We start from the raw sequence: 72,089 nt of genomic DNA on the forward strand, positions 1-72,089 counted from the left end.
TTGACTTGGGTTTCTTGTTGTTCAGCTTTGCCCTGTTTTAGACTTTCTAGTTCCCCTTTCACTTCTTGTAGTTTGGTTCCTAGTTGAGCTATCTCTTTCTTCAATGTTACAATCAGTAGTATCAAATCATTTTCTGCTATCTGTGTCTTTTTGTCAGGAAAGTCTCCCACATCTTTTTAAAGCATGGTAGAGCTGCAGGAACAAGAGAATTACTCCTGCAAACACTGGAATGTAACAAATTGCCCTATTCAATTCTTTCTTTAACCACTGAAACCTGCTACATATATATATATATATATATATATATATATATATATATATATATATACATATATATTCATCAGGAAATATAGGAACTCGGGTATAGTGATGAAGATAAAGGTGTAACATAGATATAGAAATTGTCCCAGCATAGCCATTAGTCCCATCCTTATTATTGCTTTGTGGAACTTTGTTTTGTTCCACAAGCCTTTTTTCAAAGAAAAAAATGTTTGTCTGTTCCTTTAAGAGTTTCCCTGCCCCCCCAGAAGTGATATCTCTTCTGATTGGTTGGCTTTGTTTCTAGGTGAAGTTTAGCTCAGGTTAAATAACAATGGCTGCTGGAACTACTACTACACTGGTTTCACAGGCTTCACTTTCTTTGTGAGAGAAAAACTTCAAATCTGCCCAAAATGTGAGTAGATTTGAAATCCTGGCCTTTTGCTCACCAACTGTAAATGGGGATTCTAAAGCACACTGGAAAGGGGAGTTAAATACCTTAAAAGATTATATAGGTGGTTAGCTAGGGTTTTACATAACCTAGCCAGGTTAAGGGGTCCTCCCCAGAGTCAGAGTGCTAACCTGAGATAGGTTAAATGACAGTTGACTGGGAATTGGCTCAATCAAGTGGAAGTAAACCCTCTCTCTCCAGGGTAAGCCTACAAGACTGCTTCTCCACTTTTATGATTCTTTTTGACAAATCTGACTGCTTCTCAGTGAATTGTAAATTTATTTGTATGCAGTGAACAAGAATTAGGTCAGGAAAGAGGATATAAGTTTCCCTAAACTAAAGAAGCAAATATCAATGTCAAGTCTTGTCAGCCGTCAGCTAAAGCCAAAACCAATTTGAATCTCCTCTCTACCTAGAAGTTTTCTATGCCATCTAATACTAGGCTAATTCACAAAAGGAATAAGTCTCTAGATATTAGGTGAAACAGGTGAGAACGCAGGAACTAGGAGTCATTCTGTCTATCTCAGGGAAGTAACCCCTGAAGGTAAACTAAACAGTTCAAATCTGCTCCCTCATTGGTCTTGTTCTTCTTCACCACGACAGGAAAGATTTCTGGTCTTTGCAGATCTCAGGTTCAATAAGAAATCTTTTGTAGTAGTGGGTTTCACTTCCCAGGGCTGGAGTAAGGATCTCAGAGTTGCCTTTTTCCTCAGAGTTCACAAGCAACTCCCTCTGAGCTGGCAGTTCAACTTCCAGACCAACCCCCTTCCTCAAGATTCCAAGCATTCTAAGCAGGTTATCTCCTGTCATTTACTGCTCTACCACATTCCATGGCACTTCCTTTCAAACACGTTTCTTTTGCCAAAATACCCTCTCTCAACTCTAATACTCTATTCTCCTCCCACCAAATACTAAGAGCCTTGCATGAGTCTGTCTTCTCGTCTTGAAGTTAGATATCACCTTGACCCCGTACCCAAATTCCCTAATCTAGCTTTCTTAACTATGGCCTCTCCTAAATTAGTCTTGGTAAAAAGGAAGTATAGTTCAGGTTGATGGATAAGGTGGTGATCAGATGGTAGTCACCTAAAACCCTACAGCCAAAAGGCTGCAGGTTTACTTGATCACAGACAAGTATAGTTAGTTTTCTTCAAGTTGGCTTTTTTCACAGGAACACAGATAGATATTTCAAACTGAAGCTCAGGAACCCAAGAAGTAGAAGTAGATGAAAATCCATTTGAAATCTCTATTTGGAGACGGTAAATCTGGTCCAAAGGCATCAACTGTAAGGTCAAACAGCTTCTCTCAAAAAGCCAGTTATTTCCTTCACAGGAAGTGCTCCCTCCAAGTTCCAGAGAAATAGGAACTAAGCACCCAGCTTCAGGTCCTCTTTAAATTTCTTCCTGACATTCTTTTGGAACCTTTCCAATAAAGTTCTATCTGTAAGCCACTTGCTAGCAACCTCTATCTTTTCTAACCTTCTTTCTTATTTCTATATTTTATATTTCTGTCTCAATAACCAAGAGATTCATGGCATATGATGGAGCACTTCAGGCAGTGAATTTGGCTGTGATGTTGGCTCTATTATTACCCCTTGACACAAAATCCGTTTCATAGCCATGTGCTCAACAGTAAATCACAGAAATGTACTTAGGCTTTTGTATGGTCTCAGGCAACTCTGTAATTATCTTTGCATAAGCAATTTGCTTTCCTGCAGAAGTTACAAACCCTTGATTTTTCCAGATTGTCCCCATTGCTTCACAGACAGAAAAAGCATATTTAGAATCTGTATAAATATTTACAATTTTGCCTTCCCCAATTTTACAGGCTTCCTTAAGAGCAACCAATTCAGCTACCTGAGCGCTAACATTGCTTGGTAAAGATGCATACCACAGAGTGTCATTCTCTGTGACAATTGCAGCTCCCATTATGTAAGTAAGAGGATCCATCAGTAAAAAGAATTAGGTCAGCATTTTCTATTAGAACATCTTTTAAGTCTGACATAGGCTATTCTACCAACTTCACAACTTGCTCATAGTGATGCAATACCTCACCATTCATGGGAAAATCTGGTATCAATGTTGTTGGAGTTAGTAGATTGCACTGTTTTAATGTTATATTTTCATTACTCAAGAGAACTATTTCATCTTGAGAAAATCTCTGTTCTTTAAATGCTTGTATGTGATATTTGCATAATAATGCCTCAATTTGTTGAGCACAGTATGCTGTCAATTTTGATCCCAATACCAAATCTGCTGATTTCTGCACTAGCATTGCTGTAGCTGTTATTTACCCTCAGACATGGTACCACCCCTGCCACCACAGAATCTAACTGGGAACTATAATATGCAATGGGCCTAAAATTCTGTCCTAAAGTTTGTGTTAGGACTCCAGAAGCTATACCTTTGATCTCATTGACAAAGAGATGGAATTCTTTGCTATAATCTGGTATTCCTAAGGCTGCAGCTATGAGAATAGACTCTTTAAGCTTTTCCAGAGCTTGCAGATATTCAGCATTAAGTACTAAGGGTTCAGTTACTGTATTCTTGGTTACATCTGTTAAACACTTTGTTATTACACTGTACCCCAGGATCCACTGACAGCAGAATCCTGTTGTCCCAAGAATTGCTCTTAGCTGCTTTTTGGTTTTTGGAACACTGAGTTTTTGTATATCTGATATTCTCTTTTGGGAAATACTCCTACTTAACTTTACTAGAACAAACCCTAGATACTCAATTATAGGCAAGTACCACTGCAGTTTAGCCTTGGAAATCTCATGTCCCCACTTATACAATTTATAAAGAAGCTTTGTACTGTCTCTAATACATATTTCTGCATTCAGGGATGCTATAAGAATGTCATGCATGAAATGCACCAGCTTACTTTCCTTAAATACTATAGTTTTAAGATCTTTCTTTAAAAATTGGGAAAACAGGCTGGGAAATTCAGAATAACCTTGAAGTAACCTTTTCCAGGTTAACTTAATCCCTTCCCAAATAAGTGCAAAAAATTCTTGGCTATCTTTATGAATTGGGATAGAAAAGATCATGGAGCAGAAGTCCACCATAGTGTAATATCTGGCATAGCTGGGAATTAATGATATGATGGTCTCTGGGCTTGGAACTACAGAATGGGTTTTATGATATGATCACTGACTGCACACAAATCCTGGACAAATCTACAGATTTGTCTGCCTTGATCATCTAATCTGCCTTTCTTTATTGGAAGGACAGGTGTGTTATATTCAGAGAATGTTGGTACTAATATCCCTTTCTCTAACAAGGAGTTGATGATTGGACAGATTCGATTGACAGACTCCTTACTCAATTTATACTGAAGGATACACAGAGAAGGCCCTGGGTTAGTCCTCATTTTGCCTGGGGTTGCTTAAAACCCTACATCACAGGAAGATTTAGCTCATAAATCATCAGATACCTCTCTGGGAATTTCAGAGATAGATCTCATTTTCTTCTCTTCCTCCACCGAATCTAGAAAAAGCAATGGAAAGGCTTTTAAAGAATCCTCTGGAAGATGCAGCAAAATCTGCCCAGATGGACTATAGTGAATAGTTAACCCCAGATTACAAAGCAAATCCCTACCCAAAAGGTTTGCTGGGCAACTCAGTAAGAGAATGAACGTGTAGTCGACTGATAAGGGACCCAAAGAGAACATTTTTTGTTTGTAATTTTACTACTCTCTTTGGCTTTCCTGTGGCTCATATCACTTCCATGGGACCTACCACCCTGCAATACTCAGGAAGAGTTTGCAATACTGATCTGGTAGCCTCCATATCAATAAGAACATCATAAACCTCTTTTCCCACTGTTATTGACACATGGGGTTCTGTTTAGTGTGCAGGTGAAAAAGTTTCTCTTATTAGAGCTACTATAGTTTGATCAGCATCTGTCTCCTTAAAATCCCAGATACTCTCTTCATTTGCATTCACTTTACTGTATTCCCAGATCTTAGTATTATTCCCACAACTTCCTACAGCTTGTGCTACATTTTTGCTCACAGTATCACTGTCTTCTTTACATTTATCCTTCTTTTGCTCACTATCCTCTCTTTGTTCTTCTTTTTTATTGTATTGTTAGTGTTTATCCCACTGTTGCTACTATATCATTTTGCTCACTACTTTCTGCAATATTATTATTCTGCACTACTATATTGTTGTCATTGTTCCCATTTTGTATATCAGTTTTCTCTGGCTCATTTTCCATATCAATGTTCTTTGAGATTTCTGTTCCTGCTTTAACTAGGGTAAACCTTCATTATTGACTTGCTTCCTTCTGAGACCCTATTCCAACTATTTGGGTGTACTTGGGACAAGCACCAGTTCTTATAAACCCTTGCATAGAATTTAAATTTGGGGCCTGGCTCAATGATTTTACACACACACACAAGAACAACATTGTCCCTGATCTTGCCTTTGATTTTGTTGATACCTCTGGTATAGTGGCCTGTTTTGTTTCCAACCCCCATTGCCATATCTATTATTATTGTTGTTGTTCTGGTTTGTAAGTTGTGATATAAACCTGCATTCTCTCAAAAAATGACCTGTTCTATTGAATAGGAAACACCTAGGCTTATTTGATCTCTGCTGTCTAGGAGCTTATATGATCTCAGAGTAGTCATAGTATTGACTACATCAATTTCCTTTTCTTTAAGTTTCCCATTTGCTTCCTTTAGCTGATTCCTCAGTTCCTATACTAAATCAACCTTGTCCTCAGATTTTTTCCTCTTTGACAGCAGAATACACATACACAGCAGTTTTCTTAAGATCCTCCAACCCCATACTCTCCCAAGTTGGGCATTGGAGCCTAAAATAGTTCCTGACAGGAATACAGCTACCCTTAACAAATTGTCTCCCGATATGCAGTAAATTTTGGTAAGAAAGAATGTCCATTCCCAAAAGGTGTTCAGTATTTTCAATAATTCTGTCAAGGAAACTTGATGGATTCTCCACTCGCTTTTGCCTAAGTTTTTCAATCTTTGACCAGATTTCAGGCCTTTTTGCATGGATTTTCATAGTCTCTATTAGACATCACCTTGCTTGCCCCAAGAATCTAAAATTCTCTAGAGAATTCAATTCCAGATGCTGAGTAGATGATGGTCATGATGTTAAATCTGGGTTGTTAATCATTTCATTTATAAATTGCTTCATCTCCCTCTTACTAAATATAATACACTGAGCAGTATTTCCATGTCCTCAAAGCTTGGGTCATAAAGTTTAATTGCTCTCTGTAATATTTAGAGGGAAAATGTTGGTGGGATTGAAGAACAGGGGATAAATAAGGTTTTGTGTAGGGAAATGGAGGAGTTGAAGGGAGAAAGGGAATATGGCTGCTGGTGAGATAAAAGGGGAGAGATGCCCCCTGCCAAGAGACTATTTTTGAAAAATGGGGTTCCTGAGAAATGGGCCACTTTTAATAGCCTGAGGGGTCATCTTCTCTATGGATTGATGTGGAAGATACCCCAGAGCAGGTAAGCATGGACCCTCCTGAGGGACAAGCCTCCCTCCAGACCAAGGTCACCTAGCAGGGGTCCAATAAGAACAGTTTATAGTTGAATGTCTGTCCAGAGGTTCAGTTCCCTCTATGTCCCCTGAAATGTTAGTCCTCTTATCTGGCTGCAATATTCAAATAAAGATAACTTTAATAACAAGTTGGATTAGGAGGGTATCAGGGAAGAGGGAAGAGGGATTCCCTAGATGAGGTTTGAGTCTCTCTCAGCTTTTGACCTGAGGTTAGGCCTCACAGGCTGGTGGAGGGTTTCTGTTATTCCTGTCTATGTTATATCTGTGCTAGCTTTCTTAATTTCAAAAGTCTTAGCAGTAGACAGCAAGAGGAAGAAAAATTATGACCTTAAGAGCTGGTTGGGCCTGTCTCTCCAGGCTGATGCCCCTAAAAACCAGCCTTACAGTTCAAACTGCTTCTCTTAAGTCCTTTTGTCGATGGCATAATCACAGGAGTCCAGGGAGAGCACACAGTTGGGAAAATCAGGAATAGAGCCACTTCTATCCAGAGACTGGGAGAGAGCTCCTATTTCCACTTCAAGGGCCATCAAGGAAGTGCTAGTCAAAAGACCAACTGCCACTCCCAGTTGCCCCCTTCCCCACCAACTGTCAGTCTTGTTAATATCTTCTCTCTTTAATATTCCCACTGTTGTTTGTTCCAACTCAGTGGCAGAAAGTCCAGAACTTGGTTTATTTTCCTTTCCACATCTCTTAAATTCTTTAATACTGCTTTGAGGTTTGTTATAATATTTTTGCATTCTCTTTCTCAGGAAATCCATGTCACTGGCAGTGAAAAGATTATGGGTTCTGAGATGTACTATTCCTGAATCTGGTTGTAAATAGGTAACTTCTCAGAGTGGCAACAAGGAAGCAGCAACTGTGTTTGCTTCCTTAGTTCCCTTCTCTACACCTGATGATGGTTGTGAAAGGGAGGGAAACCCTGGGTTGATGATACAAATGGGTTATCAGCTATTTTGAGTAACCTGACCTGTCAGAGACAGAGAGAAAAATGGCTATTCTCTGCCTTAGGCCAGAGCACTTTGGTGGGTAAGCTATTACAGCCTCTATGTCAAGATAGAGAACACCTTGGGAGAAGGGGATAGTTGGTTGGCTAGGAAGTTTGCTGGGCCTAGCCTCTCCCACAATGTCCCTTTCCACACAGGAAAAGCTGCCCGAGAGAGAGAACAGTAATAGTCCATCCAGGAATTTGGCTTAACCTGGATAGGAGAAAGCTCTCCCTATCAGATATAAAACCTCCACCCACAACCTTCCTTTTTCTTCCTTATATTGATCTGCTTGTTATATAACACTGGATATTTATTTTGGGATAGGACAACAAGGGCAAAGTTAGGGAAGAAAGTCAAACAGGAGTTCGCTAGACTAAAAACACAGACTGATGGCAGGTCCTTTCAGCCCTCAGCTAACTGCTGGGACTGTCCTGGAAGCCCTCTCTGTCTTCTTGATTCTCCTACGCTAGCTAACCTAAGCTAAACTAAAGAAATAGCAAATGTCTTTAGGTGTAGCTGGCACAGATGAAGAAAGTTCTGACTTCGGGACTGACCCAGGCTGCCCTTCAGGGAAAAACCCTCTCAGGTAACTGAATGTCCAGTCAGTCCACACAGGTCTTGAAATCACAGAGACAGCATCACTAACAGTCACTGTGGGCATTGGATATGACAGGGATATCCTCAGGAAATGGTGGGTTTTGCAATCCTGAAGTGGGGCTAGGAGCTATTTCACTCCAGGGTTCAGAAACTGAACTGAATTCATAGATCATTGGGTCTCCCAGAAGTCTCCTGGGAATCAGTATCATTTTTCTGGGTGAAGATGTTTTGTTTTGCCTCAGTTTCCCCAGTCAGCTTTGTTAAAGTTTGTTGTGTTTGTTCAACAGCATCCTTTAATGTTAACACAAATGCCATTACATCATTGTCTTTTTGGGCTACAGTATTACAAGCAAGCAGTCATCCCAATTAAAACCTTGATAGTCAAATAAATCTGGTACATGGAACATAGGAGAAAGAACATTATTGGTACATATCATAGTATCCTATCAAAAGTTAATTTCAGCACTTTCACATTGGCATATAAGTTCATTAAAAAATATAGTGCCTGAGGTATATCTAACAGTAGCAAATTGTAACAAAACAGCAGGCATTGGTGTATATAAGGTATCACTCTCATTATTACTAATAGTCTTTGTAGCTTAGGTGTTGTCAAGCCTTTTGAAAGAAAAAAAAAGTGTTTACTACTGTCCATTTAAATTTTCCAGACTACCAAGGAATGTCTCTTTCTGATTGGTTGGTCTTATTACCAGGAAGATTTCACTTTCTCAGAGGAAAAAAAAATTTTTTCAGGATGGGCGAACATCTACTGTCCGTTAAGGCTTCATTAGGCCTCAGTTTTTAAAAGGCTAAAAAATGGCTTTTTTCTTCAAAAATCTGACCAGTTTTGAGAGATTCGTCCCTAGCCTGGCTCGGCCAAATGAAATAATTGGGTTACTTGACTGTGTTGATGATAATTTGGTCAAGTGTTCTTCTCTATAGGTATTAAGTTGTAAGCCGGTCTGTCAGGCTTCTTCACCCAACTGACAAGAAACGCAATCTGACTGCAACTTTATAAAAATGTATTGGGGTTTATTCAAGGTTTCCAAACAGGGAAAGGAAGGAGGGTCAGGGAATGGGAAAGGAATCCCTAAATCTGGAGTTCTATTTTCTCCTCCCTCTCCTAATAGACTCTCACAAGTCTTTCTTCTGGTCTTGAAGCTAACTTAACCTACATTCTCTGTCTAATACCCCTAAATTCCCTAATATTTCTATCCTACCTTCTGACCCTCCAAATCTTTATTGTGGACAAGAAATAGTCCAGTTGGAATAGGTATGAGTGATGTATTCGATGAAATGTGGCCTAGAAGGGCTTCAGTCAAATATGACTTCAGCCACATTTCCAGGCAGACAAGTCTCTTGTCTCTGGTTAGCTTTCCTCAGCAAGTTGAAAAATTCTGAGTACACTGGAATATAGGAATTGGTTGAAATGTGAAGATGGATAGGCACAGGGAAATCTTGGTTGTTCTTATGGATGCACTCTGTCTTATTAATTTCCTTCCCAAATGTCTTAAGGATGAGCTGAATGGTAGAGAAGTCTCAGGATCTGGAAAAATGGGTTTTCCCCCCAGAAACAGCAGCTCTTCTCAGAGAGAAAGGAACACTCCCTTCTAATTGCCATTCTGTCTCTCTTAAATCTTTTTTGCAACCTCTATAAAATGCTTCCCTGTCATATTCCACTCATGAACTCTCATCTATGCGATATAACTCACAACCTTCTGCAAAATCCTTTTCCCTCTCTTTCTATTTCATCAAAGGTTCCAAGAAATTTGAGAATTTTGTTTCCCGGCTTCTCAGAGCATCTACACTTAAGATGCAAGGAGAAGAAGTTGAAAGCTTATTAAAGTTGTCCTTAGCTTTCTCATTTCCTTCTTACAGCCTCTAGCTAGTTCAAGTTGTTTGTTATATTTTGTCTTAGCTCCTGAGGCTCTCTCTTATGTCTAGATTAATTGTGACTTCCAGGTTTTGCTTCTTTTATAATCTCCAGTCCTTCCTTTTAATAGTATTCCCTCTCTCAGTGGGAGCATTATTTATCACTGAGTCAATATCCCAGTAGCTTTAATGATCATATATCATCTCTACTTCCTTTTAACACATTACTTTGCTAGAAAGTATGACAATTGGATTCTAAATCAGAATTCTTTATTCACAATCCAAAGCTGTTTCCTTTATGCCATGCTGATTAAGCAATCTGATAGTTACCAAACAAATCTAAGTGCTTTAATTTTAATTCCTATGTTCCTTTCACTAAGCCACACTAAGGATTTGATAGATTTTTTTCTGAAATTATTTCAATGGGTTACCAAATTTCAAAGAATCTTCTATCCATCTTCCTGCCTTTGTACTAGTCATCTCCAGTTCTTGGAATGTAAGCCTTTCTTTCCTCTATATCACAGAATCATTGTTTCATGCAAAATTATCTTTCTACTATGTCAAGGCAAGTCAGAAGACACTTCAGAATCTTTTGTCTATAAGATTCAATGGCATTACTTTATACTTTACTTACAATTGGTCTACAGTGTATGTGAATATACTAACGAACTAGATACAGAATTTGGCTATACACATGTGGTCAATTGCTTGCTGAGAAACCCCTAACTATGATGTCCCCGTATATTACAGATGCAAACATAATAAATATTTTAAAATTCATAGAATCTTAAAGTGGAAAGAAACTTAAGAAGTAACCTTGTATTATTCTTACACGATGCATTAATATTCCCTAATAAGCATGGAATTATAGAATTCCATAGTGGGAACTTTCTCACCTGCCTTGCTGTCTTCCCCACTGATGCATACTTCAAAGAGCTGAGCTGTAGATGTTTGGAATGTAGATACACTTAGGTGAAAATGACCTTAGCATTTTTTCTAGTTGTCTCAGTCTAAATACAAGGAAATGGGGTCCAGAAAAGTGAAGGGGATAGATGAAGGTCACTCAATAAGTGAGTTGGAGATCTAACTATGAAATCGAAGTAGTTCTTAGTACAGTTAGTATTCAAAGTTGAGGAGAAGGTAGTAAGAGATTTGTTACTATGCCTAAACAGTAATCACTTACACAACATTCCCAACAATTTTGAGTTAAAGATCTGTATTTAGGAGAAAGCCCCTCTCTCCAGATAGTTTATTTTCCAGCTCTAATTGTTTGGAAGTGTTTCCTTACATTCAGCTTAAAATTTACCTTCTTGCCACTTCTACTTAGTGCTCCTACCAAACAAACACGTTTAATTCCTCTCCTATGTGACAAACCATAAGTTTGGAGATAGTATCTTGACTTACCCCATAACTTCTCTTCCAGGCTCTTTCCACAATTCTTTTAATTGATCACTATGTAGCATGATCTCCAGTTACTTCACCATCTTGGTTGTTCTTGTGGATATGCTCTGTCTTATTAACTACCTTCCTAAAATAGGGATCACACAGAACTGAACTCACAATTAAATTGAACATTCCTTAACCCTCCTACTTTACATTATGTTTTCCATGTACTATACTATAGTAATTGCTAGTTATATGAAGAAGAGAATACTAGCAACTGGGATCAGTTAAAACTGTAAGAGGTGGCACCTAGATGAATTTTAACAGAAACTACAGATTCTATGAGGCAGAAGAGCAGAGATGATGTGTTCCAGGTAAAGAAAATAGTCTATACAAAGATATAGTTGTAGGAGATAAAATGTCAAATTCAAAGAAAATCTAATTAGGTCAGTTTGTCTGGGACATTAAGTGTTGAAGAGTAATTAAGTAAATTAGAAAGATATATGGAAGCTAAATGGTTGGGTCTTTTAAATACCATTTTTAGGGTTCTGTAATTTATCCTGCAAGCAACAAAGGGCTACTGAAGTTTATTGGTTTAGAGACTGATGTGGTCAAACTTATTTCTAATAAATATGAATGAATGGTTGAATGAATGACTGGATGAAAATAATTTATTAAATGCTTATTATATACCAGGCCCTCTACTAAGCACTGAAAATACAAACACAAACAAGGAAAATATTCCATGCCCTCAAGGAGCTTACATTCTAATAAGGAAGGCAACATATATATAGAGGAGGAAGAGATGAAAAGAAGTGTGGGAGATATTGGCAGATTATATTCCTGGTGTGGCATGGATTGGAGACTGTCAAAGAAGTGTCATTGTGGACACAGGTAGGTAAAGAGAATAATCATTAATCAGAACCCATGTCCAAGGAATAGACAAGTTCAGGTATAGAAAAAGGAGAAGGATGAGACCATATTGCAGACATCATAGCTTAAACATGGCAAGGAAGTTCTTAGCATAATACTTGGCCTAGGATAGGTGCTTAATAAATGATTATTGATTGACTGACTGACTTAGCACAATGGATCAGGGCCAGATAGGACAGAGTGAAAACTTACAAAGTTCCAAGGGAGTAGGAGTTCAGTTTCAGTGGGACAAGGATGAAAATGTAGCTTTTGCATGGAGGAAGAATCAAACATAATTCTCAAGTTAGAAAACCGGGTGACTAGAAAGATGATGATACTTACAACCAAATTAGGGGATTTTGGAAAAGGGTTGCTCAGGAGGGAAAACAATAAGTTCTGTTTTGGACATTTTAAGTCTGAAATGCCAATGAGACCTGATGTGATCTAACTAGAACAGAGTATCTTGGAAATATCAACTCCCTCACTGTGAATCATACTTCTTTTAACATAATGAGTAAAAGAAATGACAGAGGAAACAAAGGTTCGATATCCTGAGCATATCAATTCATTAAACAATGTGTGGTAGTTGCTCAACAGATCAGAACCAAGACCCTTCCTCAGCTTAGCACTGGATCCCAAAGACAGAGCGAGATGGAATTCTACATATTAAAAACAATGAAATAAGACTAATTAATTAAAATGAAACAATACAACATTAGGTATTTCATCTAATGAGATAAAATACTGAGGACTTTCCAAGTTGGAAAGGGGAGAGTGAACAGGTACAATCCTCTGAATTCAGAAAAAGAGATGTCCTATTCCTTCAAAATGTCTGTAAACAATCAAAGGAACCTAGAAACAATAACTGCTTGAAAAGTATGGAGCCAATTTTCATACAAAACTTATAGGTTGCTTGAGATACTGTTCAATTATGAGAAAACTCATTACTACAATCTTGGAATCTGACTATACTTCTAATATAACCTAGGTCTGTGATGGTGAACCTATAGCATGCGTGCCAAAAACAGCATGCAGGGATCTCTCTGTAGACTCTCGCTCCATCCCTGGCAGACTGCTCTCTTCCCCCTCTTCACCATGCCTCTATGCTTCCTCCTTCTCCTGGAGCACTCAGGCCAATCCCCTCCTTTTCTCCCTTCCCTATCTGTGAATAGGGGCAACAAGGGTGCTTAAGGGGGATGTCACCTGGCCCAGCTCCACCCCCTAAAGTATCTCCACTTTCTTCCTACCCAACCAGCCACCAGTCTGGGGGTTGACTCCATCCCCAAAATCTAACTGCATTCCCCTTCACCCACTGTTCCCACCCCCACATGGGTCACAGACCAATAGGCAGCCCCAGTGTTGCTGGATGCAGGGGTGGGTCCCCACAGCGACAAGAGGTGGCTCTCTACTGGGTGCATACCTGCTGGGAGCCTTGCCCCCCTCCCCAAATGCAGGGTGGGGATGGCACTCTGTCTCTGCAGAGGGCATGGCACTGCATGCAGTGGGGGCTGGGGGCATGACACAGGGTCCCTAAAAGGTTCACCATCACTGCCTTAGGTCCTTGGTTAAGGGTGTCCAAACACCTAGTACAAGTGATCCAGTTTCCCAGCCAGTTCCCAAGCCTGTTTGAACCAGGCTTGGTTCAAACAAAGCAATAATTTTCTCTCTATTCCTAAAATTTTCAAAATCTTTCTCAAAAGGCAGAATTTGAACTAGTCCTGTAAGTGAATAGAAAGTAAACTAAATTAGCTTCAGAACTGAGTCACAAGATGGAGTCAATGTGGTTACTCAATTCCCACGATTAACTACTTGCTGTCTTATTCCCCTCAGTTCCCTAAGTTTTTCCCTTTTGATTCAGAGTGCCTACTCTCCCCATGGGTCTTATATATAAGCCAAATATATAAAGTTTTTCTATATAATGATAATCAAAATTACACAAGTCAGGTTACAAATCAAACTACTTAGAGAGTTTTCAATGGACTAATTTTGAGAAGAGAAACTTACATGTTGCCAAGATAACAAAAAGTACTTAAATATAAATAAATACACCATGGAAAAAGTCAAAGCAATATAATAGTAGTCATCAGGATTACTACTAAGTCTTCTTGTATCCTAAACCCCAGGCCCAATATCCATTTAACCAGCACAATTTGAGTCCCAAATTTGTCACTTATTCATCTGATCTCTGAACATCTTCTCTTGGACATTGTGGAATAAGCTTCATTCTCAGATTAACTCTAACAGGGGCTCTGCTTCTCTGGTTCCAAATCACTTGTAGAGGATCTCAGATTTAAATCTGTCAAAATCTGGCAGTAACAATATGCCCTAATTGTGTGACTATAAACAAATCATTAATTATTATTTTAGTCTCCTCATCTAAGAAATGGGGGTAAATAATATCTTCTGTAGATATCTCACAGAAATGTGATAAGGAAAGCATTTTGTAAACATTTAAATCCTATATGAACATGTCCCCATCTATTGGGTTATGAGTCCTCTAAACTTAGTGAAACTGGAAAGGAGTTTTAACATCTTAATATAAAGTAAAAGGTACAGATGTTTTAGCTGAGAGTTTGACTTTATATTAAGTAAGGATATGCATGCAACACAATAGGCTTATTTTCTCAGTCTCCAATAAAGAATAAGAGTGGAAATATACAGAAACTTTTCCAGTGTCCACCTTGACAATAATCAGGATGCTTTCCACAAAGGTTTCTTTAAAAAATACTACATTGCCAGCAAAACAGCAAATTCTTTGAAATTGTGTCTCACAGTCTTACATGTCCCAATGCCCTACATGTATGTCCTATAATCAGCAAATAGTTAATTGACTAATTATCTGTCGCCAAACATCAAATGATCTCATGTCTTTCTGCCCCAACAGGTAAATAGAAATGTATTCAGAGAACTGGACCCAAGTAACAGAATTTGTCCTGATTGGTTTCCCTGGTAGCTGGGGCCTTCAGCTCATACTATTCTTGGGACTTCTGGTGACATATGTAGTGACAATCATGGGGAACGTGCTCATCATTGTACTTAGCTGGTCTGACCACCGCCTACAAACCCAGATGTATTTCTTCCTGAGAAATCTGTCCCTCCTAGAGTTGGCATGGGTCTCTGTTGTGGTCCCCAAAATGATGGCCAGCCTCCTCACCAGAGACTATTCTATCTCTTTTGCTGCCTGCATTATGCAGTCCTACCTTTATTTTCTCTTTGGCACCACTGACTTTTTCCTCTTGGCTGTCATGTCCCTGGATCGTTATCTGGCCATCTGTCGTCCATTACACTATGAGACCCTCATGAATGGTCCCATCTGTGTTAGGTTAGTGATAGCCTCCTGGATTTCTGGCTTCCTTTGGGTGCTCTCTCCTACCATTCTGATGGCTAGTCTGCCTTTCTGTGGCCCTAATGTCATTGACCACTTCTTCTGTGATAGTTGGCCACTTATGCGGCTCTCTTGTGCAAATACCCAACTTCTGGAGTTAGTTGCTTTTATACTTTCCACAACTGTTCTTCTGGGCTCCTTGGCACTAACTTCTGTCTCCTATGGCTGCATCTTTCTTACTGTCTTCCGGGCTCCAACAGCTGCAGAAAGGAGGAAAGCATTTTCCACTTGTGCATCACATCTTGCGGTAGTTATCATTGCCTATGGCAGCTCCATCTTCCTCTATATTCGCATATCTGAGACCCAATCTCTGTTCCTTAAGAAAGGGGCCTCAGCCTTGGCATGCATCATCACCCCTCTTCTGAATCCATTCATCTTTAGCCTCCGTAATGATAAAGTGAAGCAGGCCCTACGAGACGCCTTGAGGTGTCACAGGAACATAGGCATCAGAAGGCTATGAGGAATTTGGGACGAAGTGTGAGCTTTTCTTTGCAGTTTGGGAGACAAAAGTCCCAAGCAATGGACTAACATTGTCTCCTGGAATCAATGAAGCGGTTTAATGGTTAAGCATTGAAAAAGAGTCTTTATTCAAAAGCACTGGAAAGGAATCATCGATTTGGGCTTATTTTTAGCCACAAAAAAAGGAAAGCCTTCTTTAGATCTTATAAACCTTCAATATAGTCACCTTTAACTTGAAATGATGGAATTGTGGTCTAGCACAAAGTGTACAGGTTTTTACAGGGGTGCAAAAAATCTTAATTATTACTAGTGTGGCATAAAGTCAAGTAAGTTTCCACTTATGAACTTGACCTTTCATTCATAAAATAATCTTTTTTGGGGGTATGGGAGGCATACTTGTTCTTTCTAAGGCAAAATGTTGTATTATGGAATTCTTATATAAAAATTACCTGTAGATTCATAACTAGAAGCTAAGTTTTATGCAGTCAATAACTAGGCTGGAGAATGTTTTCAGTACCTTGGTAGAGGCCAGTCCAAATAGCAATGAATTTAGAAAAGGGGCAATATATCCTCTAGAGAGAACCTCAGTGCCCCCACAAAGTTCATGATGGTAAAATATTCACCAGTAAAATGATGTTATGGCAATGGGACTCTGACAGTGAGATCTTCCAAGCAAATATAGCTGTGCTGAGTTACTAAGAACTGATGACAAGGGTTAGGATAAAAAATAAAGAGTTGTGCTAAGTGTTACCAGCTGCTGGAAAATCTTAAAAAACAAACAATTAGATCTGTGATGTCTACATGGCATGCAAATGAATTTTTCTGATTGATGGGGAAAAACATTACCCTTCCAGTTATAGAGAAATTAGACATTCTCAATATTGTCATGTTGTGACAAAACTCTGTCCCTGTGTAGTTATGGTTCTAAGTAAAAGCAAATAAATATTGAATATACATATGTCTAGAATAGATTTAGCAAGCTTTAATGATTATTATATGGAATGCCTAACAATCTGTGTACCTCAGCTGTCCCATCTATGAGAAGAAAAGAATGGTTTGCGGATGGATAATGCATCTTCAAATTGGAATTAGAGTAACATAGAGGAGTAGAAAGAGCCCTGCATTTGGAATGAAGAGCCTCTGACATCTATGATCGGTATGACCATGGCTACTTAATCTTTCTGAGTCTCAATTTCTTCATCCATCACATAGATACTATTTCTTTTACTCCCTATTTCTAAGATTATATTGGTGATTAAACAGAAATATTGTAAATAAAATACTTTGCAAGCCTTAAAGGCCCATATAAATTCTGGATATTTTTTATTACTTGGGGTTTATTTAAACTTCTAAAGGGAAAGAATTGTTTTGCTTTTATGCACCTTTCTTACATAAGTCTCAGAAAATTCCTAGTTTCTCTCAAGGATCATAATATATGATATCTCCAATGAAGAGTCTTTTTGGTGCCTCCATATTGTTTGTACTTCCTCATTCTTTTATGTGTATGTTTGCAAGTGTGTGTGTGCATGCATATATATATATATATATATATATATATATATTCATATATACACACACATAATACATAGAGCAGGATTACTTGGGAAAGTTGGAGACTGTTGGTCTGTACCAGTGATGGCAAACCTTTTAGAGACCAAGAGCCCAAACTACAACCCTCATGCTACATGTGAGCCCCCCAACCCCTCCCTTACCCCAGACAGGGGAAGGAGAAAGCATTCCCATTGAGCTGCTGGGCAGAGGGGCAGGTGATGTGAGAAATGTCCTCAGGCACATGTGGAGAGCAGAAGGGAGTGGCACCCTCTGGCACATGTGCTATAGGTATGCCAACATGGGTATATATCATTCTATTTAAAGCATTTGGAGGCTCATACTAAGCTAATCAAAGCACCAAGGGCACTAGCCCCTAATGAGAATAGTCCACTAGATGTTTATCTAGGCTTATTTCAAGTTCTAAAGGTCCTATTTATATCCACCAAAACAAATAAGAAACTGTGTAGAGAACAGAACCAATTAAACTTTCTTTATCAGAGGTATAGACTTTGTCCCAATTAAGGAATCAATTTTGCATTCAACTCTTGCCTTAACCTATCAATGACTCCTGCCACTGAAATGGGATTACACATACATAGAAACACATTTACACTAAGTTATGGAGCCCTGTGAACTAAGTGGAAAAGGACTTATTGTAGAACATTGATAAAATGGTAGGTATTTAGACATCAGTCATTTTCTCCTCTTGAAACAAACTCACTAAAGCATTAGTTATACATAGAATTAGGAGGGTAAAATCCAAAATTATATTGAATAATCTGAAGAAATGAAGAATATGTCCCTTTAAAATTGTCTTCTTGTGGGTATATGGAGAAATAAAATATTAAAACATTTGCTCCCAGAACTAGCCAAAGGATTAACACTAAATATTCCCCTACAAGAAATAATTGTCAGTAAATAGTCCCCAGTTTGTGTGTGCTCTCAAACTAAGCTAATAAATTTTGAGAGGAAACTAACAAGAATCTAAACATGTGGATGATGCTAACTTCTCATTCAAATTGCACAGCACATACATGGTGAAGATCCATATATACTCACTATACTACTTTTCCACTTCAGACAACTTATCTTTCACTGTATTATCACTACCCTGATCCCAGGAAAATCCGTCTTATGACTTCCCTACATCTGGTAATGGCACCATTATTCCAATAAAAATGGCAGATTTAGAGGGTTAGAAGGGACTTCTTAAATTACATAGTCCAGCTTATACTTGAAAAAGAATCACCATGACTTACCTCAAAGTATTCCTCTCACCTCTTCTTAAAGACTGCTGCTGAGATTTCAGATAGGAGAAACTATCTCCTGAAATAGTCTATCTCAAACATGGAAAGTTCTGATTCTTGGGCAACTTTTCTTGACACTAAGCCCAAAAATAACCTTCATTGACAGTCATGGATATAAATAAATGCTCCATAGAAAACAATATATTTATAATAATGCTTTTTTGTAGTAGCAGACCTGGAAACACTGGAAATGTTCCTAGGTTTGGTATTGGCTAAGGAAATTATATTACATGAATGTGATGGAATATATCTCTGCTATGGGAAATAATGAATATGATGAATGCAAGGAAGCATGAATAGAGTTACATGATCTGGTGCAAAGTGAAACAGAATTAAAGTAAATGACACCAAAAATTAAATGAAGAGGGAAACCACAAACCAATCCAAAATAAATTTTGCAAAATTGCTAAGAATAAGATTGTCCCCAAAGAAGCATTATAAGAAGAAAACCACCTCCATTTCTTTGTAGAGATGAAGGACTCATGAGTGTTGGACACTGCATGAATTATAATATGTCTGCATCTGTCATTATTGCTGAATTGTTTTCTTCTTTCTCTTTTTCTTTTAAAAAATCTGTTATAGTGGATGGCTTTCTGGGAATAGGGGAAAAGGAATACAGGAAACAATTTAGACACTATAAAAACAAATGATATCAATAAAATTTATTTATAAAATTTTACTAGGGGCATTTAGCTGGTTCCATGGATTAAGAACCAGGACTAGAGACAAGAGGTCCTGAGTTCAAATTTGGTTTTGGATAATTCCGAGCTGTGTGATTTGTAGACAAGTCACTTACCACCACCACCCCCCATTACCCTGGCTTTGCTATTCTTCTGCCTTGAAACCAATACACAATATTAATTCTAAGATGGAAGGTAAAGGGATTTTTAATTGCCTCATATTGCTGCTGGACCTGCCCTTAAAAACCATGCCCAAATGTGCAATGCCATTTTAAAAATATCCTTCTTTCTTGCTATTGTCTACACAAACCTCACCTCATACCTCGTCAGTCACTCTTGCCCCTGGGTTTACCCTTAAAAACCATGTTCAAATATGTATATTTCATTAAATATAACATTATGAAATTAAATAAGTGCACATGCAAAGTCTTAAAGTCAAGTTTAAAAAAACAAATTCACTAATAGAATGAGGTAGGAATGGAAAGAAAGCAGTTTGTATGGAACTGATCTGGTAGTTATAGAGGGCTAAATATTTTATTTGAGACAATAATGTAATATGTTTCACAATATTATTCTCTGATTATCTAATAACTAGAAATGAGAAAAGTTGCATTAAAAAAGATTTGGATGCTTTTAAATACTGAAAGCAAACAAATAACCAACTACATGGCTGAACAGCCAAAAAATAATACAATATGAGAAGTATAATGTTCAAAACAAGGTAAGTTATATATTCCCTTTAATGCAGTGTTCCATTCCAGGTACAACTTATTTTTCATGAAATTTGAAAGAAAGCAACCATTTTAGCCCCAGAAATAATGATAGAATGAAGAAAGACTCTAGATGTAACCTGACAAGCTTTTTAACTTTCAAGAGAGCAGATTGTTAAAAACAAAGAGAAGCAGAAGGAAAACAACAAATTGGGAAAAAATCTTTATAACAAAAACCTCTGACAAAGGTCTAATTACTCAAATTTATAAGGAGCTAAATCAATTGTACAAAAAATTAAGCCATTCCACAACTGATAAATGGGCAAAAGACATGAATAGGCAATTTTCAGACAAAGAAATCAAAACTATCAATAAGCACATGAAAAAGTTTTCTAAATCTCTTATAATTAGAGAAATTAAAATCAAAACAACTCTGAGGTACCACCTCACACCTAGCAGATTGGCTAACATGACAGCAAAGGAAAGTAATAAATGTTGGAGGGGATGTGGCAAAATTGGGACACTAATGCATTGCTGGTGGAGTTGTGAATTGATCCAACCATTCTGGAGGGTAATTTGGAACTATGCCAAAAGGGCACTGAAAGATTGTCTGCCCTTTGATCCAGCCATAGCACTGCTGGGCTTGTACCCAGAGATAATAAGGAAAAAGACTTGTACAAAAATATTCATAGCTGCGCTCTTTGTGGTGGCAAAATATTGGAAAATGAGGGGATGCCCATTGATTGAGGAATGGCTGAACAAACTGTGGTATATGTTGGTGATGTAATACTATTGTGCTCAAAGGAATAATAAACTGGAGGAATTCCATGGGGAATGGAATGACCTCCAAGAGTTGATGCAGAATGAAAGGAGCAGAATGAGGAGAACATAATACACTGAGACTGATACACTGTGGTACACTCAAATGTAATTGACTTCTCTACTAGCAACAATGCAATGATCCAGGACAATTCTGAGGAGCTTATAAGAAAGAACGCTATCCACATTCAGAGGAAGAACTATGGGAATAGAAACACAAAAGAAAACAACTGCTTGATTACATGGATCGATGGGGATATGATTGGGGATGTAGACTCTTAATGATCACCATAGTGCAAATATCAATAATGTAGAAAATAGTCTTGATCCAGTGACACATATAAAACCGAGGTGAATTGCTCATCGGCTATGGGAGTGAGGGAAGGGGAGGGAAAGAACATGAATCTTGTAACCATGGAAAAATATTCTAAATTAATTAATAAAATAAAATTTTCCAAATTAAAAAAGAAAAACAGAGAAGTATAATGGCCTAAAACCATATTGAAGAAATTAATACAAAAGGAAGTAGAAGATCCTAACAATTACATAGTAAGGCATCCTATGACAAAAATTATTCCTATGTAGAAGAAGAGGGACAGGGACTTTCTAAAGAGACATTATTAGCTAAAAACTCAAAATACAGGGCTTTCACTGACCAATTAAAATAATAAAAAGATATATGCAGAGAATGAAATCAAGTAAAGTTAGCTAAGAAAAACGCAATAGAGTTGTATAGTCATATAATGATATCAAAAGAGATGAGCTTATAAGGAATTGGGACTATCAATGAATGCTAAGAAGAATATTCTATACCAAATAGCTATAAAAGTTTATTTTAAAATTATGATTTGTTTTTCCAAAGCATTTTATTTTTCTAAAGCATTATATTTATATAATATTTCACCAAAATATTCAAAAGGCATCTTTATCATATGACAAAAATTGAAAATATATAAAATCATATTGGGAATATTTTTTAAATCATTTGATCTAGTGAAAGAAATACAAATAAAAGCCATCCTGAGGCTCTACATCCCACTTATATCATATTGTCAAAAATGATGAAGAAAGGAAGCATGACAAATGTTAGACAGTGATGAAGCAGGTACATTAATATATGGTTAGTGAACCTCTGTATGGGTATCACCATTATAGAAAGAAATCTGGAATTATACATAAAAATTTACAAAGTGCATGCTCTTTGACCCAATTATACCACTGTCCTATATTCCAAAAGATGCCACAGAAAGGGGGAAGGGTCCTATATGTATAAAAATATTTGTAGCAATACTTTATGTATTATCAAAAATTAGAAAATAATGATATGGCTTTAAATTAGGGAATGGCTGAACAAAATGTTCACTATTTCAGATATAGTATATGAATGTGATGGAATTCCATTGTTTTGTAAGAAATGAGGAAATAGATGATTTCAAGAGACAGAAAGAATTATAAAATGATGTAGAGTGAAGTGAATAGAATTAGAAGAATAATTTACATAACATCAACATTATAGAAATGAGCAATTTTGCAGGCCTCAGTAAACTAATGAAGAATGAAATTGTCAAATTGAGAGTCTTATACAACACTGCTATAAAGACAAATGACATTAAAAACTGTAAGAATTATAATTAATGAAATGACCATTTATGATTCTAGAGTGCTGCAAATAAAGGATGCTATCCAATCTACTTCCTCACCAAGAAGAGATAGATACAAAGTATAGAATGAGACATTTTTTAATCATTCTCATTGAGGGAATTGTTTCTCTTTTTGTTGGGAATTGGAGGGAATAGAAAGTAATTTCTGTAACTTTATATATATGTATATATATGTATATATATACATATATATAGCCTTTAAAATTTTTTTCTGGAATTTTTATGCATCTTTTCTTTGTAATCTTCCTACAGAAATTATTTTAACTAATTACTTTCTCCATCAAAAATAGAAATATCAAATTTTAACTCTGACATCTCACTATCCAAGGAGTTTATAGAAAAGGTAGAAATGGTACTAAAAGGAAGAAAGATGGGTGAAATAACCTGATTGGAATAAATGTATACAAAAATCATACATATCAAAGGTGATACAATTGTGAAGGAGGCATTGAGGGACATTGAGGGACACTGAGGGACTTGACATGCAAATTATCTGAAAAAGAGGAAAATGCTCAGGATATGAAAAGAAAAAAAACATGAGACCAAGTCAATTCCAAAAGACAAAGTGCTAAATAACCTAAAAATTTATCAACATATATGCTATTCTACCATCTATACAAAGTCTTAATGAATGTTAACTTTAAGTTAATTCTCATTGCAGGTATTAGGAGTGAACAAGTGAGCATTTTCAAATGATATTCAACAAAGGATAAGATTTACCATTTCACAACTAATTTAATTGATTTTTTTTGAATTTTGCAAAAGTATATGATTTGGTAGGAAAAAATCTTGTCTTACAGATTCTTTTACAGCAAGATGTCTCTTATCTATATGCCAAGGTCACTCAAGGCTCTTCAGAAGTGCGAACAATAAAAGGAACCTTGTTCAGTGAATATAGATAATAAACATCAGACCAGACATAAAAAAATACATATTCTACAGAAGGTATTTGACATTGGATTTGAAAGAATAGTGATGGTAAATGGGGTATTCTTCTTGTATGCTTTGGATACTTTGCCTGATGATAGCAAAGTACCTCAAATATACCCCTTGAAAGGAGATTCAGATGTGAACCTCCTTTACTAGGCCCAGTGCACAAATTACTGAAGCGCAATTCTCATCTATAAAAATATATTTATTTTTATTAAAAGATAACTATAAGGATTATAAAACAAGGAAGCCCTAAGACTAAAAAGGGAAACTAAGCTTTAACCCCTCTCTACGTGGCCTCATGGCTCATTCTTCTGTTTCTTCCAAAACTATACTCTCCTTAACAACTAATTCCCATAAAGCTATGTGACTAGAGCTAACACTAAAATTCCTTATTAAATTTTATATATATATATATATATATATATATATATATATATATATATATATGAATTTGTCTCCAAGTAGATACTATTAGTAGGCCTAAGATGGCTAGGTCTACTATGGCAGTTGGACTCTGAAGAAAACCCTCAAAATCCCAATAAACAAGGTTTATAATCTTTTCTTATTTACCACAAAGATGTCTCAGCAGTAGTAGATATTCACTGTATTGCTTCCTGATGGTTTCTCAAGACAGGAATCAGGAACTTCCAAGATGATTCAGAGTCCCCCTCAGGCCCAGATAGTAGGCTGAGATGAAAGTCAATTGCTGACTCTGAGACCAACCAAAGTCCTGCCACCCAATATCTTCCTGGTAATAACTTTTCTTCCTTCTTCCACAGTTATGAAGAGAGAGACAGATTCAGACCTGTTCAGCTCAGGGAAAACAGCCAGAGTTCCAAAAACTTCCAGCCAGAGCTAAAAGCAGTGCAGGCAGAGCCAAACAAAACCCATCCCAGACTGACTTCTGAGTCCAAATTCCAACTGTTACCCTTAGAACTCTCTCTCTCTGCCCTACATCCTTCATTCCAAGCTTGTATATAGTTCCACTCTGCTTAAGAAACCTTGCAAACTTATCACTTAGTGGTAGTCTCTCGGTGACCGAGAATGACAATTGACTTTGTGCATTTTCATCTATGGTGTATAGATGAGTGTGCACAAAGACACTTGTACGTGAAGGAGATTTAAGTGGAAAAGTTAATGCACAGAGACAGTCCCACTCTCTCGGCGTTGGAAGCCTGGGTCCAGTGGCACGAAAAGTCGTTACATCTGGAGACTTCCTCAGCTGCATTGGATGGCCGTGTTGTCCTTTGTGCTCCAACATGCCCTGAGCACTCCACAGTGCTTTGCTGCATCGCCCTCTCAGCCGTTGAACCTTCTTGTTGGTTTCTTCCGTCTGTTCCGCTGAAGCAGTCTTCACATGCTGGGTGAGCAAAGCCCTGGTTCACCATGGGTCGACGACCCGATGGCTACCCTCACAAGGTTTGGCCGGCCTGTCGAAGCCATTGCCCAGGGTGTGGCCGCTGCCTCATGCTAGCAGCTACTGGGAGCCACAAGTGAGAGCTGGGTGTCAGGTGGGGGTTAGAGGCTGGAGAGCTGCCCTAGGAGGACACGACAAGCCCTCCATACCAGATACTACCCCTCCCTGAGCACCCCATACACCCCTGCAAACTTATCAAGTCTCTATTAACCTTAGTTCCTAAAGCTGATACTATATACTGAAGGAGATCCAGACTTCAGGGTGAAGGTGGGGAGGTTAGTTAAGGAGGTCCTCCAGATGTTCATAATTGCAATGAATTGAACTGGTTATGTCAAGACTCAGAGCAAATTATTGGTAATGCTATATGGCAATAAGACATGAAATATTGCCTCTGAAGACAAGAAATATACAAAAGATAATGGAGAGGTACATGGTGGGCATGAGGAGGGGCAACATATAACCAATGAAAAGTCCCAAAGAAGAACAGGAGCATCTTTTAAGATGTTATCAAGGACTAGACAAACATGAAGAAAGAGTGAGCATGACAACTGAAAAGTCAAACTGTTATAATGGTTTCCTTAAAATGTTGGGGAAAATGTACAGAATACCTCCATCACATTGGACGGAAAACTTTTGGTAATTTTTTTGGAGAATAAGAATATGATACAAGGACATATGACCGTAATTTGCATCACTAGACAGAATTCTGCCCTTCTGGTTTGAATTCTACAGGTCCCTGATTCAGATTTGAGTCTGATAGCCATTCACATTGGAGGATCTTCAGATTTCTCTTCTCTGTAGTTTATGTATTTCTGGTTATAACACATTTGCCATCCTGTAATAGTCTTATATAGGTCAATGAAACTAAGAGCTAGGATGTGCAGGGTTGCTCAAGATGGACAGGTGATAGTGGAGCATTCTGACAAAAGGAGACCCACTGGAGAAGGAAACGGCAAAGCACTCTAATATTTAAATAAGAGAAAAAATGGTAGGGACTTAACAGAAGTAGAAAAGATTAAGAAGAGGTGGCAAAAATATAGAGAGCTGTACCCAAAAAAAAGATCTTAACTTTACCCATAACAATGATTGTGTGACTACTGATCTAAAAAAGCCATACATCCTAGAAAATAAATCAAATGGACCTCAGGAAGTATTATTAACAATAAGGATAGTGAAGGTAATGGAATTCCAACTGAGCTCTTTAAAATCCCCAAAGATGCTGGTGCTAAAGTGTTGTATTCTATATGCCAGCAAATTTGGAAAATTCAATAATAGACACTGGTTGGAAGAGGTTCATTTACATTCCAATCCAGAAGAAGGGCAATGCTGAACACTCAAATAACCAAACAATTGCACTCATTTTACATGACAGCAAGATACTGCCTAAGAGTCTGTGCAATCTAGGCTTTAGTAATGTATAAACTAACAATCTGCAGAAGAGAAGGCTGATTTTCCAAGAGGCAGAGAAACTAGAGACCAAATTGCCAAAATTTCCTGGTCTGGAGAAAGTAAAAGAGGTCCAGAAAGACATATATCACTGCTTCATTGACAATAGCAAAGATTTCACTGTGTGGATCACGACAAAATGTAGCAAGGTCTCAAAAAGATGAGAGTACCACATCGTACTACTTGTCTGCTAAGGATTATGTATATTAGCCAAGAACTAACAGTTAAAACTAAACGTGGAACATCTGACAGGCTTTATAAGCGCCTTATTTATTTAACTTATATGCAGAATACATCATGCTAAATGCTAGTCTGGATTCAAAAATTGGAATTAAGTTTGCCTGGAGAAATATCAACAATCTCAAATATGCAAATGATATTATACAGAAAGTGAAGAAGAATTAACAAACTTCTTGATGAGGGTGAAAGGGAAGAATGTAAAAACTGGCTTGAAACAACGTAAAAAAGATTAATGTTAACATTAACAAAGCATTCATATAAAAAAGACCTTGGCACTTCCTAGAAAATAGAGGGAGAAGAAATGGAAGTAGTGCCAGATTTTACATTCTTGGTCTCAAGATCACTACAGACAGTGACCATAGCCATGGAATTAAAAGATTTCTGCTCCTTGGAAGGAAAGCTGTGGCAAATGTGAACAGTGTACTAAAAAAACAGAGACATAACCCAGCTTATAACCATTCATATAGTCAAACCTCTTGTTTTTTCAGTAACAATGTATAGCTGGTAGAATTAAAGTAGGAAAACTGAGTGCCACCAAATTGATTCTTTGAACTGTAGTACTGGAGAAGATTTATGAGAGCTCCCTGGACAGCAAAGAGATCAGATCAGTCAGTACTTAAAGGAATTCATTCAGACTATTCACTGGAAAGTCAAATGCTAAAGCTGATGCTCATTTCTTTGGCCACATAATACAAAGGCAGGGCTCATTGGAAAAGATCCTGATGTTGGGGAATTGAAAGCAAAAGGAGATGGAACAGTATTTGATGGATAAATGATGTCAAAGAAATGATGAATATGATCTCGGACAGACTTTGGAAGGCAGTGGAGGATAGAAGGGCCTGGCATATTACTGTGCGTGTAGCCACAAAGAGTTGGATGAGACTGAACACATGAACACAGGAACAACAAATTTATTAGACATGAGGTCTGTAACTCAAGCAAGCTACCACCAGGTGTCCCTGCTTACTGAACTACGTGATAGAAACCAGGAACAAGAGAAAATGGAGAAAAGAGTGGCAGGCTATTATTTTTGCAAGCATTTTATCAAAAGAAATAAAGAATCCTTGGGTCTTAGATGTATGCAGAATTCACTAAATATCTAAAGTATTTCAGAGGATACCAAGGCAAAATATTAAGTTAAACTGAGGCAAGCATGTTACCATGACAACAGAAGTGACTGTTCTTTTTTTAACCCTTCTCTTCCATCTTAAATACTACAAAAATACTTAATACTTAAATACTATAATAATAATAAATACTGTGGATTAATTCCAAGGGAGAAGGGTGGCAATGGCTAGGTAATTCGGACAATGTGACTTACCGAAGGTCATGCAGCTGGGAAGTGTCTGAGACCATATTTTGAACCTAAGACCTCTTGTCTCTAGGTCTGGCTCTCAAACAGCCCAGCTACAACTGCTCCCAGTGCCTGTTCTTTTAAACTGGAACTGGGTGTGTGTCAAATGGCACCAATGGTATTGGAGCTGGGTGGAGGCAAAGCAATTCCTTCTATATCATGGGATTTGAAGAAAAGTCAAAATATTTCTAGGAATTTAAGGTCCTCTGTTTCTATAAAAGATGGGAATTAGTGACAATTTTATATAGAGAGAGTCTATCATGTTCAAGTGTGACCCAGAAGTATGTGGGCTAATAAAGTACCTGAGTCCAGGTTCCCTCTATGGCTTTTCTGAGACCATAAAAGTAGTGGCATGGTGAAAGGAGGGAGCAGTGATAGACAATCCTATCGATGTTGAATTCAATTCAGTAGTTATTTATCAGGCACCAACTACATGCAAGACAGTGCAAATCACTGGTGATACAAAGATATAATTGGAACAATAGTTGCCCTTGAGGAGCATAAGATTTTGCACACATGTATCTAGGTAAATAAAAAGTATATAGAAGGTTATACAAGTTATTTGTGTGTGTATGAAAGAAAAGGAAAGTTAGGAAATTATTTCTGAAATCAAGGACTACAGGAGATAGAAGTGAAGAAGAGTTTATAGTCAGAATGCATCATCCTTCTGTGCATGACCAATATGGACATTTGTTTGACTATACATGTTTGTGATAAGCTTTCATTTTTCTTTCTTGTTCAATAGGGTAGAGTGGGTGGGAGGAAAAGAACATAGATTTTTGTTCATTGAAAAAAAATTGGGACAGTGAGATGACTCAATGAATTGAGAGCCAGGTCTAGAGACAGGAGGTCCTAGGTTCAAATTTGGCCTCAGACACATCCTAGTTTTGTGACCCTGGGCTTGTCACTTAACCCCAATTGCCTAGTCCTTTTCACTCTTCTGTGTTAAAATAAATACTTATTTTTATAATTTATTATTTGTAATTTATAATTTAAATAAATAATCAATTTATAAATTGGTTCCAAAATGGAAGGTAAGGGCTTTAAAAAATGAAAATAAAATTTAATTAAAAAAAGATGTTATAGCATATTCATCTTTAAGTTTTATATTTATATATGTTTATATGTATCCTTTTGATGGCTTTATAGAGAATAACTCAAATAAGAATAAAACTTAAAAACAAGAGCCTATTATAGTAACCTAGGTATAAAGTGATGAGTGTTTTAACTAGAGCACAGGTTATGTGAGTGAAGAAAAGGGAATAAATGAGAAAGATATTCGATATTGTGGAAACAATAATGGTAAGACTTGGCAATTGATTGGAAATGTTGGGGAGAGTGAATGTGAATGAAAAGAAAGAGTCAATAATGATAGCAGTGCTCTGAACCTGGGTGACATAAGGAGTGGTATTGCTGTCAAATAAAAAGAAAAAAAACTTAGAAGAGGGAAGAATTTGAGGGAAATATAAAATTTAGTTTTATACATGTTGTGTTTGAGATTTTACTACAATATCCATATGAAAACATCCACTGGACCATTGTTAAAGGGGTACTAGAATAGAGAAAAGTTAAAGCCACATATATATATAGATTTGAGGGCCATATCTATAGAAATGATCATTGAATCTGTGGAACTAATAAAATCCCTCATGTAAAAAGTATAGAGGAAATAGAGCAGAGTCTTGAAGGCTTTTCTAATCAAAGTGGTTGAGAAGAGAATGATTATACAGAAAAGGAGACTGGGAAAGAATAGTCAGTGAAGTAGGAATGGAGTCAAGAGAAGAATATCTTGGAAGGCAAGAAAGAAAAATGTGTTGAAAAGGAGGAAGTGAGCCACAGAGTCAAAGATATAGAAAGTAGAATGACAAGTGAGAAAAGGACATTGGATTTAGTAGTTAAGAGATCTCTGGGATTGTTGGCCCTGACTATTTCAATCAAGGGTTAGAATTGAGAAGCAGATTTTAAGAAACTAAAAATAGAGTGAAAAGTGAAGAATAGAGGCAGTGAATGTAAACTACCCCTTCTAGGAGTTCATCTATGGAAGTAGGAAGACATGGATCATGATAGCTTGAAGCAACAGTAGACTCAAATGAAAGTTTCTTTTTTAATTTATATATTTGTTTTCATATCATCTTTATTTCTAAATATATCTCTCCCCTTTTATATTCATCTTGCTATCCCTTGCAATAAAAGAATAAAGTAAGAAAAAGGGGGGAAAACATTTCAATATGACTAACCAACATATCATCCCAATGACACAACACAATACACACCCAAAGTCCTGCAAAAAATGAAAGGAAAGTACACTCTCATCTTTTCTTTAGGGTCATACTTAATTATTATGACAGGGTTCAGGTTTTGTTTTATTGATGTTTTTATTATTGTTACTCTCTCCATTTATATTTTTGCATTGTGTATTTTTTTTCCTCTGCCAAGAAGATATACTTGCTGGAAATGAAAACCTTCTGGTCAGAATGGAAATTTTAGAATGTTTTTTATCCATTCACTACAGAGAGACTCTTCTTTAAGGAGTTGGTTAACCTTACCTTGAACTGGAAAATGTCTTTGTTTTGTGATTGTGTCTTTGGTCATTCAAACCCTTATTTAAGTAGGAACAATTATGGAGAAACTGGTTGCATCCATTGGAAAAAAACTTACTGTTTTCTATCCCTTTCACCAAGTCAGAGGGAACTGTTATTTTATTTTATTACTATTTTTAAAACCTTTACCTTCCATCTTAGAATCAATACTTGGGATTGTATCTAAGGCAGAACAGCAGTAAGGGCTAGGCAATGGGGGTTAAGTGATTTGAACAGTCACATAGCTAGGAAGTGTCCGAGGCCAGATTTGAACTCAGGACCTCCCTTCTCTTGTCCTGGCTCTCAATCCACTGAGTTACCCAGATGCCCCCTAAGATAATATAATTTTAAAGGAGCAGTGCTTTTTACCTCATACTTAGCTGACATCAGGTAAATTGACAAAAATGAATTTCAAAGGGGACAACAGGACTGGGAGAAATAATTTTTAGAAATGTGATACTTTCAGGAAGGACAGGTCTTTGTAATGTGTCCCACTATTAGCACCTATGATATTAGAGCAATAGGAATAGGAGGTAAAGTACATTGGAGAAGGGATAAGATTGCAGAAGAGAAAAAGCTAGAAAGCAAACAAAGGCACATTTCACCCTAAGGAAATCCTGTTGATTTAACTGCACTGAACAAATTAAATCTAGAGAATAGAGGATAATTATATTAATAGATAGCATTTATATACAGGTTTGCAAAGTGCTCTATACATATTTTCTCAATGCATGCTCAAAACAAACCTGGGAGTTAAATGTTATTATTATATCTATTTTACAGATAAGGAAAATAAGGTAAAATAGGTTTAATGACTTGCCCAAGGTCATAGAAAGAGAGTTTAAGGTAATATTTGAAATTGTCTCCCTCCCTCCAGGCCCAGTGATCTATCCATTGCATCATATAGCTGTCTATAATGTAGAGAGGTAGGAGATTATTGGTTTAAAATATTATATATTACCTCACATGTAGCTACATTGTCAGTTTTCTCTGTTAAACTCGTTCTCTTTGCCATAAGGAAGATTTCAATGGATGAGGCATTTGGGAAAACATGAAGGGAAAAGAAATAATTTTTCAAAAATTGTACCAAACAGGGAAGTGTAAGAAAGTACAAAAGAGGGTGGGGGGCATCTGGGTGGCTCAGTGGATTGAGAGCCAGGTCTAGAGAATGGAGGTCCTGGGTTCAAATGTGTCCTTATATACTTCCTAGCTATGTGACTTAATGTCCATTGCCTAGCCCTTCTGCTCTTCTGCCTTACAACCAATTCAGAGTAGTGATTCTAAGATGGAAGGTAAGGGTTTAAAAAAAAACTATAAAAGGATAAACCTACTTACTTTTTACCTTGGCAATAAAGGATTAGATTTGAACTTTGGATATGTAAAGGCTGAAGCCTTTATGAGCACATTAGATAAGCCACTGTCTTCTCCCCTGAGCTGAATATGCCTTGTTGTTTCACTGTCAGTAGGAAAGAATAAATCTCGAATTAGAGAACCCAGGATGTCTAGATGGAATCTTCAGATTAACAGATATAATTTGAACTGGGCATTTGGAACCATAGAGAACTAACACTTAGAAGATACTGTATACCTTCAGAACTACAGAAGGAAACAATATCTAAAGTAGTTAGCAAGAAAATTTAAAAAATAAAACTATAATATTAATAATTCTACACTATCCACCCTATTGTAGATAAATTTCTCTATACTCAGCCTCTCTGCAAAGACTTTCTGACATCTCAGTGCTCTCTTGTAGCCCCCAACACTCTAGGTTTGGACCCTCATGTACTAATTCTAAAGGACCCTCAATTGAATTATCTTTAAAATCTCAATTGAGGGCACCTTTCACTCTCCACATAGTTGGTGTCCCTTTCCTAATTTGCCTAACATGCTTCTTATATTTCTAACAAAATTAGCCTTCTTTATGGGTCAAAAAGTTGGAATTACAGCAACAGTGAAGTCAAAGCCAACACTTAACTCTTCCCTCAAGAGGCTAATTACAACTTTTTTGCTTAATGAGATTGGGTCAAGCTGGTTTTCTTTGGGGATCATAGTTCTAAGAAAATTAAAACAAATTTTAATTGATAGAATTGGGAATGAATTAATCGTGTGAAGTTTGGCAAACCTCACTTTCTGCTTCAATTGAAGTCCCGCTTCATGTTAGTAGAAGGGAGAATAGCAATAGCTCAATCTTTCTATTTGTAATGCTTATTTGGCTCTAGAACCAGTTGGATCCTCTGAAGTTGAAACTTTTTTTAAACCCTTACCTTCCATCTTGGAATCAATACTGTGTACTGGTTCCAAGGCAGAAGAATGGTAAGGGCTGGGCAATGAGGGTCAAGTGACTTGCCCAGGGTCACATAGCTAGGAAGTATCTGAGACCAGCTTTGAACCTAGGACCTCCCATCTCTAGGCCTGGTTCTCAATCCACTGAGCTACCCAGCTGCCCCCTGAAGTTGAAACTTTTGAGTGATCGGGGGAAGAAGCCCAGGGAATTGAAAGGTTGAGATGGGTAAGTGAATCTAATTCATTCAACCCAGGTGTTATATTGGCTTTTTAAAGTCAGGACCTATATTTGATTCTAATTCAGATTTTCACAAAATTCAATTGATTCTGTAGACTCCTGAGTCATAAGGACTATGGAGAAGATTATGAATCATGAGACTTATGTGATTTCTAGTAAATTGCTTAATCTCTCTGAGATTCCATGTAATCATATGTACAATGAGGTTGAAAGCAAATGACCCTGAAGGATTTTTCAGCTTCTAGGATTTCATACTTCTAAGATGCCAAATTCTAAGTCATTAGATCTGGGAGGATATGTCAAGAGTTTTTCATTCATATCCCTGGTGATTTTTACCAACCATATAACATTCATTCATTCACCAAAACTCTATTATGCCCCAATTATGTTCTAGGAACTATTTATTATAGATGAAAGTTTATACATAGACAAAATTCCAATAGTCTTGACCCTAAAGAAGCTTATATTCTACTGAGGAAAGTTCACATAAGTAAGTACAAAATAATAATAAATGTAAATACAATATAATTTTCTTGAGAGGGGTGTGGAAGAGAGTATTAGAATCTGGGAAGATCATGAAAAATGTTAGGTATCAATGGCACTTGAACTGAGCTCTAAAGGACGGTAATGGTTACAGTAGGAGTAGATTGTAAAGTAGGGCATTGCAGGAATGGGGAACAGATTGATTGAAACAAAAACTTGGAGACAAGCAATGACTGCAATGGATGTGAACAAGCAAACAAGTCAACTTGACTAAAATTTTGAACCTATGAGGAGTAATAATATGAAATCACCCTTGACTAATATGTTAGAGCAAAACTATGAAGAGCTTTGACAATCAAATTAAAGTATTTATATTTTATTTATTATGAAGGAAGGAAGGAAGGAAGGAAGGAAGGAAGGAAGGAAGGAAGGAAGGAAAGAAGGAAGGAAGGAAGGAAGGAAGGAAGGAAGGAAGGAAGGAAGGAAGGAAGGAAGGAAGGAAGGAAGGAAGAAAAAAGAAAGAAGGAAAGAAGGAAAGAAAGAAAGAAAGAAAGAGAGAGAGAGAGAGAGAGATGACTGAATAAATGCATGGAGGAATAAAAGAATCAATGTACTTGGGATAAAAATTTAAAAGGGAAATACAACTAGATCTCAAGAAGACCATCTTCTAATTCAGAGACAGAACACATAATAGCAGCTACCATTTATATAGAAGGTTGAATTATGCAAACTGCTTTGTATGTTTGTATAATGTATTTATGAGATAGGTGTTATTATAATCCTCATTATACAAATTACACAAATAAGGAAAATGAAGCTGATCAGTCTCCCTCAAGCAAATATAAGATAGGCAGGAGGGAAGAGAGAATACATTTAATGTAAGGAAAATAGCCAATGCAAAGACATAATTGGGGGAGAGATAAAATTTCAAATTTAGAAAGCAATCTAATTGGATCAGTTTGTGGCATTAAGTGTTGAAAAGTAATAATCAAGTAAGTCTAGAAAGGCATGCTGAAGCTAAATTATCGAGTCTTTTAAATACCATTTTTAGGATTCTGTATTTTATCCTAGAAGCAACAAGGGGCTGCTGAAGTTTATCGATTAAGATATTGACAAACTTATTTCTAAAGAATATGAATGAATGGTTACATAAATAATGGATGAAAATCATTCACAAAATTTCTATGTACTTCAAATATATAACTCTGTTAAGGATTGGAAATGCGAATTTGTAAAAGGAAAATAAACCATGCCTTCAAGGAGCTTACATTTTAATTGGGAAAGCAACACATTTAGAAGAAGTATTAGAAAGGAATGTGGGACAAATTGGAAGATGATATGCCAAATGTATCATGACTTGGAGATTGTCAAGGAAGTGTCATTGTAGATCATCACCAATAAGAATCTGTTCCCAAGGAGTAGGAATCCAAATGCAGGTGGAAAAGGAAGAGGCCACAGTGAAGACTATGTGGCTAGGAAGGTCGTATCTGGCACAAAGTAGGTACTTAATAAATATTTATTGACTGACTGATATAGTATAGTGATCCCAGGAGCAGGGAGGAAAGGGTAAAACTTTCTAAGATATAAGAGAGTCTGAATTTAGTTTCAGTGGGAGAAGGATAAAGATTTGGCTTCTACATGAAGAATCAAGGATGACTCTCAAATTGATTGGAAAATTGATTCTGCCTACAATCAAAACACAGAATTTGGGAAAGCAAGTGGTTCAGGAGGGAAAATAATGAGGTCTGTTTTGGTGCCTGTGGAGACAGATATGATCTAATCAGGGAAGGTATTTTGGAAGTATCATCTCTCTCACTGTGGATATTACTTTTTAATGTAACCAAAGCCTCCTTTGGCTTTTTTTGACTGCTGTATCACACTGCTGATTGTGTTGATTATGATACTATGACCTTTACCCCACTTTTTACCCTTCTTGCCTCTCAGGAATCAGATCAATGCTAGGACTTCAAGACAAACACACACTTAAAGGATCACTAAAATACAAAGTAGCAAAAATTGAGTTACAAGTGAATAGCATAAATGATTAAGTGTTTGAGAATTGAACCATGGAGCTACCATTGAGAGCTGGGACATGTCTGGAAGAGGAAGCTTGGACCTTGAAGGAAGTACAATAAAATCCAACTTTATTAAGATAAAATCTAGTGGAAATAAATGTAATGTGCTATACTTGAGTTCAAAAATTAACTTTTCAAGTTGGAAAAAAGAATTACTAGAAAACATATATTTTAAAAACACATATCTGAATACTTAAAATTATAAATTTATATGCATTATCTATGACTTATTGTTTTTAAATATAGTGAGCTGATTACAAGGGCAATAATCTTGATTCTACATTAGTAGTATTATACACATTCAGCCTAACTTCAGGCTTCTGTTAAACTAGTCAAACATTCAACACTTGTTTCCTATTTCACTACCTCCAAATCCAATGGTGTATCTTAGCTTCCAGCTCGGATACAATTTGGTGGTCCCAAGAAGAGTTCAGGATCTGGAAGCAGAAGATTTGTATTTGAGTACAAGCTTATTATATGTCTTTGTTGTGTGACTATGAACAAGTCACTTTGTCATTTCTGCTCTCTCAGATACAAATTGGAGATAAATAATATCTTCTCTAGATTTTTCATAGGATTATGATGAGGAAAGCTCTTGCTAAACATCCAAAGTTCAAAAAGTCCTATATAAGCATGTGCCCTTCTGTTCAGTTGTCAGTCTTCCAGGCTGAGTGAAATTGGAAAGGAGTCTTAACATTTTGGTATAAAGTACTGGGAGCAGGTACTTTACCTGAGGGTTATAGTTTATATTAAGAAAGGATGTACATACAGCACAAAAGACTTATCTTTTCAACAGAAGGGTAGAAATATACAGTTTTCACTAGTGTCCAGATTAGTAAAAACCAGAATGCTTCCCTCAAAAGTTTCTTTAGAAAATACTACATTCCCAGCAAGATGAAAAATTCTATGAAATTTGAGACTTTGTCTTATACCTTTGATGTCCTCACAATCTAGTCAAGTATTCTACATGTTAGATGATTAACAAATAGTTGATTTACTATTTATATGTCACCAAACATCAAATGATCTCATGTCTTTGTGCCCCAACAGGTAAAGGGAAATGTATTCAGAGAACTGGACTCAGGTAACAGAATTTGTCCTGATTGGTTTCCCTGGTAGCTGGGGCCTTCAGCTCATACTATTCTTGGGACTTCTGGTGACATATGTAGTGACAATCATGGGGAACGTGCTCATCATTGTACTTAGCTGGTCTGATCACCGCCTACAAACCCAAATGTATTTCTTCCTGAGAAATCTGTCCCTTCTGGAGCTGGGGTGGGTATCTGTTGTGGTCCCCAAAATGCTGGTCAGCCTCCTCACCAGAGACTATTCTATTTCCTTTGCTGCCTGCATCATGCAGTCCTACTTCTATTTCCTCCTAGCTACCACTGACTATTTCCTCTTGGCTGTCATGTCCCTGGATCGCTACTTAGCCGTCTGTCGTCCATTACACTATGAGACCCTGATGAGTGGTCCCATCTGTGTCCGACTAGTGATAGCATCCTGGATTTCTGGATTCCTTTGGGTGCTCTCTCCCACCATCTTGATGGCTAATCTCCCTTTCTGTAGCTCCAATGTCATTGATCACTTCTTTTGTGACAGCTGGCCACTTATGCAACTCTCCTGTGGTGATACCCAACTTCTCAAGTTACTGGCCTTTATACTTTCCACAACTGTTCTTCTGGGCTCCTTGGCACTAACTGCTATCTCCTATGTCTACATCTTTCTTACTGTCTTCCGTGCTCCAACAGCTACAGAAAGGAGGAAAGCATTTTCCACTTGTGCTTCACATCTCACTGTGGTTATCATTGCCTATGGAGGCTCCATCTTCCTCTATATTCGCACATCTGAAACCCAGTCTTTGTTCCTTAAGAAAGGGGCCTCAGCCCTGGTATGTATCATTACTCCACTTCTGAATCCATTCATCTTTAGCCTCCGTAATGATAAGGTAAAACAGGCCCTAGGAGACGCCCTGAAATGGCACAGGAACATAGGCACCAGGAAACTATGAGGAATCTGGGACAGAGTGTGAGCATCTCCTTGTAGATTGGGAGACAAAAGTCCCAAGTAATGGACTAACTTTATCTTCTGGAAGCAAAGAAGAATCTTAATCTTTAAGCCTTGAAAAAAGCCTTTATCCATAATGGAAAATTATATATCCATAATTATATATCCAATTCATCCATGATGGAAAAAAATTGGAAAATGGATCTTTAATGACTTAAGTGTGTTTTTAGCAACAAAGAAGGCAAACACCTAACTTTAAACTGGAAGAATGGCATTATTGTCTAGTAGAAAGAGCACAGGCTTCAAAAGACTTCCAATCCAAGAAATGCTACTTTTATAGCATGAAGTCAAGTAAGTTTCCATCTGTGAACCTGTGAGCTTGGGTGTGGGGGAAGGTGTCACATTTATTCCTTCGAGAACTAATATTCTAATTCTAATCTGAAATTCTGACATCAAAATTACATGTAGAGACCTAACTAGAAATTATGGTAAAGAAAGTGGATTCTGGGCAGATGAGAGTTGGGGTAGAGGGTACTGTCAACCCTGTAGAAGAGGATAGTCAAAATGGCATTGAACCTTAAAGGGGAGCAAACTGTTCTATAGAGAGAACATTTGTACTCCAGCAAAGTTCAGGTGGTAAAGAAATTATGCAGAGAAAGAGTGTTATGGTATTGGGACCCTGACAGTGAGATCTTCCAATCAAATGGGTTTGGACTGACTTACTGAGAACCTGTGAGAAGGATGAGGGAGAAAATCAGTGTGCTGAATGTTAAAAGTTGGTAGAAAACCTTAAAACCTAGGTCTGTGATGTCTATGTCATGCAGATAAATTTTTATGAGTTATAGGAAAGAAATATCACCCTTCCCTCTGTAGGGAATTTCCACACACTGGATTTCATCATGCTGGGTTAAAAACTGTTTGTTCCATTATAGTTATGAATCTAAGTACATGCAAAATAATATTAATGTGCATATATCTAGAATAGAGTTGGCAGCCTATTACAAGGAATGCCTAACAATCTGTGTTCTTCAATTATTCCATCTCTGAGAAGAAAGGAATGGCTTGAGGATGGTTATATAGTATCTTCAAATTGGAAGAACGGCACCATGGGGTAGCAGAAAGAGTCCTAAATCTGGAACAAAGAACCTTTGACAGCTATAACTCATGTGACCATGGCCATTTAATCTTTCTGAATCTTAGTCTCCATTCATCAAATAGGTATAATATTTTCTTTACTTCCCACTTCTAAGATTGTCATGGTAGTAGTAGTAGTAGTCTCTCGGTAACTGAGTATGACGATTGTCTTTGTGCGTTTTCATCTATGGTGTATAGATGAGTGCACACAAAGACACTTATTCATGGGGATTTAAGTGGAAAAGTCGCACTCTCTCGGCATTGGAAGCCTGGGTCCAGTAGTACAAAAAATCGTTACACCTGGAGACTTCCTCAGCTGCATTGGATGGCCGTGTTGTCCTTTGTGCTCCAACACGCCCTAAGCACTCCACAGTGCTTTGCTGCATCGCCATCTCAGCCGTTGAACCTTCTTATTGGTTTCTTCCATCTGTTCAGCCGAAGCAGTCTTCACATGCTGGGTGAGCAAAGCCCTGGTTCACCAGGGGTCGATGACCCGATGGCTACCCTCACAAGGTTTGGCCGGCCTGTCGAAGCTGTTGCCTGGGGTGTGGCCGCTGCCACATGCTAGCAGCTACTGGGAGCCACAAGTGAGAACTGGGTGTCAAGTGGGGGTCAGAGGCTGGAGAGCTGCTCTAAGAAGGCACAACAAGCCCTCCATACCAGCGATACTACCCCTCCCTGAGCACTCCATACACCCCATTGTCATGGAGATCAAATGAAATAGTATATATAAAGTGCTTTGCAAAATATTAAAGCACCATATAAATGCTGACTATTTTTATTGCCCTGTTATGTAACCCTTTAAAGGGGAAAGTGTTTTACTTTGTTCACCTAATTCCTAACATTTTACTTTGCATGATAGGTGTATCTGGGGTCTTAATGGATATTTAATAGCTTGTCATCTTGTTATTATTCATTAATAAACATTAATTGAATTGGATTAAAGTAAAAAAAAAACAAAGTAACTTTTGAATCAATGGTAAATTGACATTTCCCAAATACAGAGTAGAATAAGTGGTTTTGCACTGAAATCAGCATAGAAAACTGACCCAATTTCACATAAATTTCCTGAGTCATTGTATCCTCCAGGACCAAAAACTGATAGCATCCACAGGTTCCCTCAGATGACAGCTAGCCTCATATTGCTTGAGAATCCAGCATGGCAAGGAATTGTCATGATTTCTATAGGAATAATGGACAAATTGAGCAAAATGGTTTCCTCTTTCACCAATCCTTCTAAAGAATTCTCTCAATTTCTGTACCATTGAGGAACCAAATATGTGGGGGAAACTTAGTTAATTTAGGTATGCTTGGTTCTCCTTTTAATCCCTATATTTAGATTTCCAACATTCTTGAAGCACATCAGAGTGATATGATCCTGAAAACACACTGCTCTTGACCCAAATGACTGTCATTCTTAGATTCTCAATTAGTATCCAGACCTCTTTATAATTTTATAATCAAATAGTGAAATAGCACTAATCATAGATTCAGAAAACTCGGGTTCAAGTTCTGCCTCTATTTCTTACTAGCTAAGTGATTTTGAACAAGTCACTTAACCTGAGTGAATCCTTACATCTAAAATAAGGACAATAATTATATTGTCTACTTCTCTCACTTGTTGAAAGTTTCAAACGCAATAAAAAGAAAGTATCATATAAACATGAATCATGATTACTATGAGAACCAATTGTCAGAAAGTGATTCTGCTCATTCCAAATAAATGCAATTTTGGACTGAATTTTGGACTGAATCAAGGCAAAAACATCATATTACTCAATATTTATTGTACGATACTACTTTCCCCAAAGGAACTAGCTCATTTTATACGAAAAGGGACAGAAGAGATAATGCTGATAGTCTGTTATCCTTGGAATTCACTGATTATATTGGAATGTACGCATACTATTTGGTGAAGGTTTTCCAACCCATTCCAAGCGCACACCACTGCCAATATCATGTAGATTTTTGTTATTACTACAATGCTACTACTACAACATTTACCACTATTTCTTCTTCTTCTTCTTCTTCTTCTTCTTCTTCTTCTTCTTCTTCTTCTTCTTCTTCTTCTTCTTCTTCTTCTTCTTCTACTACTACTACTACTACTACTACTACTACTACTACTACTACTACTATTACTATTACTACTACTACTACTACTACTACTACTACTACTACTACTACTATTACTACTACTACTATTACTACTACTACTACTACTACTACTACTACTCCATCTTCATTAAAGTTTCTCAAAAGTCTCATTTCCAAGTTGTTCTGAAAGGGCACAAGGCTTCTATATAGCTTTCTTTACATTGATAATCATGAGAAGTCTATAGAGGCTTATATTATTCAACTGATTACTATTTTGAATTCTTGTTGTTTTCCTGTATATATGAACTGTGACCAAAAAGCCTAGTGAATAATCTTTCCAAGAAATGGGAAATTAGGAACATGTGATATTAATTCTGAAATTTCTTAGGATCATAGAATTGCAGTCATCCATGAAGTGTAACCTGAACAATGAAATGGACAAAGTCACCCAACCAGGTTGTGTGTGGTGTGTTTAATAGTGCTCAGAAGGAACACTTTTCTCATAACTTTCATAAAGATAACATAAGGAACACCAAAAATAGGAGTTCCCACATATGGGAGAATAGAAAAAGAAGACAGTACTACTTGTATAAGGTTGTCTGGATTAAACTGTTTGAAACAGAACTGTATATGAGCCTGGAGTAGAAAATGTGCTAAGTTAATTGTGACTCTTCCAATATGCTCCACCAGGAAGATCCTCAGAAGGCCCAATAAATATCATTATTAGCAAGAATGTGTCTATTTCTGGTAATAATGAATGGATCTTAGTCTCTGTCAGGAGGACAAATGAAATGACCACTAGTAATAGCAACAGGAATTAGAGTTGTCTACTTCTTTTTCAGCTTTATTATCTGGAAATTTATTTTACAAAAGGTCTCATTTTCTGTTAATGCTGTCTGTCAATTTTTATAACCATAAAGAACTAAGAAAGAACTTCCAGAAAAGGGGAAAAGCTAGCTACATATTTTTGACAAAAGAGCCTCGGGGAAATAACAGTAATGAAGGAAGTGAAATTCCTGCATTGGGCAACCAATTCACCCTTCAACCAATGACAAAAATAATCTTCTTTAGGCTTGACTCTAGTATTTTCCAACTCCAAGTCCTTCTGAACTAAATTGCCACCAATAGGCTGATAACCAGAAGAAGAATGGCAGCAGCTCTCCAACCTCAAAAATACCAGTCCTGTTTTCAGCCCAGATCTCATTGTTATCATTCAGTGTGGCAACTACCATAGAGAAGGGGGCAGCCATCCTCACCAAATACCAAACAACTGCCACTCTCCAGGTAAGCAATCCACCTTAGCTGAAATATCAGGGAACTATGAGGGAGAAATAAAAGGCAGCATGCTCCAGGCAAATCAAACCCCTTCCCCACCTCTTAGACCATCATTTCTCTTATACCCTGAGAAAAATAACCCAGAACCCTGAACTCAAGAGCCTTAGGAACATCCAAACAATTATGACACACAAAGCAGTCAGGACAGCCTGGTTGAAGTATCAAGGCATCCCGAGGAACAGACAGGAGTCAGCAGGTGTCAGGCAATTTAAACCAGCTCCCTCACTTATGATCTCATCCCAGATTAGCATGGAAATAAACCAGAACCTTGGACCCAACAGGGTTGGGAATAGGATTGCTGTCAGCCCTATGCCCTCACCCATCAGCTTGGGAAGAAATCCTTGTAGAGGTGCACCCTCTTCACTGCTCCTGCAGGTGCTACAGCCTTAGCTACTGAAGACCCAGAAAAGAAAGATTTTGTTGGCTGAGTCAAATGTTTCAACATCAGGACCTGATATGAATTTATCAGTGAAAATGATGATAAAGAATAAGTATTACCACGTGATTTGCTGCTACACTCTTCAAGACCATAGAACCTTTACATCTGACTTGCAGCTGTAACTTTCCATGTATGTTGTGTCCTCATTAGATGAGGAATTTCTTGAGATCAGGATCTAGCTTATTTTTCCATTTGCATCCTGACCTATATTCAATGAATACAACTACATAAAAAGTACTTTAATTAAAGGAAGGTTGGAAGGGCAGACTCTAGTAGTTGGAGAGACCTGGGAATGAACTATGTAAGAGATGGTGCTCCAAGTTACATCTTAAAGGAAGAAAGAGACTGTATGACATGGAGGCAAAGAAGCAGTGCATTCCTACTATATAGGCTGGCCAGTGCAAAGGAAGGAGGTAGAATGTTGTATATAAGAAACAGGAAGAAATAAAATTTCATCATTGTACTGTGTGTGTATATCTGTCTCTGCATTTGAGTCTCTCTACATATGTGTTTATGTCAGTTAAAGGTGAGAAAATCTTCACTTCACTTGAAGGGAAAAGAACCATAAGCTTCAAAATGAGATGAAAATATCGCTAGCCACCTACACTTTCAGCTCATGCTAACTTGTGACCTTGAATACACCATATATAAGTCTTTTGTTCTTTATGTTTATTATTTCTACCTTTAGGTGAATGAAAGTTGAAGACACAATGGACAAAATTATGGTTTTATTCACTTTAAAAGATTGGAAGAGTCACCAATGGCCCATGTTCAGAATTTCCTAGAAACTGAACTCTGATCCAAGACATCTCTGAGATGTAATTTGACTCAGCCCAACAAATAGATCATCTCACCCACAGGTCTTGCAAGCAAGGAAGTTGGAAAATGTTTTGGTCAGTCACTTTAAGACAACTCTTCCATAGGGACTTAGGCAGTGGATAGAAGGCTATGCTCAAATTTAGAGGTGTGTTTTTACTTCTATTTCTAGTTACCCCTATTAAGTGCTAAGTGATGTTAATTTGTTGTAAATTATATCAATGAGCTTTCACTGGCTTCAATGATATAGGAAGAATAAATTACAGAGGAAGAGCAAACAATGGCGAATGGTTAATTGGGATGGGTAAGAATGAAGGAATAAACCACTGTATTTTTAAAATTTTAGATTGGAGGCAGCTAGGTGCCTCAATGTATAGGACAGGCCTAAAGATGGGAGGTCCTGGGTTCAAATCTGACCTTAGATACTTCCTAACTGTGTGGCTCTGGAAAAGTCACTTAACCACAATTGCCTTGCCCTCACTACTCTTCTGCATCAGAACTGATACTTAGTGTCAATTCCAAGATAAAAGGTAAGGGTTTTTTTCCTAATTTAGATTAGGATTTAAAGAAAACCCTATAATCCTTTATGAGGAATCCTCTCTAGAAAGGGAGAACTGATATTCTGGCACACTGACCTCCTAAATGCACATTTGAGTTGAGATTCTAAGGCCAGAGCTTAACTACAAAGTAATAACAATACTTTTTATTCATTTCTTTATGGTTGGCAAGGTAATTTACTCATACATTTTGAGAAAAGGTATATAAATATGCTTCCCTCATTTTACACATTCAAACATTAAGATACAGAGAGGTTAAGCAATTTGCCCCTCCTTTGAAAATGTTGCAGAAGAAGCAGGTAAGAGACTGGCTTTATTTTTCCCAGATCCAGAAGTCTCATAGCTCACTGACTGCTTATCAATCTTCTCCAGTTATTGGAGAGAAGATAATTGGAGAAAAGATATATCATCAATCTTTATATTTCTCTTCTGAGCTTGGTTTTTAAAAAATGGTTATAGTTCTTCAAAGAATGTACCATTGTCTATTACCCAAGTCTGTTTAAAAATATATAGCATAAAGGGAGTTATAAAGCTACTACATCATCAATAATAAGTTTTCCTACCTCTTTCTACAAATTTCTACAAATTTTCCATTTCACAATACCCAGCCCTGTCAGACATCTCTTGCATTGGTGCATTGCATCCACTACATGATAAAATGAAAATCTATGGGCCTTTGTTCTCTTGGAAATCTACATTATGAAACCTGCAGAATTCTACCAACCTTTGCTGCTTAACTATAGGCAAAGCAGGCCTACATAATATGATTTGAGAGCTGTTAACAAAGGAAAGTGTCCAAAATACCACCTCTAATCCAAATGTCATTGTTCCAAATCTCTCATTATTAAAAATTTATTTCTTTAAGCTAAGAATTATCTTTTTCTGTGGTCTTAGCTTAAGTGGAAAAAGAATGACATCTGAACATATATAGAAATGATATTAACTTTAAGAGATTTATCAGATCAGTTGTAATTGAAGGAGTCAACATAAGAGTAGACTCTGGAGACTCTATCTTAGACTTTTCATGTCCTCTCAGTCTAACTCAGTGTCTTACATAGGTTAAGTGGAATTTTTCAAAAACATCTTCCATATATTTAATTATTTTATATAGAGCCAGTTTGAGCTCAAGGGGTTCAGACTGTTAAATTAGTATCAAGCTGACTATAGCTCTGTCTGTGGTGCTGAAATGTAAAATAGTGCTCTGGACTACAGATTTTGGAACCAATTAAACAAAGCATGCATGTTTCTGGGTTTAGCAGTCTCTTAAGAGGTGTCAGTGGCCTACTCACTTGGTAGCCACCAGACTTTGGATAAATTTATTCTGTATAATATGAGTAAACTATTGTTTCATCTTGATTTTTTTTTCCTTTACCAACCATTGTTATGAATATATATGTCCTCTTCTTATAAGGTCCCAAGACTTTAGTTCAGGGGAGGTGATTTTGTATTGCTGGAAGAATGCTATCTATTGGGAAAGTAGTAGACCACTGGTCTGTATCTATTTTCTCCTCTTGAAACAAACTCACTAAAGTGGTAGTTATACATATAATTATGAAGGTAAATTTCAAAATGATTTTTAATAATCTGAAGAAATGAAGAATAAATCCTCTTAAAATTGTTTTGTTGTAGGTCTATGGAATATATCGGGACTTTAAAGAGAAATAGAATGTTAAAACAAATGCTCCCAGAATTATCCAAAGAATTAACTATAAGTTCTCCTACAAGAAGTAATAAGTAAGGGAATAAATAGCTACTAGCTTGTGTTCCCTGTTGACCTAAACTCCAAAGATTTTGAGAAGGAGCCAACAGGAAAATAAATATGAAGATAGCACCAACATCGCATTCAAATTACATACCCTATAAATAGTGAGGGTCCATATTTACTTCCCACACTATTTCTTTTCCATTTTAGACAACTTATTTTTCCCCTTACTACTACTTCTGAACCCAAACCTGTTACTTCCATATTCCAATGAGAATGGCAGAATTATAGAAATGGAAGGGCCTTCATAAATTATGTACTCCAACCTATACCTAAAAAAGAAGTCCCATGACTTACCTTAAAGTGTTTCTCCTCCTCTCTGCTTAAAGACCTCTATTGGGGTTTCAGGTGGAGGAAAACTATCTCCTGGAGCAGCCTATTTAACTGATGTGTAGCTTAATTTTTAGGAAGCTTTTCCTGACATTACACTTAAACATAACCCATTCATTATCATGGATATAAAGAAAGGCTGCTGAGTCAATAAAATACTTATAGCAAAGCATTTTGTAATAGCAAAAAACTGGAAAGGCAGGAAATGCCCCCTGGACTTGGGAATGGATAAAGAAATTATATTTCAATAATGTAATGGATTATGACTTTTGTAAAAAATATGGACATGAAGAATAGAGAAAAGCATGAATAAAATTACAGGAGCTGCTACAAAGTGAAATAGAATGTTACTACAGCAATTAAATGGAAAGAACAATTCATCTAAATTTAACGTTGCAAAATTACAAAGAACAAATATCCCCAAATAAGTGTTATGAGAAGAAAACCTTCTCCATTCCTTAGCAGAGATGAGGGATTCTTGAATGTTGAATAATGTAAACACACACACTGACATATTATATATGTAGGGTGGCATATGTCAATAATTATTGCTGAATTTTTTTCTTTTGTTTCTCTTTTTCTATTAAAATTGTTATATATCACTCTGAGGGTGGGAGAGAAGAGATACAGGAAAATTAAACACTCTAAAAACAAATTATATCAATAAAATTTATCTAAAAAAAATTTAGCCTCCTCTTGTTCTTGGGTCTGTCTTAGCAAAACATGTTCAAATATACAGTCATTTTTTCAATGTCTTTCTTTGTTGATGCTAGCACAAACCACATCCAATATCCAATCAATCACCTATTGATTAGGGTGTATGGGGTACTCAGGGAGGGGTAGTGTCTCTGGGATGGAGGGCTTGTCGTGCCCTCCTAGGGCAGCTCTCCAGCCTCTGACCCCCCACTTGACACCCAGCTCTCACTTGTGGCTCCCAGTAGCTGCTAGCATGTGGCAGCGGCCACACCCCAGGCAACAGCTTCGACAGGCCGGCCAAACCTTGTGAGGGTAGCCATCGGGTCATCGACCCCTGGTGAACCAGGGCTTTGCTCACCCAGCATGTGACGACTGCTTTGGCGGAACACGCAGAAGAAACCAATAAGAAGGTTCAACGGCTAAGATGGCGATGCAGCAAAGCACTGTGGAGTGCTTAGGGCGTGTTGGAGCACAAAGGACAACACGGCCATCCAATGCAGCTGAGGAAGTCTCCAGACGTAACAATTTTTCGTGCCACTGGACCCAGGCTTCCAATGCCAAGAGAGTGGGACTGTCTCTGTGCATTGGCTTTTCCTCTTAAATTTCCTTCACACACAAGTATCTTTGTGCACACTCATCTATCCTAACCCCATCCACCCTCTTCAAGACCTGCGGCGATGGGGGAGTGGCGACGCAACAGGTGGAGGTGACCACTGGCAGTTGTAGTCACGATCCTGTATGTAGGCAGCCCATGGACCAGTGGTCGCTTGGCCCTGTGGGCAGCAGGGACGTTTGGCAGCATCCTGGGCGACTGAGCAGCCCTCTCTAGGACAGCACTGCTCACCCTAATCAAGGGAGGGGACTATAAAAGGTGTCCCAAACATTGCCTGCCCTACAAACACCCGGTCAGCACACCGCGGCTGGCGGGTCATCCCCTTTAAGTGGTCGAAATCAAAGAAAAAGTACAAAGAGACTCCTACTAGGAGCATGGAACATCAGGACATTACTTGACAGAGAGAATACCCCAAGACCTGAGAGAAGAACAGCTCTAATCGGTAAAGAACTGGCGCAATATAACATCGACATCGCAGCCTTAAGCGAAACATGCTTACCAGAAGAGGGATCACTCAGCGAACCCACCACTGGATACACCTTCTTCTGGAAAGGTAGAGCCTGAAATGAAGACAGAATCCACGGTGTTGGCCTGGACATCAAAACCAGTTTGCTCAAACAGCTGCCAGACTTGCCTGTGGGCATCAGCGAGAGGCTCATGAAGATCTGTTTGCCTCTCAGCAAAGACCGGTATGCCACAATCATCAGCGCATATGCCCCTACACTGACCAGCACAGAGGAGACCATCGAGCAGTTCTACTCTGACCTGAGTGCCGTCCTGCACTCAGTGCCCACAAATGACAAGCTGATACTACTGGGAGACTTCAACGCCCGCGTTGACCAGGACCATGAAAGATGGAAAGGAGTGCTCGGCAAACACAGCGTGGGCAAAATGAACAACAAAGGCCTACTGCTACTCAGCAAATGCTCAGAGTTCGAACTCACCATCACGAACACTGTGTTCAGAATGGCGAACAAATATAAAACAACATGGATGCACCCAAGATCAAAACAGTGGCATCTCATTGACTACATCATTGTATGCCAGCGAGACATCCAGGATGTAAAGATCACCAGAGCCATGAGAGGAGCTGAATGCTGGACAGACCACCGATTGGTTAGAGCGACTCTTCAAATGCGCATTGTGCCTCGCCATCCAAAATGCGCCCAGACAGTTCGCGCACTTTACAACGTGAGTCGTCTTAGAAATCCATCTTATTTGCAAACACTCTAGTCCTGCCTGGACGACAAGCTGTCTGCCAAGGGACCACTCACTGGAAGCTCAACTGAGAAATGGAACCAGTTCAGAGACGCAGTGAAGGAAACATCAAAGGCAGTCCTAGGCTCAAAACAAAGCAACCACCAGGACTGGTTTGACGAGAACAAAACTGCTATTGAAGACCTATTGAGCAAAAAGAACAAAGCCTTTATAGAGTGGCAAAATAACCCAAACTCTGCTCCTAAAAAGGACAGATTCAAGTCTCTCCAAGCCACGGCGCAGCGTGAGATCAGGAAGATGCAAGACCGATGGTGGGGAAAAAAGGCAGAAGAAATCCAGCGTTTTGCTGATACGAAAAACTACAAACAATTCTTCAGTGCCCTCAAGACTATCTATGGGCCATTAAAACCCACCACCACTCCCTTGCTATCCTCTGACGGTGACACTCTCATAAAAGATAAACAAGGCATCAGCAACAGGTGGAAAGAACACTTCAGTCAGCTTCTCAACCGACCCTCTTCAGTCGACCAAAGCGCCCTTGACCAGATCCCCCAAAACCACACCATTGAACAACTTGACGTCCCTCCTTCAATAGAGGAAGTCCAAAAAGCCATTAAACAAATGAGTGCAGGCAAGGCACCCAGTAAAGATGGGATCCCAACCGAGGTGTACAAGGCCTTAAATGGAAAGGAGCCCCAGGCATTCCACATAGTGCTGACCAGCATATGGGAGGAGGAAGACATGCCACCAGAACTCAGAGATGCCTCCATCATAGCCCTATACAAGAACAAAGGCTCACGAGCAACCTGTGACAACTACAGAAGCATCTCACTACTCTCCACTGCCGGAAAGATCCTTGCCCGTGTTATACTCAACATGCTGTGATGGATCTAGGCCTGAGCGTCTACATCAAATACCGACTGGATGGCTCACTATTTGACCTTCGCCGCCTGACTGCAAAAACAAAGACAACAGAGAGACTCATCCTGGAAGCTCTCTTTGCAGATGACTGTGCTCTCATGGCCCACCAAGACAATCATCTCCAAACCATTGTGGACAGGTTCTCCACCGCAACAAAACTGTTTGGCCTGACTATCAGCCTCAGCAAAACAGAGGTGCTGTTCCAACCTGCACCAGGGAATACAGCTAACCAGCCATGCATTACAATCGACGGCACGCAGCTTTCTAAAGTCAACACTTTCAAGTACCTGGGCAGCACCATCGCCAACGACGGGTCCCTAGACCACGAGATTAATGCCAGGATCCAAAAGGCCAGCCAGGCACTTGGGAGGCTGCGCTCCAAAGTCCTCCAACACAGCGGTGTAAGCACTGCGACGAAGCTCAAAGTGTACAACGCAGTGGTCCTTAGCTTGCTCCTGTACGGTTGTGAGACATGGACACTGTACCGGAAGCACATGAAACAGCTGGAGCAATTCCACCAACGCTCCCTCCGGTCAATCATGAGGATCCGATGGCAGGACCGAGTCACCAACCAGGAAGTCCTCGACAGAGCCAACTCCACCAGCATCGAAGTCCTGGTCCTCAAAACCCAGCTACGATGGTCTGGACACGTCATCCGCATGGACCCACAGCGAATACCAAGGCAGGTATTCTATGGTGAACTGTCAGCTGGACTCAGGAAACAAGGCCGACCAAAGAAAAGATTCAAGGATCAGCTAAAGTCCAACTTGAAGTGGGCTGGCATTACACCAAAGCAACTAGAACTCGCTGCCTCTGACAGAAGCAGCTGGCAAACCCACATTCACCATGCCGCCACCACCTTTGAAGATGAACGACGTCGACGTCTTGCCGCTGCGCGTGAACGCCGACACCAGGCCACAACCGCACCTCCCGTAACAACTGGTGTCCCAGGCCCCATGTGCCACACACTCTGCGCCTCAGCCTTTGGACTCCAAAGCCACATGAGGGTACATCAATAGATGATAATGCACAAAGACAATCGTCATTCTCGGTCACCGAGAGACTACTATTACTACTACTAATATTTCTCCTATTTGTCCCATCTTTACCATTCCTACTGCCCCTATTCTAGTTGTGCTCTAGATTACCTTGAACCTAATCTTTTGTAACAACCTTCTAACAGCCTCCTATCTTCTCCTTAGTATCTGTACTGCACACCATAACCATAATTACGTTCTAACACTGCTTTTATTTTGGGAGCCTCCTTTAGTATTATTCATTGTCTATCAAATAAAATACAAGCTCATGATTCTAGTACTCAAGCCAGTATTACTTTCAAGACGCTCCACTATAATCCTACCTTTTTTTGCCAGTTGCCAAACATTTCCTACATTTAAGTTCATATGAACTACCCACCATTCCCTAAAAAATACCTATATCCAATGCTAGCATCATGCCTTTTCTGATACCATTCATTCCATCTTAAAGTTCTATCTTATCTGTGCATATTAAAATCAGGAACCCATTCCTAAGAATTATAATAACATTGTGTACAAATCTCTCTTAAGCCCTTTGTCATTATCTACTTTGTTTTAAAGAATTATTTGTGCACATGTTTAAACTGGTATAATAAACTGCATTATCCATGAGGTTTGTATCTGTCCAACTATTAGCACAATGTCTTGCATTTGATAGCCACTCAATAAATATGTTATCTGAATGAGTGGAACAGAATATAGGCACATAATTAGTGCTTGTATGCTCTTCCACCTCTCCTTTCACAAAACCTCAAATACTTTAGAGAGGATAATTTCCTATTTCTATGGGATAAGATTAATATGACAAACAGACTTCTATAGCACAAATAAATAGAAGGTCTTATGAGTGGGTTCAAATGCAAAAGACAACAAGAAAACCAAAATTTCCCAAGATTTACTATATGCTTTTGCTCATATGGTTCCCTACACCTGCAATATCCTTCCCTTATGTATACCTTTTAAACTTTGTATTTCTTTTAATACTCAACTCAAAAGATGTTTCCTTCCTGAAGCTGTCCTTTATTTCTCTGCTGTAATTTTTATTTCCTATTGAACATCATTTAGCACTTTGTATTTGTCTTGTGAATTAATCATATGCTCTTTTTATGACAGTTTTCTTATACTCATTGCTGGAATGTTGATTCTTACAGATAAGGAAGAAGCCTTTTGCTTTGTTTTACATGATCCTCATCATTTAGTAAAATGGCTTGCATTTAATACTTGTTAAATGAATATTTCTAAAATTGCAAATGAATGATAATCATAGAGTGCCTAGTTTATCTTAGAGCTTGAAACTTGACTTTTGTTTCCTAGGAATTCTCAAACCTTTCTAAAATGTAAAGAGGATCAAAGAAAGTCAGAAATTGAGGAAGAAAGCTAAAGGAATATGTAAATCAGAAATTAGTTCAAAATATGAAATAGTAAAGGAGAGAAAAACTTCCAACATATCTCTTAATCTCAAGTAACAGAAGATAAAGCATAAGAAAAATAGTAGAGAGAGAAGCAATACTTCAGAGGAGTCAATGTCTAAGAAGTGAGATAACAATGAGAACTCATTTATTAAATATGTCTATAACATAAATGTCCAAAATATGAATATCAAATATAGACTAGGACTCCTACCAAATGGAAATGAATTTTATAATACCAGGTGTCATCACTAATATTTAGTAGCATTGGACCATGACAAGAATATGGCTGTCAATTGATTCAACTCATTCAAAAAGATAAGAAGAATAGTGAGACTAAGAAGTTGTGCCTTTATTAAGAAAATGGAAATTTCAATGGGATTACATTTGCAAATCTGTGTGAGGAACAGTGAGTTCATATAAACTTAGAGGAAGGTTGTTAGCAACATGCCCCAAGCATCTATCCTTGACCACAAGCTGTTCTACATTTTTACAAATAACTTGTATGAATATATATATATATACATATATATGTATCACATTTTTGAATGATAAAAGATAGAGAGGACAGTAAATAAATAGCAAATAGTACATTCAAGTCAATAGCCAGAAGATTTCTCAAAGCTACATGAGTTGAATCTAATATGATGAAATAATACCATGTTTATATGATGAGATATCATGTGTGCTACCAGCACAAACCTCATCCAATATCCAATCCCTAATTCATGCACAAATCGGCATAGTATATTTGATTAAATTTAATAAATTTAAATGCAAAGTTCAAAAAAACGAACTGACAGGTAGAATAAGAGGTAGGAATGGCAAGAAAGCAGTTTGTATGGAATTGATCTGGTAGTAATGGAAGGCTAAATGTTCTATTTGGGTCAACAATGTAATATGACAGGCAAGACACAGAATCTAAGCTTATGCTATGCAGCATTTATAATGGTATAGGTCCCAGGACTAGGTAATTGATAATATCTTCAAGAGCAATATACCCTTTTTAGACTACATCTGGATAATTACATTCAGTTCAGTACATTTTAGGAAGGACATGGATACGTTAAAGTAGACGCAAAGAAAGGCAACCAGAATATTGAAGAACCTAAATCTACACTATACAATAGTCTATTGAAGGAACTGGAGATATTTAGCCTTAATAATAATAGGTTTCATGTGAATGAAATAACTAGTCTTCAATTATTTGAAAGAAGGCTAGTACCTGGAAGAGAGATTATACTTGATCGAGTTGGCTACAGTGGGCAGAACTAAGAAAAGTGGCTAGAAGGAGCAAAAAAAAAGAAATTTAGGCTTGATAGAACTTCTAACATTTAAAATTATCAAAAACTATGCTGGGATTCCTCTGAATGGAGTGTTTCCCTTTCAATGTAAGTCTTTAAGCAAGGAGCTAGATAGACACTTATTAGGTATAGTGAGGAGAATATTCTTGACAAGTTTATGGAGTAATTAAATGACATCTGAGATTCTAACTGTATTATTACCTGGCCCCATAATAACTAAAAATTAAAAAAAACCTTACATGAAAAATATCTGGATATTTTAAAAAGCTAAAAGTGAAAACATAAGAAATTGCATGACTGGACAGTGAAAAAAATAAATGCAAGCCTGTAAAAAGCATAATGTTCAGAACAAGGTAGATCCCAGTAGTATTGTGTTCCTTTCTAGGCACAATTTCTTTTTTCATGAAACCTGAGAGAAAGCAACCATTTCATCTAACTAGTAATGATAGAATAGAAGAAAGACTCTACATATAATATGACAAGCTTTTTAAATTCCAGCGAGAAGATTTCAAAACATTAATAAGAACAATAGGCAAAACACTATAGCCTAAAATTATATAGGAAAAGTGAGTAGAGATGTAGATCTTGATGATTACATAGTAAAACATTCAAAAACAGACAAAATTATTTCTATAAAGAAAAAAAGATGCAAGGGCATTTTAAAGCGAAATTTTGGCCTAAAAATTCAAATGTAGGGTATTCACTGAACCCAAAGAATTACTTCCCCAATATCAAGTTTTCTGGGATTCATGAAAAGGACATAGGTGAAGGATTTGGAAATCAAAGGATGATTACATACTTCCACTGGAATAAAAAAATCAGTGTCCCATTCCCCAATCCCATTCTACTCTACATCAAACAACTTTTAAAATGCAGTCTAAAATTATAGTTTATTTCCCCAAAGCATATAATTATTTCTTTTCCTAATGTGGATTGCCTTTAGTCAGAACTCATGTCTTCTGGACTCTGAGGCTAACTATCCACTGTGCTATGCTATCTCTCTACCTTTAAAATTTTAGAATTAACCTTGATTGGTTACACCTTATTTTTAAATTTTTCTATTTTTTAAACTGTTTTAGCCAAAGAAATAAAGAATCCTTGGACCTAAGGTATATAAAGGATCCACTAAATATATAAAATCTATCAAAGAATAGCAACACAAAATATCAAGTCTTGTGCTGAATTTGGAAAAGCAAGTTACCATGACAACAGAAGTGCCTAGTCTCTAAACTTGAACTGGGCATGTGCAATAAGGTGCCAACATATTGAAAAGAGAGTATAATGATAGTAAACGACAGAGGCAAGGCACCCTATATTTTTATTTGTCTAATATTGAGGTGGGGATTAACTCCACCATTATCAGATTTGAACAAGTGTGGGGTTTACCCCTCTGAATTTTAAGTCCTTTGTTTCTGGAAGAGATAGGGATTGTTAGCAATGTTGTACATAGTGAAAATATAGATCTATATGGATCTAGATCTATATGAGTCAGTAAAGCACTAAGTCCAGGTTTCCTCTATGGTTTTCCTGACACCGTAAAGACACTGTAAAGAAGGGGAGGGAAGAGACAGAGACATAGAGAGAGAAGGGAGGGAGGGAGACAAATAGAGAAGAGAGAGAGAGAGAGAGAGAGAGAGAGAGAGAGAGAGAGAGAGAGAGAGAGAGAGAGAGAGACAGACAGACAGACAGACAGACAGACAGGCAAACAAAGACTAGAAAAATACAGGCTTCATTAAGAAAAGCCTCATGGAGGAGATTGTTATTGGACTGTGCTTTGTAGGAAAGGAGGAATTGGAGAAAGTAGAAGGAAAGAAGGAAGGAATACAATCTGAATATGGGAGGCCAGCAAGTAAAGGCACAGAGTTAACAGAGGGGAAATCACAAAAGTGATCCCTTCATCCTCAAGTTTCTCATCGGCACTCTGAATCCCTCCTTTGTACTTAACATCACTTTAATATCACTAAGGCTATCAGGAAAGATCTTGTGTAAGTGAAGGCACCTAAATTGTACTTCAAAGGAAGTAGGGTTTCTACAAGGAAGAGGTGATGAAGGAGTACATTCTAGACAATAAACATTAAAGAGTTGGAGGTGGGGGTGGGGATAGAATTTCATGTATGAGGAACATTTAGGAGGCCATTGAAAATAGAACAGATAGTTCATAAAGGAGAACAATGTGAAACAAGATCAGAAATGTACATAAAAACCATATTGTTGAAGGTTTCAAAAGCCTCAGAACTTTGTATTCCATCCTAAAGGCAATAGGGAGCTTCTGCAGATTTTTAGGGAAAAGTGTGACATCCAGACAGAGATGATACACTTAGAGTGCAGACTGAGACATCTTCTTCTTTTACATGGCTAGTGTAGGGTTTTGTTTCTCTTTCTTCCTCATTTGGTGAAAGAAATGGGTGGTAGAGGAAGCATATATTTGTTCTTAAAAAAGGACAGTTAGAGGCAAAGTCATACTTATGTTTCATATTGATGCATATATTTTGATGTATACCCATTTGATGGCTTTGTAGAAAATGACTCAAATAGGAGAAACACTAAAAAAGGAGCCTATTAGAATAGCCTAGGTAAAAGGTAAAACATGCTTGAACTAGAGCTCAGGTTATGAGTGAAGAGAAGGGAATGAATGAAAAAAAATGTTACATATCATGGAGACAATATTGACAAAACTTGGCCGTTGATTGGAAATATTGGAAAGAGGGAGTATGAAAGAAAGGAAAGAGTCAATGATGACAGCAATATTGTAAATCTGGGTGACATAAAGAAGAGTAATTCTGTCCAAGAAAAAAGTTTGGAAGAGGGAAGTACTTGAGGGAAAATATAGAATTCAGTTTTGTATATGTTGAGTTTGAGATTCTACTGCAATAACCACATGAAAACATCCATTGGGTCATTGTTAATGTGATAATCGAGCCCAGGAGAGAAGTTAAAGCCAAATACATAGAAATGATTATTGAATCTGTGGAAACTAATGAAATCACTAATGAAGAAAGTATAAAGTGTAGAGAGGACCCAGGATAGGGTACTGAATACTCCTCAAATCAAAATGGTTGAGAAGAGGATGTTTATACAGAAAAAGAGACTGAGAAAGAGCAGTAAGTGCAGTAGGAATTGAGTCAATAGATGTATATCTTGGAAAAAAAGAAAGAAAAATGTCTCCAAGAGGAGGGGGCAAGCTACAGAGTCAGAGGTGTAGGAAGGTCAAGTGGGAAAACAAGTGAGAAAAGGGCATTGGATTTATCTTTGGGATTATCAGAGCTGACTATTTCAGTCAAGGATTAGGACTGAGAAGTAGATTTAAACAGACTAAAACCAGAGTGAAAAATCAAGAATTGAGACAGTGAGTTTAAACTACAATTTTTAGGAGTTCGACTGTTATGGCAGAAGTCATGAGAGGACTGTAGAATCATATGAAGGTTTCTTTTTAAATTGATCATTTTTCATTTTATGTCAATTTCATTTCCAAACATATATTTGTACTTTAACTCTCCTTGCTTTAGATGCTGCCTCCTCTCCTTACCCAGCTTGCTATCCCTTGAAATATAAAAAAGAAAGGGAAAATTTTTTTGCAAAACTAACCGACACATCAACCCAATAACATAGTATAACACATACCCATAATTCCCCCATTTCTTTTTTTTATAAATCTTTACTTTCTGTTTTAGAATCAATCCTGTGTGTGTTGGTTCCAAGGCAAAAGACCCATGAAGACTAGGTAATGGGTTTTGAGAGACTTACCTGCAAATCACATAGCTAGGAAGTGACTGAGCTCACATATGAACCCAGGACCTCCCATCCCTAAGCCTGGTTCCCCATCCACTAAGCCACCTAGATGCCCCCTACTCCCCCATTTCTGCAAAGATGTAAGAAAGTTATACTTTCTCATCTTTCCTTTGAAGTCAGATTTGATCATTTCTTCAATTCTCAGATTTTATTTTATTATTGTTTTTGTGATTTTTTTTCTCTTTCTCTTTCTATTTTTGCATCATGTATGTCAAGGGGATAGATGTGCTATCAATGAAGCCTGCTGGTAAGAATGGAAATCTTAGATTGTTTTTGATCTATTCACTACAGAAAGACTTTTCTTTACAGAGACCTTACCCAGAATTTAAGGGTGGCTTCAGTGGCAGGTTTTCTCTGTTTTGCACCACCCTTTGGTGATCTAATTCATTCAGAACCTTATTTAGGTAGGGAAAAAGCCTGGGAAAACTGGTTGTGTCCCTTGTGAAAGATCTTGCTGTTTTCTATCCTTTTCCCCATCCTCCTCTTCTTTTTCTTTCCCTTGGCTCCCCCTTCAATGACGTAAAAAATGCAGTGGATCAGGAGTATAGTCAGAAGTAGCCTTGCCTATTTATTTAGGTACAGTAACTATTTGCTAAGGTTATATATTTTAAAGAGGCACTGTTTTTCTCCTTATATAGAATTCGATGGAGGACAAAGGGACTGAGAGAAATAATTTTTAGGTATGAGACATTTTCAGAGAGGAAAGATATTTGTAATATGTCCACTATGAGCACCCATGAGTACACCAAAAAAGGGATAAATTATAGAAAAATGTTAGAAAATTAACAAAGGCACATTTCTCCTTAAGGAAGTCATGCTGATTTAATTGTACTGAAGAAATTTTGATCCATAGAATAGAGGATAACAATATTAATAGATGGCATTTATATAGCACATCTATATCACTGGATCCTTACAACAAACCTGGGGCTTAAGTGCTATTAGTATATCCATTTTACCGATGAGGAAACTGAGATAAACAGATTTAATGACTTGCCCAGGGTCATAGAGCTTATAAGTGTCTGAGGTAGGATTTGAAGTTAGGTCTTCCTCACTCCAGGCCCAGTCATCTATCCACCACTGCACCATATAGCTGCTTACAACATAAGAGAGGAAGGAGACCAATGGTCTGAAATATTACATATTACCTCAGATATAGTTAGTTCCTCAATTACTTTGTCTAATTCTTTTTCTTTGTCATGGGGGAGAGTTCAATAGAGGAGATATTTTGGAAAATGAGATAAAAAAACAATTTTTCAGAAAAAAAGGACCATATATTCAAGTTTGAAGAAGAACAGAAGGATAAACTTCCTTACTTTGCCTTGGTAATGAAGGATCATCTATGAATGTTGTGTACTGAAAGTCTAAAGCCATCATGAGCACCAGTTATACAAGCCAACTTCTTCTCCCATAAGCTGAATATGCCATACAGTTTTACTATCAGTTTGTAGGGATAAATATCAAATCATAGAGCTTGATGTATTCACTGTGAGAATTAAGATGAACGTACAATAACTCAAGCATCAAATTAATAAGATTTATTAAAATAGAAACTAGAGTTAAAAGGGAGCTAACTAACTCAAGCCGCATTCCCGAGGAAGAAGAGCAAGAGAGAGGAGTCCCAGAAACTTATAATCAATCACATAAAAACACAAATAAATGAAGAGAAAAGGATACTGGGAAATACAAAAGGAATTCTGGGGAACATAGTTCTGGGGTTCAAGATTATCCACCTACACATCACAGAACCCTCAGATTCACAACTGTAATTAGACATAGGCATTTAGAGTTACAAGGAATTAACATTTAAAAGGTACCACACAGTGCAGCTCAGTGTATTGAGAGCCAGGCCTAGAGATGGGAGGTCCTGGGTTCAAATCTTAGACACTTCCCAGCTAGGTGAACCTGGGCAAGTCACTTAACCTCTGTTGCCTAGCCCTTAATTCTCTTCTGCCTTGGAATTAATGTCAAGTATTGATTCTAAGATGGAAGGTAAGGGTTTAAAAAAAATAAAATTTTAAAATAAATAAAAGGTACTACACTTCTTCAGAAGCTGAGAAAAGGGCAGCATCTAAAGCAAAGAGAGTTAAAATATGAAGTATAATGTGACATAATTCTTCACTATCCACTCCATTATATATAAATTTCCCTATACTCAAACTCTGCTTAATTACCATGTGATATTCTAGTCTTTTCTCATAGACCCCACATATTAGATCACACCTTCCATGGATCCTTGTACAGAAGTTTCTCACCATCCTTAATTGAGTTTATCTTTAAAATCTTAGTGGAAGGCACCTTTCATACTGCTTACTTTCAATTCATTTAGTACACATTTCCCAATTTGCCAAGCATGCTCATTATGTTTCTAATAAAACTAACTCTCTTTATTGGTCAAAGATATGGCAGAAATAGGAACAGTAAAGTCAAAAACCAACACCTCTTTCCTCAAGAGGTTAATTAAAGCTTTTTTCCTTAACAAGCAATGGGTCAAGATGGTTTTCTTTGGGGATCTGAGTTCTAAGAAAATTAAAACAAATTTTAATTGATAGAATTGGGAATGAATTAATTGTGTTAAGTTTGGAGAATATCATCTACTGTTGCAAATGAGGTTTTGCCTCAAGTTAATAGGAGAAAGATATCCTAGCAATATTTCAGTCTTTCTGTTTGGAATGCTCACTTGGTCCTAAAGCCAGTTGGATCCTCTTAAATTGAGACTGTCAAATGACCAGGGGAAGAAGCCCAGGGGATTAAAGTATTGGTATGGGCAAGTGAATCACATTCTTTCAACCCAAGTCTACTGTTGGTTTTTCAAAATCAGCACCTATAATCGATCCTGATCAAGATTTTCACAAAAGTTCAATTGACTGATTACATGGATCTCAAAAACTGGGGAGGCAGAAGATTATGAACCATGGGACCTATGTAATTTTGAATAAGCTGTTTAAACCCTTTAAGACACCATGTGCAATGAGTTTGAACTAATTGACCCCTAAGAATCCTTCAATTTTTAGGATTCTGTGCCTGTAAGATCTCAAATTCCAAGTCATCAGCTTTTTGAGGACAGGCTAAGAGCTTTTCCTTCAGGTCACTTGTGATTGGGATCAACCATATAATAATTATTCATTCATTCACTAAACATCTACTATGGTCCTACTCTGTTCTGGGGACTATTCTTAACACTGGTTATACAAAATCAAAATTCCATCGCTTGTTCCTAAAGAAGCTTATATTCTACTGGAAAATGTACATAAATAAGTAAGTACAAAATAATAAAAGTAAATACAATGTAATTTTCTTGGGTGGGGGAATACTAACATCTGGGAAGATCAGAAAATATCATGGGAATCAATGATGCTTGTACTGAGCTCTGAAAGAAGATAGAGATTCCAATAGAAGTAGATGATAAAGGAAGGCATTCCAGGTTTGGGGAATAGATTGAACATCATGGAGACAAGCAAAGAACTGTAATGGATGAAAAACATCCAGCAAGTCAGCTTGACTAAAGTTCTGAATCTATGAGGAGGAAAAATTTGAAATCGTCCTTGACTGGTAGTCTAGAGGAAAACCATAAAGGGTTTTAAAATATCTAATCAAAGTAATTGAATTTTACCCAGGAAGAAAGGAAGGAATGTCTGAATGGACAAATGAAAGAATAGAGGAATCTGCACTGATTAAACATTTATTGTTTGCCAAGAACTATACTAAGTACTAGAGATAAAAACTTAAAAGGGAAATACTACTAATTCATAAAGAGCCCATCTTTTAATTGGGGGAAAGAACATATAATGATTACTGTCATTTATATAATGCTTTAAATGATGAAAAATGTTTTGTATATGTTATCCAACTTCAACTTTATGCTATAAGCATTATTATTATTCTCATTAACAAATTAAGAAAATGAGACTGATAGCATGTAAATGATTTACCTAGAGACATTCTGCGAGTATCTGAGGCAGGTTTCAAACTCAGGTCTTCCTGACTCTTTCTCTGGAGCTTTATCCGCTATGTCATCTAGTTGTTCATAGAGGATAATTCAGATCCAAAGCAGTTGTAAAGGTCTGGTGACCCTTAGGGTACAAATAAAAGGCAGGTAGTAAGAACTAGTTGTCTACCATCTTGCTAGGAGAATAGGCATTTATAATTTGCTGCTCAGTCAAGTGATGTGAGCAATCATATGCTCCCATTTGGGCAGGGGGAAGATATACAATGGGAGTGACCTATCTTGTGGTTTTTGAGAAAAGAGGATTGGTCCTGAGAACAGAGAAGAGTACAAGGTCTAGGTCCCTTCACAGTGGGTTGGGAATGGAGGAAATGGTCAATGTTCAACTTAGAGCAGGAATCTAGCACTTATGAGAAAATGGATAACAGGGGCTGAAGAAAGAGAAAAGAAGCACTCCTCACTGTGGTGTCTGACTAGCCTTCCAATATCCATTGGAATTTCAGCATCAGGTAGGCAAGAGTATTTTAGATTCAGTAGGGAATCAGAGATACTTTCTGATCTTGTTGAATCTTTAATTTAAGAATATCATTTTGACAGCCTGTGGATAATGGACCAATGAGCCACAGTAGACAAAATGTAGCTTTAGGTTTAGGTTTAGGATTGGAACCTAAAGGTTTCAAGAATTCTGCAAATCAAATTGGGAACATCTAGGTGGCTCAGTGGATTGAGAGCCAAGCCAAGAGATGGGAAGTCCTGGGTTCAAATGTGGCCCCAGACACTTCCTGGCTTCTTGACCCTAGATGAGTCACCTAACCTCCATTGCCTAGCCCTTACTGCTCTTCTTTCTTGGAACCAACACACGGTATTGAGTCTAAGATGGAAGGTAAGGATTATAAAAAAGACTTGATCAGGAATTTCATATTGAAAAACTTGACTTTTCAATGTAGCTTCCTCTCATTTGGAAATATTTGATTTCAATTGTTGGGTTGATCATGTGTGTCTGTGTCTGTATAGGTATCTATCTCAAATAAAGTAACATAAATGTCTTGTGTAAAGTAAAGTAGATTATCTATAGATGATGTACCGACCACAGTAAAGAGACTACGAGACTAGGAATCACATTTGTTTTCCAGTTCCAAGACTGACATCAAAGAGCAATGTGAGACCTAGAAGATTTCATTTAACCATTTTGAATGTTAGTTTCCTCATCTCTAAAATGAAGTACTAAACTAAATAATCACTAAGGTTCTTCTCATCTCTAACATTCTGCAATCCAATGAAGTGCCAGGAACCCTCTACAATATCAGGCTCTGGGTGAGTTTTACAGGATATTGGAGTCACTTGAAATAATGATGTAAAAAGCTAAAAGATTATGGGGTGATAAAAACCTTGCCAACAGATGGCTCAATTGGTTACATTCCTGGCTTAAAAAAGGGATGGATAGTGGATTCTCTGGGTGTTTGTCAAGTTTACCAGGCAGCCCTTTTCTCTAATCCCAAGGAAAACAAACAAGCCTCACTCGACATGTTCTGAAAGTATGAATCACAATAATGATACATGACAGAGTTGTTAGAGGATCCAAAAAATTAAAGCATTTTGCCTATCTGGCTTCTCAGAGCAGACACACTTAGGGTGTAAGGAGAGGAAGAATTGAAGGCTTGCCAAAGTCTTTGGTTTCCTCAATTCCTTCTCAGCCTTCAGCTGGTTCAAGTTATTTATTAAATCCTCCCTTAACTTCTAATGCTCTCTCTTGGGCATCCAGCTTAAATGTGACTTTCAAATTGTGACTTCCAAGTATTATTCCCATCCTTAGTTCCCTATTTTAATAGTAGTCCTCTTTCTCTAAAGAATCATTGTCTCAGTACCTTTGCTATTCATATAATATCTGTACTTCCTTTTAAGGTATGACTTTCTCAAGATTTCTTTAACTAGTAAGTTTCAAAATTAGATGAAAAGTCAGGAATCCTTGTTCACAATTTAATGCTCTTTCTTTTATTTTATGCCAATTAAACATTGTGATAAAGAGCTACTGAACATATGTTCTTACAAAATAACAGTTAATAACAGTAAGAATAATATAAAGCCTTTTACAGCTTACACAGTATTTTTCTCACTACAATACTATAAAGTAGGAAGTATAAATACTATGATCCACATTTTACAGATGATAAAATTAAGTCTAATATATTCAGCAAATGTCACAAGTATTAAGCAAATTTTGTCATGGACTAAGGACAGAATAAAGCAGAGTAAGGACTCAGATCTATGTTTTAATTTCAACTCCAGTGATCCTTTCTCTAAATAACACTAGGGATTCAATACGGTTTTGATGAATTGAACGTAATGGGTTACCAATTTTCAAGGAATTAAAATGTGATAAAAATGCACTTAATGTAAAGAGCATGTTATTTAATATTCCTTCACTGGATCTAGAGTTGAAAGCCTTAACTTCCTTATTTCTGTACATGAAGAAACCAGTGTTCAATAAACATCAATTCCTATCCCATACTGGCCTTTTCTCTGTTTCTTGCATTCAACACTATCTTCCCCATCTGACTGCCTTGGTGCTGGCCATTCTTTATGCTTGGAATATGCTTTTTCCTTTCTTCTGACTCATATAATCCCTTAATTCCTTTAAGATTCTCTCTCCACTATGTCAAGATAATTTAGAAAACCCTCTAGAATCCGGTGATTCCAAGATTAAGGGATATCACTTCTACTCAAGTTATCATTGGTTTATGGATGTATAGGAATATGATCATTTAATCAGATATATTCTTGGCTGTCTGTGTTTCATATAAGTGGCCATGATATCTATGAAAAAAGTCCCAGATAGGAAGTTGTGCCATCTTTTCCAGGCAAATGTTAGAATTTTCTCTTTATTATATTTCAGAGAATTCCTATTACTGGTATAGAGGCAAACATTCAATAAATATTTATGGATTCTTAAGATCTTAGAGTTGGAAAGAAACTGAGAAATCATCTACTCCTACTATATGAATGTACAATAATCCCCTAAATATCCCCTAATGCGGCTCCTGCTTAAATACTTCAAGCCATGTGGAACTCTTAAAATTACAAGATTTGACAATAGGAAGTCCTCTTCTCCTTCCTGAGGCCATCTAGTAAAACTTATACCAGAACAAAAGACCCATCTGCAATAAACTTGGTAAGAGATAATCTAACCTTTCCTGAAAAACCATTAAATGTTTTATCTATCTATCTATCTATCTATCTATCTATCTATCTATCTATCTATCTATCTTTCTATATCCAGTGAAGAGACTCCTACTACCTCACAAGCATACCATCCCACTTTGGTATAGCTCTAATTATCATGAACTTTTTCACCACATGAAATCCTTTCAAATACTTAATGAAAGCTACTATATATCCTCTATCATCTTTTCTCTGCATTAAATGACCCATTTCCTTTGGTTGAAGAAAACATGGCATAATATGTCATAAATTCAAGACTTTTCTCTGCATTGGCTGTTCTTTCTTAGATGTACTCATATCTTAAAAATGTCCTTTTACTCTTTCATGTATGCCTCAGCTAAAACCACAGTATTTCAGATAGGGTCTCACTAGGACAAAAAAAAAATCAGGACTATCATCTCTCATTAATTTTTGCTACCCATAAATTCACTGCTTAAATGATTCACTATTAAAAATTTCCAACTCAATTAAATATCTAGATTTGGGGAGCTATGGAGAAATATTCAATGATATACTTAAATTATATGCTGCAAAAGATTCTTCTGTAAAATCTTTGCATTTGCCAAAAGTCATGTTTAGGAATTATTTGAACCTTGTGCAAAGTTTCTTGGTTTTAGAGAAAATATCTATCTAGGGTAAAAATTTAAATTAAAATCTCAATGATAAAAATATTAAATTTTAGGAGATTTATTAATGACCATTAGAAATCAAGGAAGAAAGAGGATACAAAATAAAGACCACATGCCCATGGCTGATTAGCCATTTCAAAATCCTCACACTTAGCTTACCACTATTCTGGCTGGAGGCTCAAGAAAGAGACCCAAGAGGATCACCAACCTGCTAATATCCTCTGTCTACAGGAAGTACTTAATGATAGGAAGTCAGTGGGCTCCTGAGAAATGTAGTTTTTTCTTAGGGTAACAGATTTTCAATTATACACTAGGCAAAATAGGGGTTGATTCCTACCCATTTTGTCTTATGTCTTAATGTCTCATGGAGTAGGAAAGGGGAGATTTGCATCCACATACATATAGTTGATTTAATCATTGAAAGTAAAGAGCAAATTAAAAAGGTATTAATATATTAATGAAATACAGAGATGTGCCCTGTTACCATTTACAAAGTGAGAAAACTTTCTATGTTTAAATGGGAAGGGCATCTTAAAGTTGTTTGGCCAAACATAATCTGCCTCCTGCCAGTTTTTAAAATGCTAAATCAATTAACCATTGGTAGTGTTAGCAAAAGACTGAACAGCTCAAGAAAATTCAGGGCAATTCAAGAAGATAATTACAAATTAGAATCAGCTTTAAAAATTGTGGCCCCTGTCTCAAAAAGAGTGCTTCAAGAAGAGAAGAAATTTTCTCTTCTCTTTCTACCCTAACCCATATCAGCTATGATGTCTCTTGCCACTAGACCAAAAGGAAATATGGAGCTGAGAAATATAATCCTCGGAAAGACATAGATCTAAAGGGGCAGAAATGAAGATAAGAATCCACTTTAAGTACCATAACTCCTGGCAGCAGAGAAAAGAACCAACCATATATTAAAAGGAGAATTAGGCTTCAAAGTTGGAAGCTGAGCTATGAAGAGAAGGCCCAGAGAACCTACCTAAGTAGCCTGTCTAGCATAAGCACTGCAGCTAGTGCAAAACCAGAAGTCTAAGGACACAAGGAAAAGAGAAAGAAGATTATAACCCTCAAGTATTGGAGGCATGAATTGCATTGGCCATATGTGTTCCCTATGTATGTGATTCACTGTATTCTATTTGTGCTTACTCTTCCTTTGGATGCAATATTTGTCTGAAAGTATGAGCAGATTTAAAGGTGAAGGATTTTTTATAGCTTCTCTCCTTACTGTGCCATTTCAGTAAATTACTTTACTTTAAGCTACTACTCTACCTCTAAGGGCTTGCAAAAAATGGTTTTAGTAGTGCAGACCCACTAACAAGCCTGGAAACTATGAAAGTAGTCACTCCATAGAGACAAACCCACAAATTGGTAAGTGGCAAAATTGTAAGTGGGAAAGATACTCCAAAGGTTTCTTCTTTTATGGATGTGTTTTGAGAGACAACCATTTGAAACATAATAAAGTTAAGATCTTTTAGGGCATCACTAGCACCCACCCAAATATGACATCCCCAGTTAGAATATCAAACTGCCTCTACTAATCGAAGTTTGCTTTTGTCTTGCTGTCTTCATTACTGCTATGTTTATCATAGACTTATAAATGTTAAGGATCAGGAGTCACTTTAATCTTCACATTTCTCTAGTCCAGTTGCTTCCATTTAAATTCCATTTTTTACCAATTATATGTAATAACAAATTTCTACATGTTTTCCAAAGTTATATGGTAAGAAAACACTCATATAAAACCAATCCCCAAAATAAAAACAAAACTAAACTGAAGTGAAAAATAATATGTGTTGACCTACATTTTGATTCCAACAGCTCTTTCTCTGGAGTTAAAGAGCATTCTTTGTCAAAAGTCCCTCAGAATTGATTAATATAAAATGTCTATAAAGAAGAATATAAAATATCTATAAGCTTAAAATGTCAATATGGAAGACAAATCTTGAGTCCTTTGAATACAAAGCTAAATTTTTTCCCTAGAAGGACTCTGGAGTTACTGAACATCCTTTAGCAAGAAAGAGACATGGACACACTTACGTCTCAGAAATAAAATGAATGAATGAAAATAATTTCCTTTGTGCTTATTTAGTGTCCGGATCTGACACTAAATAGAGATAGACATTCAAGACATACAAGAAAACAGAAACAGTCCATTTCCTCAAGAAGCTTGCATTCTAATAAAGGATCACATAAGGTGAAGGAAAGTTACAAATGAGAGAAGGAAGAAATTGACAGACAGTAATGCCTGAAGTGGCATGGCTTAGAGATAGTCAGGAAGTTCCATAGTCAACCTGAGAAGTGGTAATATATGGTAAAAGATGATTAAACAGAACCCATGACCTGGGGATGAGTTTTCAGCTCCTGATGGAAGAGGAAGAGAAGGCTGCAGTACAAAAATTATGGCTTAGAGATGTCTGGGAAGCAGCATGGCTAGTTTAGGATCAAATAGGAAATGGTTAAAGCTCACCAATTAGAGCCCTGGTCCAAAGTGGAGAATTCACTGAGAGGAAAATGAAGATGTGGCTTCTGCATCAGGAAAATTCAAAGATGACTATCAAGTTGGAAACCTGAGTGGCTGAAAGATAATAACCAGAAGTCGGGAAGTTTGGAGGAGTGGATTCAGGAAGGAAGCTAATGAATTCCATTTTGGACAAGTTGGATTGGAAATGCCAATGGGATCATATGTAATCTAAGCAAGGAAGAATATAATGGTAATATCAATTTCCTCTTTGCAGACACTACTCTCAATGCAACTTAAGATAATATTAGCTTTTTTGATTGTCATATACTTTTGGTTCATCTTGGTATCATGTTCCACTAACACATTTAAGTTTGTGGTGTATTCTATTTTTAATATGACCTGTTTTCTAGTCATTTTTTGCCAACTTGTGGAGATACTTTTGAACCCGAGTAGGACTTATTATTTAGAATTTCATCTTCTTAGATTTTAAATCAGCCTTCTTTTTTTAAATCAGTCTTCTTTTAATTTCCAGTTGATGTTACTTGCTCTATAACTCCTTCCCTGACTGCTCAACTTCTCACAAATAGCTCCATCTTCTAAACTTCTATATATTTCATTGTCTATACTATTGCCTTGGAAATAATTTTTACTATCTTCTTCTTTTGTTGATCATTTAAATATATGTAGTGGAGATCAGATTCATGGGCATGCCAAAAGGATAGCAGATGGGTTTGAGGTCACCATAATATACAATTGCCTTCTAAATACCTATAGTTATCAATATATATGCCTAATATATGATTCATTGTCTTTAAACAGTAACCCCCATAATTAATGTTATTACATATATTTAATCTAAATTCAGTCATGTTTTAAATTAGTCAGACATCTAGTCCTTGGTGTGATATGGAAATCATATTAAAAGACTGATATATATTAATTTAAGGTCGCCAAGGAATTCAGCTATGTAATTCCTAAATGAAAACTCAAGTCAGCAGTCAACCTTTTATGGAGTTTTTTAATTACTAACAGGAGGAAGAAAGGTATGAGAGAGAGAGAGAGAGAGAGAGAGAGAGAGAGAGAGAGAGAGAGAGAGAGAGAGAGAAAGGGGAGAGAAGGAAATAGGGCTTAAATACCCCCTCTGCTTAGGCTGGGCCAAAGGCCCAAGGTCTTGGATAGCCGAGGCAAAGAAAAGAGATCAGTCCCTATCACTCATGTGACCAAAATGGAGAAACAGTCTCAGGGCCTTCACTCCAAGCACCATCTCCAACAACCTCCTTTCCTCCACACAGGAAGTCCCCAGACTCCTCAGCTGTCCTCTACCTCACTTCCTGTGTCTCCCCTGTGCCAATGGTGGCTCTAGCTTAACCCAGGACCGCCCAAAGGTCTGTCCCCTTTGCACATGTCTGTTGAAGGTCATATTCTCAAATAATTAAATCTTGAGCTTTGCTGCAGCCCTTCCTAAATCCTGTTACCCTGAGTAGGGTGGACATTGTAGTTTCCAAGACCTGATTCTGTCATTCCAAGTATCTCCATTGTTATTGATCAGGAAATAGCCAAATCCCATCCTCTAAAGAATGGTTTGAACAGGGTTGAGTAGTTTTGAAATTCACATTGGTTACTATTTTCCCACCCATAACTCAATAATTTTTCTTGGCTTAGGTTGGGAGGCAAGTTGATGAGCTACAAAGGAACTCTGGAATTGCAGTTAGAAGATTTGGATCTGTTTGGTTCTTGGATTTAACATAATCTAGTCATCTGATTATAATTCACTTTAGTCATTCAGCTTTCTCATCTACAACATGGGAATAATAATGGTCCCATGAGGTATATAACAGGATTGCTTTGATAAAAGCACTTCATAAAGATATAAATTTTGTATAAGCATCTCCCCAACTTTTGGGTCAATAGTCTACCAAGCTGAGTGGGTCTAGGTAGGACAAGTTTTTAACCCAAAATCATGGGAGCCAGTGCCTCACTTGAGTGTTTGACTTTACCTTAAGGAAAGATATGCTTACAGCACAATAGTATTGTCTTCTCCAGGTCTTCCTAGAAAATATTGGAGGAAAGATACTGGGATTTTACCAATACGTAGATTAGAAAAAAGATAATCAGAATTTCCCCAAATTTTTATTTCCATTATCCTATCTTCACATACATGTAAAGTGGATAAAATGCCATATATCCTTCATAGTCCCACAAGCTAGCCTGAGGCCCTACATATGGAAGGTGAAAAATTAAAAAGGTGTTTGATTAATGATCTATCACGAAACCTCAAATTATCTCTGATTTCCTTTTGTTCACACAGATAACAGGAAATGTATTCAGAGAACTGGACCCAGGTAACAGAATTTTTGCTGATGGGTTTCCCTGGTAACTGGGGACTTCAGCTCCTACTATTCTTTGGCCTTTTGATAACATATGTGGTTACAGTCATGGGGAACTTGATCATTATTGTGCTTAGTTGGTCTGACCACCGCCTGCAAACCCAGATGTATTTCTTTCTGAGAAATCTGTCACTACTGGAGCTGGTGTTAGTCTCTGTTGTTGTCCCTAAGATTCTGATAAGCATTCTTACTGGAGACTATACTATCTCCTTTACTGGCTGCATCATGCAATCCTACTTCTATTTCCTCCTGGGCACTACTGACTTCTTCCTCTTGGCTGTCATGTCCCTAGACCGCTATCTGGCTATCTGTCATCCATTACACTATGAGACCTTAATGAATCGTCCCATCTGTGTCCGACTAGTAATAACTTCCTGGATTGCCGGTTTCCTCTGGGTGCTTTGTCCTACCATCCTCATGGCAAGATTGCCTTTCTGTGGCCCCAATGTCATTGATCACTTCTTCTGTGATAGCTGGCCTCTTATGAGGCTCTCTTGTGGGAGTACCCAACTTCTGGAGTTAGTGGCCTTTATTCTCTCCACAGCAGTTCTTCTGAGCTCCCTGGCATTGACTTCTGTATCCTATACCTGCATACTTGCTACTGTCCTCAGAACTCCAACAGCCACAGAACGAAAGAAAGCCTTTTCTACCTGTGCTTCTCATCTCACCATGGTTGTCATTGTGTATGGCAGCTCCATCTTTGTGTATATCCGCACATCAGAGACTCAGTCTAGGCTCCTTAACAAAGGGGTCTCAGCCCTAGGATGCATCGTTACTCCACTTCTCAATCCATTCATCTTTAGTCTCCGTAATGATAAGGTGAAACAGGCCCTAGGAGATGCCTTAAGATGGCACAGGAACATAACTACCAGAAGAATTTAAGGACCTTGGGAAATGGAAAGAGTGGAGAGGCAAAAGTCCCAGATAATGGGGTACTGTTGTACTTTGGAGACAAAGAAATTTCATCTATTAACCATAAAAAGGGATCTTGATGATTTGGGCATGTTTTAGACACAAAGTAAACACCATCAATAAAGACATCATTGAACTGGAAGGATGGCATTGTGGAAGAGTAAAAAGAGCCCTGGGCTTAAGAGTCAAAAGGTTTTGAGTCCCAAATCTTCCACTTAATACCTATGTGACATAAAGACAAGTAAGTTTCCATCTGCGAAATTGCTTCTTCATTTATAGAATGAAAGGTGTCTTCAGAGATATTTTATTGCTTTTCAATTCTGATATAAAAATGTATAAACAACATATAGAACTTAACTAGAAATATTTACATATGAGGTAGAGAATGATGACTGTGTAGATATCAGTTGAAGTATACTGTTTAGTCAACAGTGGGATAGAAGATATTCTAGATGGTGTGAACTTAAAAAAAAACCTGTCCTCCTGAGAAAATCTTATGGTTCTTTATATAAAGGTACTACCAAAGGGAGGTTTTGGTGAGCAGAGTCACAATGGAGGATTAGTTCTAGCTGCACCCTCTCAACCATCTCCTTCAAATTACTTTAAAATAAGAACTCAAATCAAACTTTGGAGCAACAAAACCAACAAAAGGCTATGCTTAGACATTTTTCTGGCCTAAGAGAACTAAATAGAAGTCTGTGGCACTGGACAAAAGTCTGTAATGAAATCACACACACACACACACAAGGCAGTATTAACAATAGCTGGAATAGTAAGTAGCAGCAGCTTTGGGAGTTCCCAGGCAAAAAATGGTAAAGAGATTGTGTTAATGATTGGAAAAAGAATATGAGTACCCTTTCCAGGCACTGAAAAAAGCTAGTACTGATTGGCAATTCTATTGCCTCTATACAGTTCTGGGTCTCAGTTCCAGGGTAGAGAGGAGTGTGTATTAGAGCCTTAATTACTAATGTATTTAAAGTAAAGAGGAAAGCTGGAACAATAACTCTAAGAAATAAGGTCAAGGAGAGACTGAATTCTGAATTCTCCTCCCCCCCACCCATTTCCTGCTTCCTTCTGTTGATCCCAACTGCTACTCAGTGATGGTAAATTATAGCAGCTTTCAACAGACTAATTTCACTTCAAAATACTGGAAAGAGATTTATTTTAAAGGAAGAAAGGGTAGAGAGTAAGGAAAAAGGATAGAAGGAATTTTGGGTTTCCATAACCTATTATAGATTCAATATAAAGAAAGAATAGTTGAATTGTCTTTAAGGGAATATTGTTAATAATTTGAAAAGATCTTCAGAGCTAAGCCCAAGTCTTCAAGTTGAAACCAGTAACCAGAAACTACAGAGTTAATCTCTCTGTCAGCTTTCTTCCTCAGAGTCTCAAGGAAGAAAGTGAGTAAAATCAGTTTGGGTGCCAGATTATTCAAACTTCAATCTCCTTAGCCACATTCTTCTCT

The 72,089-nt window shown here is 37.4% G+C and overlaps 3 protein-coding genes across 3 annotated transcripts; all 3 read left to right on the plus strand.

The window, feature by feature from the left end:
• The first annotated feature begins 14,395 nt into the window (after nt 1-14,395).
• Nucleotides 14,396-16,778, plus strand: LOC100023657 (olfactory receptor 6T1-like). Its single transcript, XM_001370111.3, has one exon. It carries the CDS (start codon nt 14,884-14,886, stop codon nt 15,832-15,834), a length of 951 nt encoding a protein of 316 aa, XP_001370148.1. The 5' UTR covers nt 14,396-14,883; the 3' UTR covers nt 15,835-16,778.
• Nucleotides 16,779-36,669: 19,891 nt separating this feature from the next.
• Nucleotides 36,670-37,620, plus strand: LOC100030366 (olfactory receptor 6T1-like). The gene has a single exon (XM_001379858.2). The coding sequence runs from the start codon at nt 36,670-36,672 to the stop codon at nt 37,618-37,620; it is 951 nt and encodes a 316-aa protein (XP_001379895.2).
• Nucleotides 37,621-69,643: 32,023 nt separating this feature from the next.
• LOC100030375 (olfactory receptor 6T1-like) lies at nt 69,644-70,594 on the plus strand. The gene has a single exon (XM_001379865.1). The coding sequence runs from the start codon at nt 69,644-69,646 to the stop codon at nt 70,592-70,594; it is 951 nt and encodes a 316-aa protein (XP_001379902.1).
• Nucleotides 70,595-72,089: the final 1,495 nt, after the last annotated feature.

This window comes from Monodelphis domestica, chromosome 4 (assembly GCF_027887165.1).
Source record: "Monodelphis domestica isolate mMonDom1 chromosome 4, mMonDom1.pri, whole genome shotgun sequence".
In the NCBI taxonomy this organism is placed as follows: Eukaryota; Metazoa; Chordata; class Mammalia; order Didelphimorphia; family Didelphidae; genus Monodelphis; species Monodelphis domestica.

Bases quoted from the DNA above. Each gene is read 5' to 3' on its own strand.
- LOC100030366 (XM_001379858.2), top strand. From the start codon at position 36,670: ATGTATTCAGAGAACTGGACTCAGGTAACAGAATTTGTCCTGATTGGT.
- LOC100023657 (XM_001370111.3), top strand. From the start codon at position 14,884: ATGTATTCAGAGAACTGGACCCAAGTAACAGAATTTGTCCTGATTGGT.
- LOC100030375 (XM_001379865.1), top strand. From the start codon at position 69,644: ATGTATTCAGAGAACTGGACCCAGGTAACAGAATTTTTGCTGATGGGT.